Below are 72089 nucleotides of genomic sequence, written 5' to 3' on the forward strand. Positions count from 1 at the left end.
TTCGTGATGTCCCATTAAATGTTCTAGGCGGTGCTTTGTTCCCTGCATCTTACGGTGAGATGTAAATCCTACAGCTGGCATTTCTCTTTGAATTTTGAGCAGGATAACTCCCACTCAACTCCGCCTTCTATATATGGTGCCTAGGGAGAGTTATTTTTCCTCATTTTACAAATTTTCAAGCTCTCCAGAAGATTCAAACTCTCAAACCTTTAAGAAGTTCAGGAATCAATACACGTGCTTATTCTCGTAAATTCCTTCTTTTTTAGGTTCTTTTCTCCTCGGCCAATCTCCTCGACCTTCTATTCTTTGTTTCTTTTCCTTGAAAACTTCTTTCACTTCCCTTTAGCTTGCTTAGATAGGTAGATTTAAGCACCTTGTAGACTCTCCTGCCAATATAGAGGGTTTTAGGGCTAAAGATCACATTCCACAGGGAGTTGCCCTGCGGTATTGTGCTCCAGATCAGGTGATTACAGATAGAAACGAAGGGAAGGCTGTCATTCCTATGATCGCATTCATAGAACGAGGAATGATGCTTCCCATGGGTAGGGTAACCCGAGACTACCTAATTAACCATAGGCTATGTCCTTACCAATGCGCGCCCAACTTATTTAGAGTCTTGGGTAGCGTCGATGCTTTCAACGAGCAGATGGGTTTGAGACTCACCTAGCACAACGTCATCCATATGTATGAGTGCCATTCACTTGCTGACTTGGGGTATTACCTCAAGTCCAGGTCCTCTATTGTTAGGCTTGTATCGTGTCTTCCCAAGTCCAATAAGGGCATGAAGGACGACTACCTAATCGCTTCTGGGAAATGGCATGATGGTCTTCACTACCCAACTCAGGAGGGAGAGCTAGGTGAAGTACCCTAGGGTTAGGTCCCTTGACATGGGATTTAGTTCTTTTAGCTTTGCTACTCTTCCCTTTAGTATTTCATTTCCCATTGATGATGGTTTTATTGGTCTGACCATGATTTTCTCCTCGGCTATTTTTGCAGATAAAAGGCACATAACGCCCCGACTCAGTTTGGTCAACATCACAGACCTCAACAAAGTCCTAAGGTCCGAGGTGTTCATGAGTGAAGACAAGCAGCTAAGAGCGGTCCACCTCATTTTGGACTCCAAACCACTATCAAACAACTTCCAAGAAGTAGGCCATGTAATCAAGGCTGGAGACCCTCGGCTCCGCAGGATAAACGTCTCCGTACCTGGGTTTCTTGCCTGAGAGGATGTTGTGCCCGCTGAGCTGCCTCCCTGAATTAGCGGCTTTGAGGGAAGAAATTGCGTCCTTACGCCTATCACTTGAGGAGGAAATAGACCAATTATAACTCAAAGAAGAGAGAGAGGAGCAGGGGGATCCTGTCATCCACATATCTAACCCCGAGGACGAGTTTGACAGGATCTCAGGTGTTTGCACCCCAAGTCTCATACTTGCAAAAATAGACAACAGCTCCAATGAGAAAGAAGAAGAGACGTCACTTAATCCGAGGAAAGGCTTGAAGGACCTCCTTACGAGGAGGAATAAAGGGTCATCCTCTAAGGAGGCCCTAAAGTCCCAGCCCCCCTCTTCTCTTCCCCCTCCTCCTCCTCCTTCTGTTACTAGCCTGCTCTCCATACCTAATTTGAAAAAGAAAAGGAAGGAGCAAGAAGTAAAGGAGGGTGAGGTGGTCCGCCAGGAGACTAAGAAGCAGAAAATGGCCCAAGACAAAGGGCAGGCCACCTTAGTGGAGAGCAGGGAGGACCCGAGTGTGGTCGAGGTGCGCTAACAACACCACATCTGGGCTCCTCAGCTGGAGTTAGATGAAGCTGCCATTCCATGGAACTCCTCTATCAGGGAGTATTAAAAAGGGCACTCCTCTTACGTAGCTAAGGCCCTGGAGTAGCCCTTCCTCCTGTCAAAAGACATGGCTGCTCTGAGGCACTTGAGGCAACTAGACCTCTTCATATCCCTGAAAAGGGATCTGGCCCTAGTAAGTTCACTGTCATACCTTTTAGTTTAAATGCTAAGTTGCCCTTCCCATTTGCTTTATTGTTACTATTTCATTGTACGTATATATATATATATATATATATATATATATTACATGGCATTCCCTTGTTGTTTTTGCACAGGCTATCCAGGAAGTTTTTGTAGCCGAGGAATGGGTCAACGATGCCCAAAATAATGCCCAATTTAAGGCCAACCTCCATGCCGAGGCCAATAAGGCCTTGGAGGCATCTGAACAGAAAAATAAAGAGCTTACTAGTAAGCTGGTTATTGAGGAAAGGGTGTGTTTGAGTGCCGAGAAGAGCTTGAAGAATGCCCAGGACTAGGCTGAAGACCAACACAAAAAGCTCTATCATACTGAGATATAGCTGGCTACTCAGAAACAGCTGGTCCTGAAGCTAAAGGCAAACCTGCAGAAGGCCAAGGAAGCAACTCAAACAGCCAAGGAAGCTGTTGAGGCTTTGGAGTAGGCATCCTACCAGCATGGGGTGCAAGAGACTGAGATACGGCCAGTAGATGAGCTGACAGAGGTGTGCAGAGATTACTGCAAAGAGGTGTCGGTACTACCTTCGAGTGGAGACTCGCTGAGAACATATTCTTCCAGAAGAACATCCGAGAAGTTCCAACGGTGCTCCCTTCTCCTGCTGCTCTTACCCTTCCCCCCTCAATGCAACCCTCCACCACTCATGCCTCTCTTCCTCCTTTCGAAGTCTCCAAATGGCCCAGCAAGGAGGCTGAGTTGGCTGAGGGTAAGGAGGCTGGCTAGGGGGTCCTCAGCCCGAGGATAAGGGAAAGGGCAAGGAGGTCAAAGCCTTGCCAAAAGCCAATGGTAAAGAGGTTGCCCTAAAGATCAAGGATGTTGACTCCAAGGCCAAGGATGCTGCTGCTAAGGCCAAAGATGCTGACTCCACAACCAAGGATGTTGATGCCAAAGATGACCCTCCCCGCACCAAGGCATAGTTTTAGGATTTTTTTCTTTCTTTTTTTTTAACTTTTTTTGTGGCAGTTTGCCGTTGTATACAATGTACCTTCCTTTTATTCAATGAAAAGACTTCACTTTTTATTTTATGAATCTTTCTTTTTCTTGCAATACTTATTTCTGGTTGGCTATAGTCCTTATCTTGCTCTTTACTGAGACTTTTGAACTGATGATGCCTCCAAAGGTGAACACCCTCACTCTGACCAAAGCTAGAAGTAATAACTAACCATTAACTTAAATAAATAAAACGTGTACACGATGAGAAAAATGACTAAAGCTTGAGAGTCAAATGAAATGCTTAATAGGGAAAGAGAGCGCCTGAGACTTTTCCCTTTAAGAGTATCTTATTAATGAATCCTTAGAATTCTTTAATTCAGAATATTAATTTTCACAAGGCATGTGGTCCGAGGAACCAAACATAGCCAAGGTTCTACTTAATACTCATGTAGGTAATGGAAAGTGTTAATTTACCCAAGACATGTGGTCTAAGGGACCTGGCAGTGCTAAGGTTCTATTTAATACTTAGGAAAATAATTGGAAGTATTAATTTACCTAAAGTATGTGGTCTGAGGAGTCCCACATGACTAAGGTTCTGTTTAACACTTAGAAAGATGTCCTAAAGTATTAATTTACCCAAAGTATGTGGTTCGAGGGACCAGGAATAACTAAGGTTCTGTTTAACACTTAGGAAAATTATTAAAAGATATCAATTTACCTTAAGGCATGTGATCTGAGGAGCCAGGCATGATCAAGGTTCTGTTTGATACTTAGAAAAATGTCATGAAGTATTAATTTACCCAAAATATGTGGTCCGAGGAAACAAACATAAATAAGGTTCTGTTTAACACTTAGAAAAATTATTAAAATATATCAATTTACCCAAGATACGTAGTTCGAAGAGTCAGGCAGGACCAAGGTTCTGTTTGATACTTAGAAAAATCATGAAGTATTAATTTATCCAAAGTAGGTGGTTCAAGAAACCAGACATAACTAAGATTTTGTTTAACACTTAGAAAAATGATTAAAAGATATCAATTTACCCAATGTACGTGATCTGAGGAGTCCAGCATGACCAAGGTTTTGTTTGATACTTGAAAAATGTCATAAAGTATTAATTTACCCAAAGTAGGTGGTCCAAGGAACCAGACATAACTAAGGTTCTGTTTAACACTTAGAAAAATGATTAACAGATATCAATTCACCCAAAGTACGTGATCCGAGGAGCCAGGCATGAACAAGGTTCTATTTAATACTTGAAAAATGTCATAAAGTATTAATTTACCCAAAGTAGGTGGTCCAAGGAACCAGACATAACTAAGATTCTGTTTAACACTTAGAAAAATGATTAACAGATATCAATTTACCTAAAGTACGTGGTCTGAGGAGCCACGTATGACCAAGGTTCTGTTTAATACTTGAATGAGTAAAAGGTGCAACGCATAATATAATAAGCAAAAATTTGGCAGAAAAGACTTTCATTAATAATAATACATTCGCAGGTTATTTACATTCCAAGGGCGTGGTATAACATTTTCATCTAGGTCTACAAGATAATAAGTGATAGGCCACAAACTGAATGACCCCTTGTGATAAAATTTAATTAATTAATTAGCCAAGTTATTAATTAATCAATTTATCATACAAAAACGTGGTAGCACAAACAAATCACCAATAAACTAATTATGCAGCGAAAAATAAATAACACGGTGATTTGTTTACAAATGGGGAAAACCTAACAGCAAAAACCCCACCGGGTGATTTTCAGGTCATCACTCCCGAAACTCCACTATTATCACAACAAACAGTTACAAGTAAAGGAATCCCAAGTACCTTACCAACCTATAGTTGAACCCTTACCCCAATACCCAATTGGACTTGTTCTATAGTGACAGTTCCCCTTTCTGATGCACGACTCCCAAGTACGTGATTAACCAATTGCGCGGATCCTAGTACACGACTTCAATCACCAACTAAGAAGATTGTTGGTTGCAAAGTTCTTCAATTCATCCACACGATGAAGATCAAGAAGATGCTTGGTCACAAAACCTTACGGTGTACATACATAGCAACTTCTTCAAGAGAAAGAGATGAACTGGGGCAAGAACTTCGTCTCCGGTCACAATTTTCTTGAACAGAGTTTGCTCAAAACTTGTGCAACTTGTGAACTATTTGATGGCCCTTAAAACAATCATTTTATATGTCTAGGGTTAGAAGAAAAGAAAGCCCAAAGACACATTTACGGATCCCAAGAAAATCATATTTGAATTCTGAAAATCTTAAACCTCAACAGATAGGAGGTGTCGAGCAGCTGTCGAGCACACCGGGCTTTGAACAGCTTTCTTAAACTCAATAGATGCAGTTGTCGAGCCAGCTGTCGAACTTTAATGAATTTGCACTATCAACCTGTTTTCTTGGACAGACTTGAAGACTCCAACACTTGATCTTGAAACATGGTTTCTTGAAGTATTTAAACACATCCTAAATCTACCTAAATACAAGTAAAGTGCATTTTGTCAAAGGATAAGCCAATTACATAAAATCATGACATGTGTTCTTAACATATGAAACACATATGTCCTAACAATCTCCCCTTTTGGAAATCTATGACAAAACCACAACAAACAAATGAACATATGAGAGAAGTCATAAATCACTCAACTCATAGTCACTTATTGAATACAATAAAATCTATCCTAACATAAACTCTTGAAAAACTTTGCAAGAAGAGAGTTTATGGCAAGAAGACTTTGACAACCTGTATTTCTGAAACACTTTAAACAAAACTCATCAAGGCATCTTTGTGTGAAACAGAAATAATAAATTGCATACAAGTATAAGAAACATGTGTATTAATGGAGAAAAGAAACAACACATGAAGGGATAGGTGAAAGAAAGACATACATCAACATAAATAAGGAGATACGTACAAAGTATGTCTATAAATGGTCACAAGACCTCATGTACAAGAATAATGTATCTAAAAAAGAAAGAAAAGAAAAGATACATACTATCCTCACTACATCCCTCAAAACATATCAACACTCCCCCTAACAAAATGGTCATATACTAACTCTCCCCCTAAGAATGACTACTCTTATATCAAAACTACTCCCCCTTTTTGTCACGAGTGACAAAGGGTAAGAGTGTCAAGTAGATATCTCATCGATAGAGCTAGCATCTCCATTAGCATCATCCGAAGCATCATCGTCATCACCATCATCATCATCCTCATCCTCAGAATCAGAAGCCATGGGAGAAGGTGGTGAAGGAGTAGCCTCAGGAGCAAAACCACCCATGGACGCCTGTTACCGTGCAATACGACTAAAATGAACGTTCACCTGATACAACTCCGTAGAGAGTGTATCTAGGCGAGCATCTATGCGCTACAACTGCGCCATGATGTCTCCTAAAGTCACATCGCCCGAAGAAGAGGGAGGAGCGGATGTGGAAGGAGCAGAACGGGATGGAGCAAAACGGGAGGGAAGAGCTACTGAATCCGACTACCGTGATCGAAGCTGGGCCTCATTACGTTTAACGGTAGCATAATCTATGGCACACATGACGCTGAAATGGTCAGAAGAGGGAAAAGGAACGGAAAAATGGCGTAAGATCTACGTGATCATGGAAGGAAAGATGAGCTTATCATGGGATGCCGAATCTAGATGAACATCTTTAATAGACAGAATGAAATAAGAAAGGAAATCTATAGTAAGATGCTCAAGCAGAGATAACAAAAATCAAGCACGAGGCTCTGTAATGGAGTTGTAGTAAGAAAGTGGATGCAAAACAAAGGTCAACACCATGTTCATGAATCTAGGACCTTTAGCAAAATGTGGACATGGTGTAAACAGATGCTCATCCTAAGCAGAAGGGCGCTCACAGAAAGCAAACATAAGCTCATCCCTGGACACAGTCCTCAGACGCTCACAACTAGGATAGTCAGGAAACTCTATCCTAGGGACCCAAAGCACATCCGCAACAAGTTGCGGTGTGATAAGAATGCGCATACCTTGAACATGAGTGAAGAAAAGAGGTACTGAATGATCAATCCCATGCATGTTGGAGTAAAACTCCTGAATAAGCACGAGAGGACAGGTGACCGAGACGTCACACAGTGACTCCCATCCCCTACTGTGAATGACAGAGGGAACGTCAGTGTCGACAAAGTCCGGCAGAATGACTTGGCTTTCCAAATGAATGCCTCGTCTAGAAAATTTCTCTGAAAATTCCTTGAAGGCATCATCATCACAGAACAGAATATGAGATAATGTAGGATCAGTGGACGAAGAAGCTCCGGAACAAAGAGGGTTCCGAGCTGGAGTGGATTTACGCTTAGGTGCCATAGACACGACTAACATAAACAGAAAGAAAGGGAGAGAAAAGAAAGACAATCAGAAAAGTCCCAAGCAATTTCAAATATAACAAGTATATTAAAAAAGAGTACGTATGCATGAGAAATGCATGAAAATGTGACATGCAAAAGAAATTGCATCATGGGCTCAGCCCAATCCAAACCTATCAGCACACAAACAGATAGCACACATCTAAATGCATGACAATACCATTATAATGCTAATGTGATGCAATGTATGAGGTTTTAAACTCATTTAAGTGAAAACCCATCCCAAAATTTCAATAATTACTCATCAATTTTGAAAAACCCCAAAATTTTTCAAAAATCCCAAAACCTAGGTTTCAAAACATGAAATGCATGAATGTGAAAGGATTAGAAGCTTACCAAGTAAAGAAATTCTTGAAAAACTTGAAGAAACCTTGTGGAACAAAGATTGGAGTGAGATGAGAACGTTTTGGGAGAGAAAAGAGGGAAGTATCAAGAGAGAGATCGAGTGAAATGAGTTCCGGATCGCACAGGGAGCTTAAATAGTGCCAGCAGTAAATCTCAACAGATGTAGGTATCAAGAGGTATCGAGATATCTGTCGAGGGAGGTGTCGAGAAAATGGTCATCGATAGTTGCGGTATCGAAGAGGTGTCGAGGAACAACCCAACAAAACCAAGAATAGAAGCTCGATCGATCGACCAAGTGTCGAGAAGCTATCGAGGATGCAGAACCATTCTCGATCGATCCACCAGGTATCGAGAAGCTGTTGGGATTACGATTAGAAAAAGCTAAAGAAGCTCAATAGACAGCAAGGTATCGAGGTGGTATCGAGGAGGTGTCAAGCCAGCATATAAAACCAGTTTTTCGAGATGTGAAAAACACAGACATGAATGCAATCCAACATGCAACTCAACCAATGATCCAATCAACATATTAAGCTCTCAAAATCATCTCTCAATAAAAATTTTAAGCACATGGATCTTCAAAAGGAAACACACTAAACAAGTCTAACCAATTTTATATTTCAAAAACAAGTCAAGACAGTTTAGTGAGCGTACATTAACACATGTAAAACCTTGTGATAGCCAAATTACATTGTACCTGCACATGTATCAAGAATAGCAAAGAATATTGGGTGTTGTGTGTGGAAAACATCGCAAGATTACATAAGTGTATACATGTTATGACGATTTGAGATATGAGAAAATCACTTTAACTCACACACAATTATAACTGCTTAATAAGGACTATCACCTTCAAGGTACATCCTATAACTCCCACATCTCCTAGAATACACGTTTGCAATCATATTTAAAGCATTTTTTATCTTTTTTTTTTTTTTTTTTTTGCATTTTTTTTTTCTTTTGAGCATATCATGCATGGGCATATTAGAGAGAGAAAGGAAATACCCAATGATATTTGACATTCCAATTTTGCTATGCCTAAGCACACAAATGTCATTAACACTGCACTTTTGCTATGCCGAAGCATACAGGTGTTATATTATGATTGGCGGGCAACAGTGGTGAGATGGTTATTTATGCCTTTCTCTTAGAATTTTCTAGTCCTTCCGTCAAAAAGAATGATATGAGTGTTAAGTATAAGAGACAACTTAATCTTACTCATCACAAACACGAGCCACAAAACTCACTTACTTTGTTGTGCATAGAGATGCTCATCTAAGCTACAAATGATACAAAGTTTAAAAGACTTTGTTGCAATGGTCATCCAAGGTACACAAGTACCAATGTATACAAAACACACACTATTTTTGTATTTTTCTAATTTTTCAATTTTTTTTATTTTTATCTGAAAAGCAAGACAAAGAAAAACTGAAAAAATAACCAAACAAAAATATGTTAAACAACCAAAGCATAAAAACTAGACTGACTCAAAACTTGAAAGCAAAACACATAAGTAATGCACACACAAAAACAAAAAGAGAGAGAGAAAAGTGACAGAATCACTTAGAGCCCTTTTCCTTCCACACCCTGGAAGAACCTTTCCTTTGATTAAACCCTTGAGCCAACGGTGAGAAAGAAAAACCGTTTAAGTTTGAAAGGAACATGAGGGCTTTGAGAAGATCTCCAAGGGGAGCAAGAGAGGATTGAAGCTGATTCTGGTTCCCAGATGCTATCATGCCGTTGCTCTGTTGAGTGGCAAGCCACTTGTAGCAATTTGGTTGAGTATGACCAACAGCTCCACAATGATGATAGAGATGCTACTTCTTTTGTTTAGGCTGTTGAGAGTTAGCCTTCTTAGCCCTAGGGTTTTTAATATCTTTCTTCTTAAGCTTAGGGGGTGCTCCTAAGATAGATTTACCCTTATCTATGTTCTCACTAGCTAATTCAGTTTTAATCTCATTGTTTTCAATTTTAACATTACTAGTAGGAGGAACAAAAACAGTAGTACTAGTAGAAGCAGCATTAGAGGAAGAAAGACCATACCCTAAACCTATTCGATCTAAAACAGATTTTTGAATGCTGAGCATATCATCAAGCTTTGCACTTGAAGTCCTTTCCAATTGAGCTCTGACTTGAAACAACTCCGCTTCAAGCTTCTTAGTCTTCTCAGCCAAGAAATTGTTCTCGAACCTCAATGCTCCAATAGTCTGATTAGCTTCATCAAATTTTGTGGAAAGCTCTTCACAATCAAGTTCCATATCACTGAGCTTCTTGGTGGTTAGCCTATATAGTTTCTCATGCTTCTTAGAAAGCTTATACAGCTTCTCATAGGCTGTATGGATGTCATCTTGATCATCCATCTTCTCAAATTTGGATTCCACCAATTCCTCATCTTTAACCACATCTTCAACAATCCTATCAATAGGATCAACAGTGGTCGTGAAGGCATTTAAGATTTCGTCATCCTCATTGTCGGAATCATCCTCAAGCTCGATGTCACTCAGGGTAACAGCAAGTGCCTTGCTCTTCCCAATGCTCTTGAGATATGTAGGACACTCATTTTTCATATGACCAAAGCCTTGACAGCCAAAGCACTTAGGTCCTATAGGAACAGTGTACTGACCACCTTCCTTAGCATCCATCTTCCCTTTGTCTTGGCCTTTAAACTAAGAAGAACTGGATTGCCTGCGATCCTTGTCGAAACCCTTTCCATTGGCGTACTTCATAAACTTTTTAAACTACCTAGTGATGTAGGACTTCATCTTGGAATCTTCATCATTAGAATACTCATCTGTCTCACTGCTCTTGGCTTTCAGTGTCATGCTCTTGCCTTTACTCGTCTTGCCAATTCTTGTTAACCCTAGCTCGTAGATCTGCAAGTTTCCAACCAGCTCAGTCAAAGGAATCTTATCGATATCCTTTGATTCCTCTATTGCCATGATCTTGGCATGAAATCTCTCAGGTAGAGATCTGAGCACCTTCCTTACAATCTTGGGTTCAAGAATGGTTTCCCCAAGATTAAAGACTGAGTTCACTATGTCCTTTAGCCTGGCATAGAACTCATCGAAAGACTTATCCTCCTCCATTTTTATATCTTCAAAGCTTGTAGTGAGCCTCTGAAGTTTTGAATCTTTTATAGCCTTTGTACCCTCATAAGTTGTCTGGAGGATGGTCCAAGCCTCCTTGGCAGTTTCAGTTGAGGATATCTTCTTGAACTCCTTATTGGTGATTGCACTGAACAATGCATTCAATGCTCTGCTGTTGAAATTTGGCGCCTTAATCTTGGCATCATCCCAATCGGCTGGTGCTTCTGTAAGCTTAGTCCAGCCTATCTCCACAGCTTGCCACACTTTCTCATCTAAAGGCTGCAAGAAAGCTCTCATGCGTACTTTTCAGTATACATAGTTAGTGCCATCAAATAAAGGAGGTATGATTAATGACTGTCCTCTATCCATGACAAACAGGGGTCAATAGATCAACACAGCAAAGATTAAACCTTAATCAGAGTGTGTCTGCTCTGATATCACTTGATAAGCCACAAACTGAATGACCCCTTATGATAGAATTTAATTAATTAATTAGCCAAGTTATTAATTAATCAATTTATCATGCAAAAACGTGGTAGAATAAACAGATCACCAATAAACTAATTATGCAGCGGAAAATAAATAACATGGTGATTTGTTTACGAATGGGGAAAACCTAACGTTAAAAACCCCACCGGGTGATTTTTAGGTCACCACTCCCGAAACTCCACTATTATCACAACAAGCGGTTACAATTAAAGGAATCACAAGTACCTTACCAACCTACATTTGAACCCTTACCCCAATACCCAATTGGACTTGTTCTGTAGTGATAGTTCCCCTTTCTGATGCATGACTTCCAAGTACGTGACTAACCAATTGTGCGGATCCCAGTACACAACTTCAATCACCAACTAAGAAGATTGTTGGTTGTAAAGTTCTTTAGTTCATCCACACGATGATGATCAAGAAGATGCTTGGTCACAAAACCCTACAGTGCACAGACACAGCAACTTCTTCAAGAGAAAGAGATGAACTAGGGCAAGAACTTCATCTCCGGTCACAATTTGCTTAAACAGAGTTTGCTCAAAGTTTGTGTAACTTGTGAACTGTTTGACGGCCCTTAAAACAATCCTTTTATATGTCTAGGGTTAGGAGAAAAGAAAGCCCAAAGACACATTCACGGATCCTAAGAAAATCGAATTTGAATTCTGAAAATCTTAAACCTCGACAGATAAGAGGTGTCGAGCACACCGGGTTTTGAACAGCTTTCTTAAGCTCAATAGATGCACTTGTCGAGCCAGTTGTTGAGCTTTAATGAATTTTCACTATCAACTTGTTTTCCTGGACAGACTTGAAGGCTTCAACACTTGATCTTGAAACATGGTTTCTTGAAGTATTTAAACACATTCTAAATCTACCCAAATACAAGTAAAGTGCATTTTGTTAAAGGATAAGCCAATTACATAAAACCATGACATATGTTCTTAACATGTGAAACACATATGTCCTAACAATAAGCACCTATTCCAGCCACCAAGGTGATGCGATATGGCCCTTAGTAGTTGGGTCCCAATTTTCCCTATGATGGGTTCTTGGCAGTACCTGAAACCTTTCCTAAAACCAAGTCCCTAGGCGCTAGTGGCCTTAACTTTATTTTTGAATCATACCCTTGCTTGAGCTTGTGTCGATAGTACGCTAGTTGAACCATCGCTTTTTCTCTCCGTTCTTCAATCAAGTCTAAGCTCTTTTCTAAGAAGACATCATTGTTACTCAGAGTGAAAGAGCTCGTCCTCAGTGTTGGGAAACCGATCTCGAGAGGAATTACAGCCTTGGCCCCATAAGTCATTGAAATGGGGGTCTATAGTGTATGAGGGATTCCAAATCGAGTGACAATATTTTTTCAGATAAATCTCTTGGCATCCATATCCTTGATATTTGCTAATGGTTCAGCTTCAACCCATTTAGTGAAGTAATCTGTGCCGACCAGCAACCATTTCTTATTCCCTGTTGCCTTAGAGAAGGGCCCTATAATATCCAAGCCCCATTGAGCAAAAGGCTAGGGCTGGACAGAGGATTAAGGACACCTCTTGGTTGGTGAATGTTTAGGGCAAATCTTTGGCATTGGTCCCATTTCTTCACATACTCTTGTGCTTCCCTCTGTATATTTGGCCACCAATATCCCTGAGTAAAGGCCTTGTGAAACAAAGATTTGCCTCCTGTGTGGTTTCCATAAATCCCTTCATGTAACTCCTCTAGGAGTAGTCCAACTGCTTCAGGGTGTATGCATAGCAAATATGGTCCAAAAAAAGAGCGCTTGTACAACTTTTGGTCCTCGAACAGCCAAAAACGAGGAGTCTTTCTCCGTACTTTGTCAACCTCGGACTTACCCTCGAGCAAGATGTCTTCCTTAAGGAATAGCATAATAGACTCTATCCAGCTAAGACCTACCCTAATCTGATGAATATGAACCACATTTCTCCTCATTTCGGTAGGTTTACACAAGTCTTCCATAAGGATCACCCGAGGTAAACTTTGTGTCGAGGAGATTGCGAGCATGGCAAGAGAGTCAACATGCTTATTTCTACTTCTAAGGATTTATGATAAAATGAAATATTCAAATCCTGACTGTAAGTGTTTAACTTAGTTCAAATATTCCTACATTCTGAGATCTCTAGCTTCCAACTCTCCCCCTACTTGGCCTACAACCAATCTCGAATTTGAAAACATCTCCACTACCTTTACTCTCATTCTCTGAACCATAGTCATCCCTACCAACAGAGCCTCATACTCGGCCTCATTATTGGTGGCCTAGAAGCCCAACCTTAAGGATTTTTCAATAATGATCTTCTCAGGAGAAATTATAACTAACCCCATCCCAAATCCTCTTTGATTACCTGCACCATCAACATATACTCTCCAAGGTAAACGCTCTTGTAGGGAGACCATGCCAATTGATTTTCTATCCATGTTTTGCTTCTCAACTTTTTCTTTAAATGGGGTTTCAATAAACTCAGCCACCAGATTAGCAAGGACCTAACCCTTGACAGAGGTGCGAGGCATGTACTTGATATCAAAAGCCCCTAGGATCATACCCCACTTGGCAATCCTCCCTATGTAATCAACTCTCCGAAGTAGAGATCAAAGCGGAAGTTGGCTCGGCGGGTGGCCTAGCCACAGACATCACCCTAGAGGGATGAGAACCAGTATTCCCAAGAGCAGCAAAGATGACATTAATTGTGCCTAAAGAGGGCCTTGAAAAAGCATTCCCTTGAGCCCTTGAACCTGCTTGGTCTCCCTACCCATTGGGCCGATACAAAAATTGTTTTAACCTTCCATCTCTAACTAGTTGCTCTAGATTATTCCATGGAGTTCTACAATCCTCGGTAGTATGTCCCCGTTCCTGGTAGAATTGGCAATGAAGACTTTGGCTGCGCCTCATGGGGTTTCCTCCCATCTTGTTTAGCCATTTGAAGTATGGCTCATTCTTGATCTTCTCCAAAACTTGATGTACTGGCTCTTGGAACACCATGTTGACCACCTAAGGAGCCATAGACCCAGATTGCCCAGCAAAATCCCTTCGAGGTATGTTATTATTGTATTTGTTCGACCTAAAATCCCTCATGTCCTTTCCTCTCCCTTACTGCTGGTCTTTCTTAACTCGTTTGTATTTGTCAATATGGTCCATAAGCTGATGCACACTACTTATCGGCTTCTTGGTCAAGGACTTTCTTAAATTATACTCGACAGGCAGGCCGACCTTAAAAGTCCTAATAGCCACGTCATCAAAGTCCCCATCGATCTCATTGAACATCTCCCAGTATCTATCCAAGTACGTTTTCAGGGTCTCCCCCTCTCTCATGGACATAGAAAACAAGGAATCTAAGAGCCGAGGAACCCTATTGCACGTAATAAAGCAAGATCTAAATGCTCGAGTGAGTTCTTTAAAGGAATCGATGGAACTTGCTCCTAAGCTATCAAACCACCTCATGGCCACAAGCCCTAAATGGAGGGGAACACCTTGCACATCAAGGCCTCATTCTTGGAGTGTACAACCATTCTCTAGTTAAAGTGGCTCACATGTTCCATAGAATCTGTTCGACCATTGTACATGGTGAACGTGGGCTGAGGGAACCGCCGAGGAAGTCTCCCTCCCTCAATTCCGTACGTGAAAGGTGATCTGGAAATTTGGTTGAGCGCTCTGCTCATCGCATCATTTCCCAAGCCTTTGAAAGATGAGTTCCTGTTTCTTCACTCATGGTGGTAGTTCTCATCATATGAGAAAGACTCACTAGGAGAAGGAGGAGTCCTTGATATGGGTCTATAACTACCATCCTCCTCATTGTCAGAAGAGAAGTCAGAATTGGAGGGAGTTCACGTTTGCCGTTTGTGGCACAACTTCCTCTTCAGATGATCAATCTCCAATTGCATGGCCCTGCCGTTCTCCTCAAGAGAAAGGTGGCTTCCGCTTCGAGACTAGCTCTTACTAGTATGGGTGGTATGCACACTAACTTCTCAGTCCCTTCTTCACTCAAGATTAACAAAATGATCTTGACGTTGAGACCCCATGGATACCTCTAGATTCGGACTTGAACCTACCATAGTTAGACGTCAAACTCACTAAAAACTAAGAAATTTTCATAGACGATGCCAATTGTAAGGTCACAATTTGGCTCCCAAGCCCAAAGGATTGATGAACTTAGGCCCAAATAGCCCAATACAATAAATTTGTAGAGAGTGGATTGGAAAACTGGGCTTTAATGAGTCAAACAATAAGTAAAGTGGATCCAGATGACAAGAAAATGAAGATAGACTGGTTTAATCTAAAGAAAATCGTCCTCAACACAATCTGAGGAGATCAATTCTTATATATTTCTTCTCAAGTTTGATTACAAGTTCAACTCCTGATTGCTACAGTGTTTCTCTCTTAATTTTCAGATCTTCAATCCCTTTCTCTCAGGGCCTCCCTTCTATTTTATACTATCTTTTTTCTTTCATCTCTGCCATCCATGTGTAAAGCAGATTTTTGGTGTTGATCCCTATCACATCAACACCGTTCTGAAGTCTTTGGGGAGTAGTTGTAAGGATGAAAACTACTGTTCAAATATCACTTCCTCATTAATGCTACCAGAGATTTAGCTGCAAAGCATTCAATGCAGTGGTAGCAGCTTTCCTTTAGATATTTCCCAGCTTTCCATTTGTCTATTACATTCACAATGCATATCCTTATCAACAGAACATCCTGGAACATCGCTTTGGATGACAGAACACACTTTCTGCCCTCGACTTAGTTTAGCTAAAGAGATACGCCTCCTCGGCCTACCTTCCCTAGCCTTCCTGTTCGTAGCTCGCTCACGAAACTCTGAGTTTCACATCTTCATTACTGTTTATCTGTCCTCGAACCATTGAACGTCCTCGGACAAGGCCCAACATATATTTTTGGACCCATAACCCTACAGTAAATAATATGTGAGTGGGATGGGATATTGCACCCGTTCCAAATCCAAGTCGTTGGAGCATAGTTTTTAACGAGTTTCTCACCACTGTTTTGTCCATCCATGCTCCCTTGTGAAGTCGTGACAGACTCTACATAGTCAAAATATTTGAAAAAATGTTTCGGATTCTTTAAAGCTTTGTCTTCATCAACACAAGCCATGTATTCCAAGCTATAAGCCTTATTATTATTGGATTCTATATACACGTGCGACATATACACTATTGTATATAATTAATGATAATTTCAAAATAGTACATTAGTATTAATCGCTAAGGTGATTATTGTGTTCAAGGAAAGCTTTTTTGATCAAGGTGGAGCAATATCAAAAGGAAATAAAATTATTGGATGAAATTTGAGTCAAGATGAAAAAGTCGTGGAAAATTGCCTCAATGAAAAGTCGTGGAAAATTGCCTCAAAATTTTATTGTGATTTGGAAAGCTAATTTGGTTTTTTTTTTTTTTTTTTTTTTGAAGAATGAAAAATTAATTTTGCCATTTCTAGGTTTATTTGGTGTGGAAGAAAAAACTATTCTTTAGAGTGGAAAGAACGCCTAATCCGCTAATTCTTGTCAAAAAAGTAATGTGTTTTGTCCACAAATGAATAAAATTGAAGTCTTATAAATTGATAGTGCTGCAAAGAAATTAATGGCTCTGGCCAATGAAGATTCAGCTAAATTGGAAACTTTAGCAATGTAGCAGAAGGAGAGAGAAAAAGATAAGGAAGAAGGTATGTAGTTGGCGGGGGCGTAGCTGTCACTTTCAAAAGAGGGGTGGAAACGTAAGAGGCACGGGCTGAAGCAACACTTCACAAAATCAATCTAGTTTTTTCTTTGAATTGGAGAGATTACATTTTAGTGGGTTTGAAGAAAAAAAATATTTAGGCCCCACCAAACACAAATAAATAAATAAATAAATAAATAAAGTCACTTATATTAAAGTTTACAAATTGACGAAATAAAAAATGTGATTAGAACCATGTCAATATCATAATAAAATTTTGAATTAGTTTTTTTTTTAGTATTTACAAATATTAGAACAATTTATCTAATTTTTTTATTGAATTTTTTTCTTGCATAATTATTGTAAATAAAAGATAAAAGTTAAATAAAATAAAATAAACTAATTGATTTTTTTTTCTGCAAATACCAAAGCAAAAAAGTAAAATGGAAAAGGCGATTGGGCATTTTAAGCAAAAACATAAGAATGGGCCCACATAAGTTGTTGGCCGATTCATTCAACAAACAACTACCTTTACCCCAAAAAATATAATAATAATAAATCTTTTTTGCGGGACTCATGCCGAACAAGCCTGCTTTCAATCTTATTCCAAACGCATGCTTTTTTCTTTTTTTTTGGAGAAGAATTCCAAACTTATACTTAAAAGTCACAAATCAAACAAGAATTGACCTTACTTTTTGGACAAAAAATGAAAATGGGGCCTACATGAGTGTTTGGCCAGTTCAACAATCTACCGTTGCACAAAAATCCCTTCTTCTTGCGGGACCCACGTGAGACTCGCTAGCTTTCTTTTAGTATTTTGCAAACGCATACTTAAAGCATTTACATTAGTCACAGTATAATAACATAAGAAGAAAATTAGGTTCATATAAACTTGTGCAAAATAGAACCATGGTTGCAGTTATTTACACAGTTACGGTTTATATGTATGTTATAATTTATTCCTCTCTCTCTCTCTCTCTCTCTCTCTTCAAATATGCTTTCCAAACATAAATTACCCCACACGGACTCTGCATCAAATACTTCACCAATACAAACCCATAGTCAAGACTAAACCCACAAAGAAAAACCCACAACTTAGCCACTTCATTGCAACTAACATAGCCATTGCCACTACTGGAGCTTCGACAAACCTCCACTTCACTCCAAAGCCATCAAAAACATCAAGCCGCTATCACCAAAAATGAAGGAAGTTGTCACATTAGAGGGTGTATAATATAAAAAGTTGTCATATTTACACATTTTTATCAAAAAACTACCTACATCAGACATGCAAAAACTATGTAAATATATATTGTTCCTATAATAATCATGTAAATTTACATTAGCACTATTTATCTTGCATTTCTTTTTTATTCTTTTTTTACGTATCCCAAAAATGAAGGAAAAGAGTGAATGATTGTTATTGTATGTGAAGAAAAAAAAACAATTAAAAAAATATATATATTTTAATGAAATGTAGTTAAAATAGATAATCTGATATATAATATTTTGAAAAGTGAGTATGTAAAATAGACAAATAAGTTCTTATACTAAAATAAACAAAAAAATTTGCATGAGTTAATGCGAATACTCTAAGGGGGTGTAGATACTCAATTTTGTAACAATAATTTAACTTTGGAAGGTGACCAAAATAATCATTCTAAGTACCCAAAAATCATAATTGCATTTCATGCATTAAATCATTCATCACATATCATAAAAATAAGGGAGTGTAGACACTCAATTTCGCACCCATAATTTAACCTTGGAAGATGACCAAAATAATCATTCCAAGTACCCAAAAATCATTATTGCTTTTTATGCATTAAATCATTCCTCACATATCATAAAAATAATCTTAAGATTCTAACGATCACGACAATATGCCCGATTCTCAAATCGGACTGTCGGATTGAAAGACATCACAAGATCAAGTTTTCACAGTCTACATGCATTCACTTGGGTGGAATTGATCACACATGATTAATTGAAATTAATTTTGATTGGTTAATAATTAAAATTAATTAAATGAATTTATGTGTTTGTTTAATTATTTCTCTTAAAGTGAGATTCATTGCAAGGGATTAAAATAATTAAGTTGATAATATTTAAAGACTATAGATAATTAGACTTTTGAGATAATTATATTCAAAACAATTATTTGAAAAATCCTAATTATCACTTTGGGATGAAGTTTATCATGAAAATAACTCTGAAATTCGTCCAAATACAGTTTTAGACTTGGAAAACACTTCAGAAACGTGCTAATCAAGTAGCAAATTTCAAATTCACTTTTCAGGGCACTTCAGACATAGTAAACATCAAAATTCAAACTAGGTTATTTCTAGAAAAGTTGTAGAGAATCAAATTTCCCTTCTGCTATTAGAATGTTAGCTTAGGGTGTGTTTGAATACCAATTATTTTGCTGAAACTGAAAACTTATTGTTGAAAGTACTATAGATAAAGGTAAAAGTTAGTTGAAATAGTACAGTGGGGCCATGAATAGTATCAAAAAGTGCAGTGAGGCCCATGAATAGTACCAAAAATAAGCTGAATAGTAAAATAATTTTAACTTTTCACCCCAATCCAAACGCACACTTAATCCAAATTTTGAGTAAAGAGATATGAACAAAAAACTAAAACATGTTCAGATCTAAAAAATCAACTTACTCTTATCTAAATCTCATTTTTTTAGGATTTTCCCCATACATTTTTTGCTTATTTTTCAAGTTGATCTAACTTAATTTTTAAGCAACCTTAGCTTATTTTCTGAGAAACTAACACCTCTATAAATAGAGGAGGTCTCCCAGCATTGAAGAAAAAAAAATGGTTGATACCTCTGATCCCTAGACCTCTCTCTCCCTTTATGTTAAAGAAAATCTGGAAGCTTTGCTTTAAGAATTTCTTTTCCTTTAAGTGACCCTATTTTAGATCTCAAAGAGATCCATTCCCTTTGATTTCTAAAATAATCCCCTCTTGTAGAGTACATTCATGCAGGTATGTTTATGGGTGCAACGTGCGGTTGTCGGTGTGTTGCTTTGGGGAGTACGCCTTGGCCTAGTGGACCAGGGCAGAGAAACAAGGAGTCACCACATCCTAGGCAGAAGCATACTAAAATCAAGGAAGAAGCAAAGCCAACAAATCATGTCATCATCCAAGACATTAAGAACACAAATGTATCATTAGGAAGTCTTCTGCTTGATCCACAACCGATTTACCTCCATCATTCGGTAACAAAAAAAAAAATATATATATATATATATATATATATATATATATATATATACCGATAGGATACTTCTTTGCACTAGCCTCTTCAATATAGTGACGGGTCTAGGAATTTTTTCTAGGTTGTTCCTCAAGAAGCATAAATTACACAATCTAATAAAAAGAAAATTTTATATATTGACAACAACAACAACAACAATAAAAAAAACACACAAATGCATAAAGTTTTACAACATAAAGCTTGTGGAGTTCAATTGTGGTTGTTGATAATGTTGCTGAATAGGGCAAGGGCGTAGCCAGGAACTCGTAAGTGGGGGGGGGGGGGATAGAAAAATCATAATTCCTAAATTTATAAATAAAAAATTATCAACTTTGATATATTGTCATATTCTTAAATATTAATGGAAGTACAAAAGGTAGTCTATTTTACCATACACATATACAAAAATTTGCATACTATTATTTTAAGCACCATCAACCCATCATTATCTATAATATTGAAAATTTTCTTATTTTTTAATGAATTATTCAGCTCCTAATTTCAATTTTTTTTAAAAAATGATGATATGGAAAGAGATATAATATATTATCATATAGCAATACAACAAATTGAACAACTTAATAAACAAAGCATATTCATAAAACTAAATGACCATTATCATATATATAAAAAGCAAAGATCTAAATGGCCATATGATGTTGAAGAAACAAACAAACCTGAAATACTGAGACATAAGAAGAAGCTGGAACTGAAAGCAAATATGGATAGTTTTTTTTTTAGATGAAAGGAGTTTATTTGATTTCTACCCTTGTTGAGAAGAGAGTTAATGTGTTTAGAGCAATCAACAATGAGAGTAAAGAAACATGAGGCAGTGTGGGCTTGTATCAGCAGGAGAAAAAAGTAGTAGGGATTACTTCTATTTTCTTTGAGAATCTCGTAGGTGGCTTCTTGAGATTGAGAATGATGAAAAAAAAAAGTAAATTTTTTTTGAAAATGATTGGTAAAAGAAGATATTTTGAGGGTGTAGATTATTGTCTATTGGATATTTGGATTGACAACAAATCATTTGGACAATTGGGAGAGCTAACTAATATTTTATTTGAGGACTTTGGGTTATCTATTGGACTAAGTAGAGATCCTAGAAAGATTTTGGTGGTGGTGGTGGTGGTGGTGTGTGGTGGTGGTGGTGGTGGGGGGGGGGGTCATTATTTTCTAGGGGGCCATAGCCTTTTACTTAAAGCAAAAACTAAGAGTAAAGTCGTAGTATAGCTTTAAAAGAATATAAAAGCATGTGGGTTTTTTTTGCTTGAAAGACCCTAATATATTGTTAAGTTACTCAAATTATGAACCAAAATTTAATTTTATTGACATAAAAAAAAAATTTCAGGGTGTTCCCAAATTTTTTTTTAAAGGTAGATAGATATAAAATTTTAAATTGTTAAGTATAAATTTTTTTTTTTTTTTAGGGCCAGGGTGGTCCCAGGACCACCCTGGCCATAAGGTGGCACCGCCCCTACTTCAATATCATATTTTCTTGATAGAATTATAAGTTTTATCATATTAATTTTAGAAATGATCAACAAGACAATTCAAAAGATAGGAGTGACAATTTTTTTTTTTGGGAGAAACAAGCACACACACACAGACACAAGGGCTGGGAAAGGGGTTCTAACACAAAGGCATACCACAAACTCCACTCAAAAGCCATGTAATTTTTAAGGGAGAGTGACAATTGTATTCATCTTTTGTATACTTATCTATTTTTCTTGATGGAGACAGAGTTCTACCTCATTCACCTCATCGATGGAAGCCTTAGAAGGATTCTTCTTAATGAGGAAATAAGCAACTTTCACTATTTGGACTGAGATGTGACACTCGCTCTCTTTAAAGAGATTCAAGCTCTTAGTTAACTAAACTGGTAACTGAGGCAAATCTTCTTTGGTTTGTCTCTCCCAAGATACAACAACTCAGTAAATGTCGTATGGCTAGGCTAGTAGGTAGTTGAATCCAAGGGGCCAATTTAATTCCAAAATTTGACACCTCCTCCCTCACCTTCCCTTATGCACGTATCTAACCCAATATCTGTTCCAATACATTTTAGCCCAATAATCACCACACTTAAAAATAATAGAATAGTCTCTCTCATTTTTAATGTGAGATTACACATTTTACTAATTCTTTATCTTCCATATAAATTTCCACATATTTACATTTAAGTTTCCAGTTTTATTCATTTTAATTATTTAATATTAAAATGCTATAACATACATAATAATAATATTATTATTATTAACTAAAAATTGATAGGAGAAAATGAGAAATGCTCAATCTTGTTTTGAACAAACCAAACTCGTTTTTGATTTTGGAAAAATAAAAATATCTGATTTTTATTTTAATTCCCAATTTTGAAAACAAAAAATAAAAGTAGTTATCAAACATAGACTAAGATTTTGTTTTGAGTTGAAGATAAATGAGATAAAGGTATTTTAGTCTCACCGGAAAAAATTAACTTGTCGCGAATGTTTCCCTTATCCATATAAACATGATAGATTCTTTTGAGTATAAATTTGACAAAGCTTGTGCTAAATGCTCTATAAATGTTAATCCAACTCTTAAAAAGAAGAGAAGAGTTACATCTACAACCTTTTCATAACAAATTTTAGGTGATAAGTAATTGCTGATTTTAATTTATAACACAATGCTAAAATTACTTTTTTCCATCAATAACATCCAGTAACCATCTGCCACTTAATATTTATTATAAAAGTGTTATAGACATAACATTTTTCTTGAATTAATTAAGATAATATACAACATTTCTCTCAAATTAATATGTGTATATATATATATATATATATCATATACTATATAATAAAATTTGAGCTTAGAAGCCATGGTTGCGCCAAGTGGCTTCACTAAATTGTAGAATTCTTTATAGATATTTTAAAAATACATTTTTTTTTGTTCTTATCTTTTTTTTTCCTATAATTTCTAAGTTGATAAAAAATTTTAATTTGAAATCACTTCTTTGGATAAAGTTTGACAGACACAAAAACTTAATAATTTAATATCAACTTAACTTCTTCTCATCCATTAAAAAAAATTATTCTTCTTTTTTCCCCCAGTTTTTGATTTCTACGTTATCTTTTTTTTTTTTCCCTATAATTTCTAACTCGATAAAAAAATTTTAATTTGAAATCACTTCTTTGGATAAAGTTTGATAGACACAAAAACTTGATAATTTAGTATCAACTTAACTTCGCTTTCCAAAAAAAAAAAAAACTTAACTTCTTCTCATCTTTTAAAAAAAAAAAAAAAAAAATCTTCTTCTTTTTTCCCCATTTTTTGATTTCTACGATTTCTCAATTTGTTATTCTTCTTTTTTTTATATAAATATTTAGATAAGCACAATTAAAAAAAGAAAAATGTAATTAAATAATTGATATAACTTAATTACCTATAATAAATATTCTAAAGTTACATTATCTCTTTCTTCTAATCAAATATCATCTTCCTAATGGGATTTTACATAATAAAGTTTAACTAGAACTCTACTTCTCTTACAAGTACGTGTGAATATAGCACTATTTAAAGTAGATCAGTTATTGGATTTTGATATCATGATACATAAATCAATTCCATTGCTACAAGGAAATGATATCAATTTCACACTTTCATTCTATATACACGGCATGCTGCAGTCTATTTGTCTCTTCAATTTTTTCCTTTTTACAAGGTGAATTTCTATCTTCCTCAATCTAAAAGCTACAATAATGTTTGTTTATAATTTAATCCATTGTTGCTCAAATATGGTTCTTGGGATTTTCTTAACTTTTGTTATAGTACATATTTGATAGTTTCTTTTTTTTGAGACTTCTAAGATTTAGATTTTAACTTCACACCTCCACAAATTAAACTAACATTAGATTTTTTGTTCATATCAACATCTTTTATGTGGAGTGGACATATATATATCAAATAATTCATAGAACCATAAATTTTTTTTTCTCTATCCATCTCTTCTTCTATATGTATTTGTTTACTCTAATTTATTCATCTCTATTCATAACAGCTATCTTCTTTTTATTTTTTATTCATTGTGTTTCTATTTTTCTATTGACGTAGTTCAATTATTGTTTAAATTCTATTATTTTTATAAAGTATTTTAGATAATGCAATTCATTTTAATTATTGATATATTTTTTTAATTTGGTGTTTTTAATTGATTATGCAGATTATTTCCTCACTAAAGGCAATATCAAAATGGCTAGACACAAATGTCAATATCAAAATGGCTAGACACGGGTAATTCATATGTAAACTTTTACATTTACATTGCAATAAAAAATATTTTTTTTCTCTTTATGTACCTTTATTTATCTATTTTTGAAATTATTTTGAGTGTGGTACCCTAGGAGGTCTAGATATTTTTATTTTTATTTTTTGTAATTTATGGAATATTTAGTTTAGTCATATAAACAAGAAATTTTATCACCAAATATATTTGGGATGGAACTCATCTACAATATAAAATTAGGAGATTTATGTGAGAAGAGCTATCTTTTTTTTTTTTATTGTGTTTCTATTTTTCTATTTACGTAGTTCAATTATTACTTAAATTCTATGATTTTTTATTTAAAAAAAATTAGATAATGCAATTCATCTTAATTATTGATATTATTTTTTTGATTTGGTGTTCTTAATTGATTATGCTAATTATTACCTCACTTATGACAACGTTAAAAAGGCTATGACTGGTAATTTATAGGTAAAATTTACATTTACATTGCAATCTAGATACTTTATTTTTATAATTTATGGAATTTTTTTTTGGTTATATATGAAAGAAATTTATATATGGTTAGCACTTCTACTACTCCACGTGTTAGCAACTATAATGGAAAGATTTTTAAGTGCCATATATATAAACAAATTAAAAATTTTACTACAAGGAGCTTCTAAAAATTTAAAACTTGCCATAATTTTTAAAAATAACTATTTTATTTGTTATTAAATTATATTATATTATAAAAAATATATTTTTTAATTTATATATAATTTTTTTATTAAGCCGTGCATTGCACGGGGATAATACTAGTATATATATATAACTGAAGCCTCTGGAGTTCTGACAATTTTCCACATTAGCACAATATTTAAAAAATAAATAAATAAATTATTATCATTTTTTTTCAAATAAAATTATTTTTGTTTAGTCCAAACTTAACAAGGAGTGAAACTCTATATCTCTAACAAGTCCAACTTAAAGTCAAACTTATCATTCTCATTTTTTTAAACAAAATTATTTTTGTTTAGTCCAAACTTAACAAGGAATGAAACTCTAAAACCAAAGCCTCTGAAGCTCTCACACTTTTCCACGTCAGCACAATATTTAAAAAATAAAAAATAAATCATTATCATTTTTTTAAAATAAAATTATTTTTGTTTAGTCCAAACTTAACAAAGAGTGAAACTCTAAAACCGAAACCTCTGAAACTCTCACAATTTTCCACATCAGCACAATATTTAAAAAATAAAAAATAAATCATTATCATTTTTTTTAAATAAAATTATTTTTGTTTAGTCCAAACTTAACAAGGAGTGAAACTCTATTTCCAAATTTAATTAATAAAATCCACTATTAAGTGAAATATGAAAGTATCACCTATTTTCTATATACAATAAACGAGGACTTTTGCAAAGCAAACGCATTATAAACCAACGTGAGTTCTCATGCAATTGCAGTCATGCCATATGTAACCACATAGAAAACCTAATCAGCGGCTCTTACCAAATACCACAAACAATCCTATTCCTTTCCTCTCTCAAATTCAATTCTTCCTCTCTCAAATTCAATTCTCCACCGCAATCTTAATTCCCTCTATATATATATCACATGCATTGTACCCTTTTCTTCAATATCTCTATCCCTTTTCTAACTTTTCTTTCACTGAGTAAAAGTCAATATATCTCTTACATTTTGGTATTTTAGAATTGTTTTTAAATAATTGTACCAATAAAAGTAAATGTGTATAAATTTTGTTTAGGGTTGCTGCTATTGCATATGTCTTTTCTTCACCTCAGCATATGAAAGTATGTTAATTTCTTGGGTAGAAAACTTATATACGATATATTAAGAGGAGGTATGGCTTTCATTATTTCAACGTGGCTCTTGCTCAACATTTTTTAGCGTGAGCCACATGCTAATAAAGTTCTTTTAAAGTTTAGACCCGTTAAAATTAAAAACTTATTGCTTTATGGGTTCATGTACTTTTTTCTTTTTCTTATATTTCTCTTTTGAATAGTCATATATTTTTTGAATTATTTCAATAACTTATTCTTTGATTATATATCTTTTTTGGCATTTTGAAAATTTTAACATCTAAATTTGTGGTCACACACACACATATATATATTATTTATAATTTGTAAGTTCTAAATCTTTTAATTCCTTTCAATAGTTATAACCATGGATTATTCTTTTCAATATAACTCATCTTTCTCTTATATTTCTTTATTGTTTAGTCATGTATATTTTGTTTTATTTCAATAATTTCTAAGCAATGAATTATCTTATTCTTTAATATTTTTCGGTCTTTCAGAAGTTTTAATATCCGAATTTTTGAGGTATTTTTTTGCAGTATCTGAAACTGTCTGACAAATTTTTTGTAGGTCATTACACATTCAAGCATACAAGAGCAAATTGTAACACAAATTGAAGTCCTACAAGAGCAAATCATACAATGGTGTAATTTTTTAATCAATTTAAGATATCTCACAAATAGATAGGTTCTCGTACATAACACGGGTTAGCAACTAATTAAGATAACATACATTAGGATGGTGGACCAAGGAAAAAAGTGAATACTTTGATTTTTTTTACCGCCTGTAGTCAAAAAGACCTTGTTCTCGAAGAAAAAGACGTTAACGTGGAACTAAAAAAAATAAAAAAATAAAAAAAGACTTTTTGAAGAAATTTGAGTCAAGATATAAACTTTGGAAAAATTGCCTTAAATTTCTATTTTGACTTAGAAAGCTAAATTGATGTTGCAAAGTCAAGAAAAAGAAAAGGGTATTGTCACAGTGCATGTGAGCATAATAAGAACAAAAAAAGTGTTGGTGAGAGCAAGACTTTTTTAGTTTCGAGACATACAAGGGAATGAAAAATAAGATTTTCTCTATGGAGATGCCTTTTGGGGTGCTACAACCGCTGAAAGTTATTGTATACAAAATGAGTGAAGATCTCATATAAGTTCACATAAATTTCTTAAAAGATATATTATTATATTTGGGGTGGGTCTCAAGTTAGGCATAAATTAAGAAGGGCTATTGTAAATTTGTAATTGATTTTACAATTGTGGAATGATTGGCCTTCATAAAATAAACTGATTTTTTTTATGGAGACACACTAGCCTAAAGCACAGGCGCAGTAGAACATACAGAGGAAACAAGTTGTCTTTAAAAACGCGGGATGTGTTCAACATACTTCATAATATGATCCCATGTTGAGAAATAAAATATATTTTAATAGAAATATTTTAATATTTCAAAATATATGCATATTTCAAGAAAAAATACGTAAATATCATATTAAAATTCCATTAGAAGAATATTTCGTTTAATGGACTATTATCATACTCTAATAACATAAACATGACATCATAAAAATTCTATGATATTTCCATAAGCCAACCAAATATTAAAATCATATCATAAATATCTTATGCTAACTCCAAAGCATTAAATAAATAAAAAATAAAAATAAAAAACTATAATTAAGCAAACAAACAACTTATTATACTACATAATAAACATCAATAATATGAAATATATTAAAATTCTTTTATATATCCTGTGTGCGATTGTCTCCAAATTAAAAAGTAAACTTATTTTTGCTACTATTTATGGGTCTCACTACACTTTTTAGTATTATTTATGGGTCCTACTATATTATTTTAACTAACTTTTACCTTTATTTACAGTACTTTCAGCAAAAAGTTTTCAGTTTTAATAAAATAAATAGATTCCAAACAAACTCCCAATGTTGTTTTTTTGTCCTTAATTACTCTTTACTTTAAGTGAAAAAGTGCAATGAACATTTATGTGCAATTTTAAATTTTCTCTTTTCATGATGAATTGGTTACCTCAACTAATTTCTATGACAATTATATTATATCCTAAATTCTTCATACCTTTGAGATTAAAAAAAAAAAAAAATTATCCCATTAATTTCGTATTACTTTAATTTAACAAAAATCTCTTTATATTATCATGACATTGCTTGAAAATTTAAAAAGTTTTTCTTTAAACTAGTTTGAAGAGAAACTTCGTTCACTACGTTTACTACAAATAGCAAAGAGAGGGATTGCCTTGCTGCAACTTTCTTTGCCTTCGCTTCCTTCCCTTTCTTTTACTTCTCTTTTTCCCGCTAAAAAGCTAAAACCCGCTTATGATTGCCTAGCATGCCAAATTGCCCAGCTTATGATTGCCCTTAAATCGAGCTCGTGTTAATTACTAGCATTCAATTGACACCCGCTGAAACAGGACAAAAAAAATTCCTATCCTCCAATACCAATAGCCAGTTCTGAAATTTTCCGTTCACCAGGACCCAAACATTCCTTGACAAAGGGCCACTCCAAAGTGCATGTATCATTGACTCATCAGTCTGTTCGCAAATCCCACACCTGGCCACATCTACTCTTCAGTTCCATATGTTCGGAAGTGTTCCACATCAACTCGGATCTCCCAACCTCCCTTCACCCATTACCCATTACCCAACTTTCACGCATCAAATACCAGGACTTCAATCTTATCTACGCAGCCTCTTTTTCTAGTAAGCAAAAAGACATACGCACAATCTTACTCGTCATGATCATGTACTTTACGAAGGAGTTTCTCCTTCTACACACATTTCTTGTATTCCTTATTCCCCAGTTTGACACTTTACAAGACATCTTAACCATCAGCAATCCCATCAGAGATGGTGACCTCTTAGTCTCTAACGGAGAAACCTTTGCACTTGGTTTCTTTAGTCCCGGAGAGTCCACCAACCGCTATGTTGGCATTTGGTTTAATAAAGCTCCTGAAAAACCCGTGGTATGGGTTGCAAACAGAGACAATCCTATCCATGATAATTCCGGGGTTTTCTCAATTAATCTTCATGGAAACCTAGTGCTCTATGGCGAGGACCAAAAACAACCCATTTGGTCCACAAATATTGTCACAAAATCAAACAACAATACTACTCTTGCTCGGCTCATTCATTCAGGAAATCTAATGTTGTTGATTAATGAAACAAGGGAGGTGCTATGGGAAAGCTTTCACAATCTAACTGACACATTTCTTCCAGGCATGAAACTTGGGTTAGATCGAATGAACGGTCTAAATCGAATTCTAACATCTTGGAAGTCCAAAGATGATCCAGGAATTGGCAATTGCTCCTTCATTCTCAATACCAATAGCTCCTCCCCAGAGTTGTTTTTGTACAAAGGTAATACTTTGTGGTGGCGTTCTGGTCATTGGAATGGTATTGGATGGAGTGGAATACCAACATCGTCAAGTAATGATTCGGTCATGAATTTCAATTTATTTAACAACCAGTACGAGACTTCTACAATTTGGGGTTTACGTTACCCAGACGTGTCATTATTGTCAAGATTAGTGGTGAATGGATCTGGATCAATTCAACGCTTTGTGAGTCAAATTTCAGATAAAAAATGGCACATTCTTGGGACAGTTCCATTGGACGGGTGCGACAATTATGGGAAGTGTGGTGCATTTGGAAAGTGTCAAGTTCAAAATGGTACTGAATTTGAATGCACTTGTCTACCTGGGTTTGAACCAAGATCACCAAGTGAATGGTCTGCGAGAAATGCGACGAGTGGGTGTGTGAAGAAGCATGGGAGGGCATCCATTTGCAAGAGTGGTGAAGAGTTTGTGAAGGTGGAAAATGTGAAGCTTCCGGATAGTTCATTTGCACGAGTCGATGAGAAGCTGAGTTTGAAGGAATGTGAGCAAAAATGCTTGGAGAATTGTTCTTGCACGGCGTATGGAGGAGTAGATGTGAAAGAGGAAGTTGGTTGCATGAGATGGTATGGTGAATTGATGGATACAAGAGTGTTGGATGGGGGCCAAAATTTGTATGTACGTGTTGATGCATTTGAGTTAGGTACTTGACAATTTACTGAGACAAATTATTTGAGGCAATTTTTTTTATACCATACATGCACACAACAATATCACTCTTATTTTTTTTAATATGTGATTTCATAATTGATGTATGATAAAAATAATATTGGGAGTGTGCCTATTTAAAGGTGATGTTATTATAATTACAATTTATCATCTTAATTGTAAAAATAGTTTTCAAAAATTGTGCACCACTCTTGTTGCATAAATGGAGAAATTTTCTTGCTGTTTTCAGATCATTTCAAGGGATTCTTTGCCAACAAGAGGAGGCAGGCAATTATGATACTGGCTCTGGTTGTTACTTCATTACTAATTTTCCTCTGTGCGTATTGTTTAATAAAGAGGAAAAGAAAAGGTATGTGCAATTGGTTAATAAGTCAACATGTGCATGTGAATTATAAGAGTGATACTACACTTGTTATAGACTAGAAAAGGGCCCGTGGGATACATTATAAACTGCCATGTGAAAAAATTATATAAAATATTCAAAATATGTTGAAGTAATAACATGAAGCAATGTCATGATAACATGAAGAGGTTTTTGTTTAAATAAAAGTAATACGAAATAAATGGGATAATTTTTTTTTTTTTTTTTAATCTCAAAGGTATGAAGAATTTAGGCTATAGCATAATTGTCATAGAAAATAGATAAAGTAACGAATTCATCATGAAAAGAGAAAATTTAAAATTGCACATAAATGTTAATTACACTTTTTCACTTAAGGTAAAGAGTAATTAAGGACAAAAGAACAACATAGGGGTTTGTTTAGGATCCGCTTATTTTGTTGAAACTGAAAACTTTTTGCAGAAAGTACTGTAGATAAAAGTAAAAGTTAGCTGAAATAGTACAGTGAGACCCATGAATAATACCAAAAAGTGTAGTGGAGCTCATGAATAGTAGCAAAAATAAGTTGACTTTTTAATCTGGAGGCAATTGCACACTGGATATATAAAAGAATTTTAATCCATTCCATATTATTGATGTTTATTATGTAGTATAATAAGTTGTTTGTTTGCTTAATTATAGTTTTTGTTTATTTAATGTTTTGTAGTTTTTTTTTTTTTTTTTGAGTAAATAATGCTTTGGAGTTAGCATAAGATATTTATGATATCACTTTAATATTTGGTTGGCTTATGGAAATATCATAGAATTTTTATGATTTCATGTTTATGTTATTAGAGTGTGATAATAGTCCATTAAACGAAATATCCTTTTAATGGAATTTTAATATGATATTTATGTATTTTTCCCTGAAATATGCATATATTTTGAAATATTAAAATATTTCTATTAAAATATATTTTATTTCTCAACTTGGGATCATATTTTGAAGTGTTTTTTTTTTTTTTTGGTAAATGGGAGAAAAAAAAATAAAGAAACTACACTGGCAAAAAGCCAATAGGACAGGGCCTACTTATAAATAACCCAGAGAGGTCATGATTGAAAGTAGGGAGTAACTCCACAGGAGGGCACTCAAAAATGCGGAACACTTCATCTTGTTTCACACCCTTTCTTGCGAGAGAGTCAACGCATCTTTTAGCTTCTCGGTAACAATGGCTGAACCGAATCTATGGAATCTGAATTGCCAGCTGTTTACAGTCATCTAGAAGGGGAGAAATAATTGGATTTGTCTGAGTGGGATTTTGCAAAACATTTATTATGGCTTTTGCATCTAGCTTTACTTCAACGGCTTTGAAATTTTTGTTCACATAGATGGTTAGGCCATCCCTTAATGCCCATAACTCCGCTTCAAAGCTCGAAGTAACACCAATCCTTCTTGTAAAGCCTACCACCCAATTACCAGATTCATCTCTAATCACACCTCCTCCACCAGCTAAACCCGGGTTGCCTAGGGATGACCCATATGTGTTTAGCTTTCTCCAATCACTTCTTGGCCTCTCCCGTCTAATATTCTTCATTGCAAAACTGCTGGCTTTCTTCCAATCCGCGGCACACCAGAAGAAGTCACTGGCTTGACTAATTATATGGTTTGCCAAGTTTGGGTTGGGATTACTATTTTGGAAAATTACTTTGTTCCTTTGCTTCCATATCATCTAGATGGCAAAAAGGAAGACTATGTTCCAGGGAGATTTGCTAGGGCAGAAACATTGATCATTCCTTGCATTCACGGTCAGCCAAGTATAAAGATCACATGTGAAAAAATTCCTATCTGCCTCAGAGATGCCAAGCTGCTTCCAAAGATCCTTACTACCCCCGCAATCTCAAAGTAAGTGAATAATAGTTTCAGGTTTGTCGTGACACCGAGGACAAGAAGGGTCAAAACTAATTCCTCTTGATGCTAAACAATCTTTAACACTAATGTTATTATGAAAGCATTTCCAAACAAAGAATTGAATTCGTGGAAGGATTTTTATTCTCCATATCCAATGCCCTCTATATTCGTGGTTGACATTCCCCAAAGTTGCCAATTTATACGTGCTTTTTAGATCAAAATTCCCACGGGTATTAGCTGCCCACGCCATTCTATCCTCACTCCTAGCTACAATGGCGTAGGGAGTAGCCTGAATTCCCAGCTTTATACTCAGAGGAAGATCAAAAGAAATTTTGGACCAATTCCACCCATTTGCCGATATCACTTCCTTAACTTTCATGTTACCTTCCTCCCTATTCAAAGGACCTTACACTAAATCTCTGATAGGAGCTTGAGGAGACCAATTATCCATCTAGAACCTAAGATTGTTGTCACTCCCAATCACCCATTTTGTTCCGACATTAAAAACCTCTTGACCTTTCCTCATACCTTTCCACAATCGGGAGCAAGGAAGTTTGTCACTGTTGGCTAAGTTTGTTCTCCGACGAGTGCAGTATTTGTTCCTAAGAACTCTGGCCCATAAGGTTTCTCTTTCTGAATGGAACCTCCAGTTAAGTTTTGCCAACAAAGAGGTATTCCATCCCTATGCAGATTGTAATCCCAGACCACCCTCCTTCCTAGGCCTTGTCACCTTCTGCCAACCCACCCAATGCCTCTTTTTAGAGGCCTCTATTAATCCCCACAAGAAATTCTTACTGATCCTGTCTATGCCTTCGAACACTTTACTTGGGAGGTAAGTACACTGCATGGAGTAATTAGGGATAGTAGACAAGGAAGATTGGATAAGAACTATTCTGCCCGCCATAGACAAAAGATTTTCTTCCACCCCAAAAGCTTTTGCTTCATTCTATCCAAGATAAAGTTAAAATCTTGATTCGACTACCCCTGTTTAGTAATAGGAATACCCAAATATTTCCCAATAGAAGAAGTTGCTCTAAACCCAAGAAGACCGCACATATCCTCCTTGCTCTCCATATCAACATTTGGTGAAAAAAACACCCTTGACTTGGACTCACTACTAGTCTGCCCAGATTTTTCACAAAAGGTATCAAGCACCTCACGGATGGCAATGCAATTTGCTTGATTGGCTTTAGCAAAAAGCACCAAATCATCTGCAAAGAAAAGATGAGAGAAGCTTGGACCACTCCTAGATGCTTTAACTAGATTCCACAATTTCTCACTGCATTTCCCCTCAATAAGTTGGCCCAGAAATTCCATACACAAAAGGAATATGTAAGGGGACAGAGGGTCTCCTTGTCTGATACCTCTAGAAGGGTTAATAGGCTCCAACATACCCCCATTAAATAAAATAGAGGTTGAGACTGTGGAAATACAACTCATGATGATCTCCACCAGGTCCATAGGGAACTTAAAACCAAGAATCCTCTCCCTAATGAATCCCCACTCTAGCTTGTCATAAGCTTTTTCAAGATCTATCTTTATGGCCATGAATCCCTCTTTACCTTTGGCTTTGCTAATGGAGTGAACAATTTCCTAAACTATAATCGCATTATCAATACCCTTTCTTCCTGGAACAAATGCAGATTGAAGAAGGGAGACAAGCTTATCTAAGAAAGGTCTAATCCGAGCCACTACAACCTTTGTGATGACTTTATAAACAGTATTACACAGACTGATTGGGCGGTAACTGCCCAACATTTCCGGGCCTTGGATCTTAGGAATAAGGGTAATAAGGGTTCCGTTAAGATAATCTGAGATTTTTTTTTCCTAGAGAAAATCCCTTTAATTTCCTTAACCAAAGATTTCCCAACCACCAGCCAAAAGCGCTGGTAAAAACCTGCATGAAGCCCATCAAGACCCAGCGCTTTAAAAGGCTTCATCGATCAGAGAGCAAATTTTATTTCCTCCTCTGTGACCTTAACACAAAGGGATTCACAATCGTCCTTCGAGAGATAGGCCTGCCCCTGAGTCAAAAGCGGGGGATTCCTCTCTGATAGTGCTAGTGAAGAGCAGAAAAGGCCCTCAAAACCCCCTCTAATATGCTCCATAACATCTCTCTCATCATACAGCCACTCCCCTACACTGTTCTTAATGGTCGAAATCCGGTTCCTGCTTCTTCTGATCATAGTGGACATATGATAGAAGGAGGTGTTCCTATCTCCTTAAATCATCCATTTAACTCTAGACTTAAGAGCCCAAATGTCCCATTCCTGGTCTAAAATAATCTCTAGCTCTCTTTGAAGTTGCTTCTCTAACTCCAACAGATTAAATGAAGGTCTTGAGGAAATAGCCTTTTAAATTCCATTGAGCTAGGCCATAATCCTCCTCTTCTTGCTAAAAACATTACGAAAATGATCCTTATTCCACTGCTTCACTTTAGTAACAAAGTTGTTTGTGGCCCCCTGAAGGGAATGAGCCTGATTCCAAGCAGACGAGACCACTACAAGAAAAGATGGATCAGACAACTAGCAACTTTGGAACCTAAAAGGTCTAGGAAGTTGAAGCTGGTAATGCTGTGCAGTTTCCAGAAGCACAGGGCAGTGATCAGAGTGGCAACGGGTGAGGTGGGTAACTTTTGCCTCTAGAAAGTTTTAATACCAATCAGGGTTTACAAAAAACTTGTCAATTCTCTCCTAAATTAGCACAGAAAGTTTTCTTCCATTAGACCAGGTGAACCTCAGCCCCGAGAAACCCAAATCAACCATGTTGCATTTATCAAGACAATCTTTGAATTGCAAAGATCTATTCATACTGACAGCTCTGCCACCAAACTTATCTTCCTCCACCAAAGGTTCGTTAAAATCCCCTGCAATAACCCATGCCATACTATGAAGCTCAGCTAAAGCAGATAGATTATTCCATAGGATGGACCTTTCCTCAAATCTAGGACTAGCATACACCGCAAAAAAAATCCAAGAAAAGTCAAAGGCACATACGTTAACTGTGACATGAATTTCCTACTCAGTCTTCGAAATCAACGACACCTCCACTCTCTCTGAATTCCACATCAACCATAAACCCCCAGCATAGCCAATAGTATCAAAATGAATTGCCCTATCAAATAGCAATTTATCGGTAATCGCTTTCGCTCGATCACCACCTACTTTTGTTTCCATTACCACCATAATTGCAAGGTTGTGGTTATGAGCAAGTTCAATAACATATTTCTGAAAATTGGGTTTCAGAGAACCCCTACTATTCCATATGATAATATTCATGGGTAACAATATGAATTAGAACAAGCACAAATCAACAAGCAGAGGTATATTCACCTCGACCCTCAAACTCCATCCTGTCCTCCTCCATCACTTCCTTACCTTGTCCCTCCTTGGCATTAGAAATAGCTGGCAGAGTAGAAGACCCATCACAGTGGTCTCCAGTCTAGATTGAAGCACCTAGAGAACATTTTCCTAAACCTCTATCACCCTTCTTACCCACTACTTCTTCCATGGGGTCATGATGCATCACATTGGGTTCGGTGGGATTAAGTACAGTACTTCCCAATTTGTTAATCTCACCATCACCATCTTCAATTAGTACCTTCAAGCTCGCCCCCAAGGAGTCGGACTCACTTTTCTTGCAGGATCGGTGAGCATCAGTGGACCCAACCTCGCAATCTCTTCTTATCACTGTGGGACGGCATTCTGGGCTTCATTAAGCACTGAACTGGACTACCTCCATAGCCGCTACTTTGTTATCCTTACCACTACCCTCACCACTTGTAACACTTCCATGGCAAGACCCCCTAGAGTGATTACCCATCTCGGCACCCATGGAAGACGATGAAGCGCAGTGGTTTGTTGGAGTAAAAGAAGCAGATTTATGGTGATTAGACTTTACAATAGTCTTCGAGATATTGGAGGCTGCCCTACCTTTGGCGAGGACCTTTTTACCCTTAGGAGCTTGTTTCAAACTTAATGATTTTGGGATGAAGCTAGAAGCATTAAAGCCCACGAGGTTAAGGCCCAGGAAAGTTGGGCTCACTTCTCGTGGGTTTGGATTCAAGATATTTGGAATCCTCTTATCATCAGTCTTGACCCATTGGGGCCCATTACTAGTCTGGGCCATACTATTCTTTCTATTGCTATCATTCACACGCTCCTTATTGGTTTCATTTTTCTAAAAGGTGGTGCCAGTGGGATTTTTTCCTTCCTCAAGATAACGGCTCGTACCAGAGGTGCTGTTGTACCTACTAGGTTTGTACCCATTTCTTTTACGTGTCACAACCATCCAAGGTCCGTAGGTGTTGTCCTCATTTGTACTAGCCTTAGCTGACTCAACATCATGCCTTTCACATGGGCTTCCCTAAACCTTATCCACCCCCTCCTCTTCCTCCCTTGCCGGTGGCTAAATTGGCCAAATAGTGTGAGGGCAAACTTCCTTCCGGTGTCCAATCCTACCACAGGAAAAACACAATTTATGGATTCCTTCGTATATAACAAGTTGTTTGAAATTCCCAATAAGTAGAGCAATGATCAACGGCTTCTCCACATCTATCTGCACACATATTCGAGCATAACAACCCCTCGCTTCCAAAGCAGTATGAGTGTCAATCCTCAGGACCTTCCCAATGGTGCTACCAATCTCCTTCAATGCTTCCACATGGTAGTATTCAATACGGAGTTCATTGAGTCTTACCCAAAATGCAATAAATGATACATCGGCAGAGCATGGTCTGAAATTTGGAGCCTAAGGCTGTATAGAGAGGAAGTGCTCTTCAATGAACCAGGGACCTTTATCTAGCACTAAATCATAGTCTTCCATCGCCAAAAATTTGACTAGAAAAAAATCCTTACTCAGATCCACACAATCAAGTCTTCCCTTTAGTTTCCATAAGGCAGAGATTTTTTGTTGTAAGAAATTAAATCTCACCGTTCTCCCATAAACCTTAACAATCAATGCTCTTCCCCACGGGGCCCTAATTTTTTGCTTCAACTTTTTGGTTATACTCACTGTAGCAAGTCCCTTCCTAAGGCCGGAAGTGTCAAGTTCAACCTCAGGGGACACTTCCATCTAGTCGATAAGATCAAAAGCTCTTCGATATGCCCCTGGGAGCTCACCCACAAGTTTATCTTTAAAAGATAACTGATGATTTGCATGACCCTTTCCCCACGAAAACTCCTTCTCTGTGTTAGCGTTCTCTTCCATAAAATTTGCATGATGAATGTCTTTAACTTTTTTGTTACTCCTGGTCAGTTCAGCTTCTTCCTCCGAAGAGAGACCCCGAGAGGTTCCCCAAGAGCTCATGTTCCCCTAGCTTGGCTATACAATTTCCAAGCAAAGATCATAAGAATAATAGAATATGCTTCAATGGTGCTACCGACCCATGGAAAATAATTTTTAATTTCTCCATATTGTGAAGTATGTTGAACACATCCAATGTTTTTAAAGACATTGTTTCCTCTGTATGTTCTACTGCGCCTGTGCTTTAGGCTGGTGTGTCTCCATAAAAAAATCAGTTTGTTTTAACTTTTAAAAGCTTAATGGGCTTCGACTTTATGAAGGCCCATCTTTCACCAAAACTAATTTAAATAAGACTCACACGACCTTAACCTCTTTTCTTTTCTTTTCTTTTTTGTTTTTTTGGGGGGAGAAGAGTGCAAAAGAGGCTAGGTAAAAGGCTAAATAGGAAATTACCCCAGTAAAGTGCCATATGAACGAACCCAGGGGCGGCCTAACATAATTTGGGGCCTAAGGCAAAAAATTTATGCGGGGCCTATAATATGTAAATATTAATTAAACAAAATTATTTAATACTAATCAAATTAAGGTTAATTTAATACATTAAATACATAAATAATACCAACTAGACTAATGTTAATTTCATATAGAGAACTGAATATCATAGTTGAATTATAAATATTAATAAAAAGGAATAAAAATATATTGCGATTGAAAAATATACTTTATTTTGGATATAAGACGATGCATAGTTAAATAAAGTTGTAATCTAATTTGTAATTTTATATTTTGATTTTAAGAGAGAGAGAGATAGATATTATTTGGTGTATGGTTTTGTAGGATATTAGTTTACAAAAATCAAAGTCTCAAACTATTAGGGGAGATTAATCTATAATTGATAATTAAACACATTTGCAACATCTTTTTGAAATATTTTAGGGTTTCAATTGAGTTAAGGTTCTATTGGTCTTTTACTTTAAGAGTTTTAATAGAAATGAAAAAGAAAAATGCGCTAATTAAAAGCACTATAAAATGTTCAAAATATAATGTGATATTGTCTCTCATTGATGAACTTCATCAATTTAACTAATGAGTGTTTATATCACATTTTTTGTGATTAATAACATGGCAATTTGTAAACCAATAGTAAAATTTGTACATCACTAATAAAATAAAAAATGTACAACCTTTAGAAAATATATATAATTTTATAAAAATTTGGGCCTTTAACTATGAAAAGTGGAGCCTTTTTCCCCAAGAAAAATTTTGTTTTTTGGTGGGGCCTTAGGCCTAGGCCTAACTTGCCTAGGCCTTAAGCCGGCCTTGAACGAACCTCATGGTCTCTCACATGAGATTTCTGCATTCTTATATAATTTCTTTTATATAAAAAATAATTTAAAAAAAAAAACTAAAAAAGCTATATATATATATGAGATGGGTTCAAGTTACACCTAGTGTAACTATTTAGAGTTACACCTTTTTTAAACCGTTGGATTTAAGTGGATCTAACGATTAAAAAAAAAACTCTCATTATTACAAATATTCTTATTAGGATTTCATAAATTACCCTCATTTATTACATTCTAAACCCAAAAATGTTTAACGTCTGACTCTCTCTCTCTTGCTTCTCAAAATAAAAAATAAAAAAAAAAAAAAGACTCTCTCTCTCTCTCTCTCTCTCTCTCTCTCTCTCTCTCTCTCTCTCTCTCTCTCTCTCTCCTCTCTCTCTCTCTCTCTCTCTCTCTCTCTCTCTCTCTCCACCATTGCTCCTCCACCATTGTTCCACCTCAACAGGTTGCCAGTAGCAAAAAAAAAAAAAAAAAAACCAAGCTGAACACTTTCATTCATGGGCAACCAAAACTGGAAATTTCCATCGAATTTCAATGACAACTCCAATTTTATTGAATTTTCTTATAAACCAAAAAAGATAAGTCTTATAATCCTTAGAGTAGTAGCATAACAACAATTTCAAATTTTAAATTTGATTGACCTATGATTTTCCTAGATTGTTTTAAGTATTTTTTTTTTCTCCAACAATCAGGGAATCAGATTGATGGACAATGTACAAGTTGTACAGTTGGTAAAATAATTTGAAAGTACGACTACTGAAACTGTGTAACTCTATCAGGTCAATTGCCATGCCTCTGTGTAACTCTATCAGCTATCAACATATGAAACTCATGACCTTATAGAACAGTTTTTTCTCTTTTTGATAGTATGACTACTGGCCTTAGTGTCAACTAGACAACTACCCAGATGTGAGTCGTAACAGAGCACTCTCAAATTTTTTTTTTTTTTTTTCAAATGAGCACCAACACGATGAGAAAGAAGAGAGGGGCTCAAGGGAAAAGGATTGGAAACCGAGCTTAGAGTGGTGGAAATGTTGGATTCCACAAGCATGTGGAAGACTACATTCATAGGACGATTATCCTTCACTCCTTGCCCAAGGCCACGTCCATCGTCTCTTACCAATCGGCAAGCATAATCTCTAACCATCCCTCTTTATTTCAATAACTTAACTGGATTGTTTGGTCTCTTTCTTTTTCTTTTTTTTCTTTTTTTGTCGGCAACCTGGTGGTGGAAGTGGAAGAGCGGTGAAGGAGTAAGAGACAGAGAGGCGTGCAATGGAGGAATTTTTTTTTTTTTTTTTTTTGGAGAAACGGTGGGAAAAAAAAAAATTAGAGAGAGACATACACTTTTTTGTGTTTTTTTAGGTTTAGAGATAGATATAAAATGCAATAAATAAGGGATAATTAATGAGATACAAATCAGAATATTAGTATTAATGAGTGTCCTTTTTGACTGTTGGATCTACTTAAATCCAATGGTTTAGAAAATGTGTAACTCTTTTAAAGTTACACCAGGTGTAACTTGAACCCATCTCTATATATATATATATATATATATATATATATATTATATACAGTATCAGTTTGCTTGTTGAACCCAATTTGCTAAACCTGCTCGCCGTAATCATAATATTTCACAAATAATGAATTAATAATCTGCTAGGAATAAATCTATATTTGGTTGGAAAATTATAAAATAAAATAAAATAAAGGTAAGAAAACAAAATTTGGATGGGTATATAGCCTAGGTGTCTAAATGCAATAGGCAAGTGAGACAACCGCTTAAGGCTCCAAAATTTTAACCAATAGAACCCCAAAAATTAGCCATCACTAAAAAGTATAGTAATTTCCATTATCAAAGAAAAACTTGGAAACAAAATTTGTAGAATATAGCACTCATTAATCTCCCACACATATAAGCTGAAAAATCTATCTCTTAATAAAATAAAACAAAAATCAAAACACAAAACATTTAATCTCAAACCTCCAAAAAAAAAAAAATTGTATGTTACTGAAAAGTGATTTTTGTAAAGTTTCTTCGATGGGCTTCAGATTTTCTTCTTCAAGGAATTGAGTCCGCTTCTTCCAGTTTGGAACTCCTCTAAAACCTTTGTTTCTTGCTTTACTTTCTCATTGTGTTTTAGGGAAAACTTTTAGGTATTTCTAGAATACAGCGAAATAGTATTCTCAGACCTTTTTAGATATACGTCACTGAAATTTTTTTTAAAAAACCTTCACCCCTCTCTCCGTTTGTGTATGTTAAAAAATACTTAGTATTCTTAAAAAAAAAAAAAAAAAGTATTATCTCATCTTACATTAATGGTGAACTCCACTATAAATTTAATAAGTAAATCATACCATAAATGTGAGAGAATGAAACATTATCCTCCAAATTCCAAGAATACTTAAAAATTACGTCTTTTAAGGATTTTATCTTTACTTGGAACTTGTTTTATTGTATAGCTATTCTGTCATTGATTGATTTACAAATTGGGGTGGGCCTGTAGGTTGGGGACTTGAGGTAGCATAGGTTTTATAAAAAATGAAAAGAAGAAGTAATCACGGGCCCAAGTACTACATACGTGTATTAAAAAAAAGTTTTTTTTTTTTTTTTGAGAAAAAACAAAGTACTACATACTTATCTATTACTTTTTAAAAATATATATATAAATTTTCTTTTAATTTCTTTGTTTCTTTATATATAGAGGTTGTCCACCATCCACGTCAATAATTCTATATACTATATATATTTATCTGTTTGATTTTCTTGGCATATAATATTTCAATTGTTAAAAAAATTATTTTTTGTGAAAAAAAATCAAAAATAAATGTACAACTCTATTAAAATGAAATTTATAATTAAAATTAATTTATAGATATGGGGGGTTTGGGCCCAAAGAATCAGTACTAGTCCACTTAACTAAAGCCCAAGATCAGCCTGAGTAGCCAAAGCCAACCCATAAGATGGAAGTGGACCTCAAACCCGGTCAGAATGAGCCCAGCCTGACAATACGTGTATTGGGACTTAGAAATTATCGTTTGAGGGAATCCCATAGTGTTTGGCCCACTACCGATTGATGAAGTGGTGGGAAATCGATGAAGAAATTATTAAACTAAAGTTGGTTGCCGAGAGTTGTTAGTGCCTTTGGGGAGCTCACTACCGAACGCTATTTGACGTCTAGAACAACTTTCAAGAGAATCCTCAGAAGGCATAATGGTTTCTTGGGATTTTGGCGAAAGTGGAAATGCATGAAAATTAGTGAAACAATAATAATTAGAACCCCACTAAAGAGAGACTATATAAGGAGAAGGAAGGCAGACAAGTAGAGGTTGGTTGGAAAAAACTGGGAAAAAGAGAGGAAACAGAGAGAAAGGGAGTGTGAGTAAAGAAGGGAGAAGAACTACAAGAGGTTAAGGGGTGTAGGTCCAAAAATTTACAAAAAAAATACAAATTGGACTATCTAGTTTGTGTTTGAAGCCGTTCCCGTAGGATTGTTAGGAAAGCCACTAATAAATAAATTGAGGGTCCAAATCCTTTGCCTAGGACATTAGCTCTCATAGGTTTAAAGACCACAATGGGTGTCGTCTGTGGGGATCCTGCTCAACTAGAGGCTTTGAGCTAGCTTGATATCGTCCAAATATGGAGGGTCCGCATGCTGATGAAGGCTCAGTTGGAGGAAATCATTCAAGGGCTTCATCAAGGGGCCGTAGGAGGTTAGAAAAGGAGCGTAAAAGGGAACAGCAGCACATGCAAGAAGGGTATCATACTAGACATGATTCTAATGAGGAGTCTTCACAAAGGGAATGAAACGTGTCTTATATCCCCAAGCAATCTCGTCACAGTGATCGGGAATGAGAGCTAAAGAATTTACAAAAGCAAGGACTTGGAGATTAAGTTAAGAGGTCAATGTTGTAGGAGGGACCATGAGGACTCGTCTGATGACCCCAATTAAACAAGGGTAGAATCATCTCATGGTGGTGGTTCGCGTCGATCGAGGGACAGATCTCATGAAACCATAGGGCATCATCATGAATCCCCCCATCATGATAGGCACAGGCATCATAATGCCGCGTTGGACACCATAAGCCGGGTGTTGAGGAGAGCTGCCCGTTCACCCTTTTCCTATGAAATAGAGCTTACGAAAATGCCGAGGCATTTCACCTGCCCTCCATTTACCATTTATGACGAAAAAATCGATCCAATGGAGCATGTAAGTCACTACATTCAAACGATGTCGCTTTATTCCCATAACAATGGTTTGAGGTGCAATGTGTTCCCGTCCAGCCTCAGGCCAACGACAATGAAGTGGTTTAATGGTTTAAGAAAAGGCTCTATTCACAAATTTCTAGGAGTTGATGCAGGGGCACAATTCATAACGTGCAACAAGATTCCTCAACCGATCGATGCATTGTTGTCCATGAGGATGAGGAGTGGGGAAACCCTCCGATCTTATGCAAATAGGTACTAGGAGTTATATAACAAGATAGGAGGGTGGAATGAGCAAGTAGCTACCAGTACCTTCTGGCTTGGGCTCCCTTAAAAGTCGAAATTGAGGGATTCTCTAACTATGCGTCCCTTTGAGAAAATGCACCAGCATATGAGAAGGAGAGGAGTATAAGAGATTGGAAGACAAAAAGCTATAGGGCAAAGGCAAAGGGCCAGCCTCTTCACAATACAACAGAGATTATCATCCCAAGAGGTTTCAGCAAAGAACTAGGAGTGAGCCAAGGGTTGTGAGTATGGACTTGACACAGCAAACCGAGGGAGTTAATGTGACATTTAAGGATTCACTCTATAAAATCCTCAAGTGCATCAAGAATGAACCTTACTTTCGACGGCCGAGGAAGATTGGTAGGGACCCAGCTAGAAGGAATCAAAGCTTGTATTGTACTTAGAGAAAGGTCATACTACTGAGCAGTGCTGTGTGTTGAAGGACCACTTAGAGCAGCTTGTAAAGGCGGGGCATTCAAAGGAATTTCTAGTCAGCCAAGGAGGGATAAGTGCAGGCTAGGGCTCAAGAATCCGAAGTAACAACATACTTCCCCCACCCCTGGGAATTATTGAAGTCATTCATGCAACTTCCATTGGAGTAAGTGTGAGCCGTCAGAGGGGCATATTGAGTGTAGTGACCCCACTTGAGGCAGAGGCCACAGACCTACTTGAGAAAAAGCTTAGGAGGACTTTGGTCCCGATCATTTTTGGTAAAACAAATTTGGAAGGAACGTCCCAGCCACATGATGATGCCTTGGTGCTGACTTTATGGATTAGTGGATTCTTAGTGAAGAGAGTCATGATAGATCAAGGAAGTAGGGCTGAGATCATGTACCCCAATCTATATAAAGGGCTAAGGTTGAAACCAAAGGATTTGAGTAAGTATGACACACCACTAGTAGGATTTGATGAGAAAGTAGTAATGCCCAAGGGGCAGATAAAACTCTCGATTGTAACAAAGGGAAAGGAAGTTAAGATAAATTTCATAGTGGTTAATGTCTTTTCACCATACACTGTGATTTTCACCATACGATGCCTTCTGAATTGCACCAGAAGATCAAATTCCCTTGAAGATGGGGTTGTTGTGGTCTAAGCCGACCAAAAGGTAGCAAGACAGTGCTTGGTGGCCGCGATAAATCATGACATTAAGCAGAAGGAGCAAGTTGAAACAGAGTAGTTATAGTAATTACAGGGCACCGAGAGCCTATCAAGGGTAAACAGTGCGGAGGAATTAGTTCAAGTGCGAATATTGCCTTATACTAACAAGTACTTTCAGATGGGGAAAAGTCTACAAGTAGAAGATCGGGTAGAAGTTCTTCTGTCATTAATACAAAACTTGAATGTGTTTGCATGGAATCTGTACAAAGTACCCAAGGTGGACCTGACTTTCATTACACATCGATTAAATGTAGATCCTCTTTCAAAAAAACAGAAACCATAGAGATCGGCAAAACCACACGTGGAAGCAATAAAGGAGGAACTGAAGAGATTAAAGCAGGCGAGGGACATCAAGGAGGAGTTTTTCCCCGAGTGGTTATCTAATACAATGGTGGTGAAGAAGAAAATTGGGAAATGGAGAGTTTGTGTTGATTTTACTAATCTCAACCGAGCATGCTCGAAGGACCCGTTCCTTATACCGAAGATAGATCAATTGGTAGATGCTATAGCCAAACACCAGAGAATAAGCTTTTTAGAAGCCTTTCAAGGTTATCATCAGATTGCTTTAGCACCTGAGGATCAGGAGAAAACCTCTTTCATTACGCCTGAGGGTAATTACCATTACACAGTAATGCCTTTTGGGTTAAAGAATGCAACGGCTACATACCAACGAATGGTTACTCGAATGTTCAAGGAGCAAATCGGTGAAACAGTAGAAGTTTACATTGACGACATGGTGGTGAAGAGTAGAAGAAACGAAGAGCACGTTCCTAATCTGGTAGAAGTTTTCGAAATATTGAGGCAACACAAGTTACGCCTCAATGCAGACAAATGTGCCTTCAGTGTAGTTTCAAGTAAGTTTTTAGGTTACATGATAACTATGAGAGGAATAGAAGTCAACCCCAATCAGATTATGGCAATTCAACAACTTAAACCACCCACTAACCCTAAAAAAGTGCAAAAACTCACTAGGATGATTGCCGCCTTGAATAGGTTCGTTTCAAGGTCAGGGAATAGGTGTAGACCGTTCTTTCAATTGTTGCAGAAGTGGAAGGGTTTTCAGTAGACGGAGGAATGTGATATAGCGTTCAGAAACCTAAAGCCTTATTTGGCTAGCCCACCTGTTTTATCTCGACCTAAGCCCGAAGAAGATTTGTATATGTACTTAGCAGTTACCGACCATGTGGTAAGCTCAGTATTGCAAAGACATTAAGAGGGGATCCAAAGACCAGTGTATTATCTCAACAAAACATTGGTGGATGTAGAAACTTGGTATTTTCCATTAGAAAAAATGGCAATAGTGTTGGTGTATGCTACAAGGAAGCTGCCACATTATTTTCAAGCCCATACGATATGGGTGGTAACCGAGTACCCCCTATAGTCACTTTTGAGAAGGTCAGATTTCACTAGAAGGATAGCTAAATGGGGAACAAGACTTAGGTCGTTTGACGTATGGTACAAGCTGAGGAATTCTATTAAAGGGTCAGGTGTTAGTAGACTTTGTAGCCGAATTCACCACCGAACCAAGAGTTCCCATTGGGATATGCCAGGTTATGGTTAAGAAATGACAAATGGATGTGGACAGTGCGTCTAATATAAGAGGATCTAGGATCGGGGTTGTAATGATATCTCCCGAATGGTTACGATTGGAAAAATCACTAAGATTGGGTTTCTATGCTTCAAACAACAAAGTTGAGTATGGAGCTCTCATTGCTAGTCTCAGGGTGGTTCAAAAGCTTAGTGTTGAGGAAGTTGAGGTATTCTCTGACTCAAAATTGGTGGTAAGTCAAATTGAGGGGAGCTTTGAGACAAAGGATGCCCATATGCAGCAGTACTTAAAGTTGTTTAGGGCCTTACAAGCGACTTTTCAAAAAGTAAGTATGGTCAAGATACCGAGAAGTCAAAATAGTCATGTTGATTCATTGGCTACTTTGGCTTCATCGTCAGGTGAATGTATTCCCCGAATGATCTCTATAGAGTTATTGGAGCAACCAAGTATAAAGCATCGTGTGATTGTAGCCTCAACTACGATGCTTGAACCAAGCTAGTTAGATCCTTATATTTCTTTCTTATCTAATGGATCTTTGTCGACTGATTCAAAAGAGTTAGAGAAAGTATGGAGAACGTCGGCTCATTTCTATCTTTTCAAGGACAAAAAGTTATATTGACGTTCATTTGGAGGTCCTTATTTCTTATGTCTCCATCCGAACAAAGTCACCAAACTTCTAGTTGAGCAGTATGAAGGGATATGTGGTGGACATTTGGGAGGAAGGTCTCTATCTCACCAAGCTATAACTCAGGGGTTTTGGTGGCCAAGTATGTAGTAGGTCGCATGTGACCAATGCCAGAGACATGCCCCAATCATTCATCAACCGGGTGAAAATCTGAACCCGGTCACTAGCTATTAGCCCTTCGCATAATGGGGTCTGGATATAATTGGACCATTCCCTCGAGCAACGAGAAACAAGAGATTTGTGTTGGTTGCTACCAATTATGTCACAAAATGGGTGGAAGCCGAAGCTTTGGCAAACATTAGGGATGTGGATGTGAAAAAATTTGTGTGGAAAAACATCGTCATAAGGTTCGGGGTACCCCAGGTGCTAATTTTGGATAATGGACTGCAATTTGAGAGTAAAGCCTTTCGGGAGTACTGTAGTAATCTAGGAAAAATTAACAGGTATTCGTCACCAGCTTATCCCCAGAGTAATGGACAGGCAAAAGCAACGAATAAGACAATAGTGAATGGTTTGAAGAAAAGGCTGGCAAGGGCGAAAGGAAATTGGGCCAAGGAATTGCCGAACATTTTGTGGGCCTATCGAACATTTTGTGGCCTCGGCCTAATTCTGATCACCGACCAGGTGGAAACCTTAATGAATTTTCCTAAGGACTAAAACCTGGCCTCAGTCTGACTCCAATCATCGACCAAGTGAAAACCTTAGTAAAATATTCTAAGGATAAGAACCCTGCCTTGATCTGAACCTATTCACCAACTAGTAAAAAAAAACAAAATTAACAAACTTTTCCCTAGAAACAAAGACTATCTTAATAAGGAGGGCATCAGTTGAAATAGCTCATTATGTGAACCTATAGTCCAAGGGACTATAATAAATCAACCTATCGGGCATGGAATGGAAAAATGTTGCATATGTGTTACCAATCATTCACACTTGGGATTTTTTGAAGTGTGATATTATGACTCCACTTAAAAATAATAAATCATATGTATGAAAAGGGTTCGGCCATGCAATCACGTTCTAATTGGAGCATTACAACAATGTGAAGAGCAGATTGAATATTATATAGAAATAAAATGGAGCAATAAGCAAACAATTTAACTAAAGAAATTCAAACATTCAATATTAAATAAACTAAATAAAGTTTAATACACGAATAAAATATCACTTGGCTAGATACAAAAAAGTTTGACTAGCCCTAAAAGAAATAAGAAAGAATAAGTACAAAATGGTTCAACAAGTCAGGTGGTTGTGGGAACTTCACGGGCAATTGAAGGGACTGAACCAAGGGTAGATTGGGGAGCGCCTTGCGTCTCAGTGGGAGTGGTAGTTGTCGGGTTCTCCTCATCAATCATCACCACGTGAGAATCAATTTGTTGGGACAACTCCCTCATGTCGAGGTTATCCCCCCCCCCCCCTCTTCTTCATCAGCATCCTCGGATTAATCATCAGCTTGGACTTCTATGGGAGAGTCAGGGAATTTGATGGCATCTCTAAAAGGGGAGGTGTCAGGGAGACCGATCGTGTTCACTACTGCCATCCAACCTTCCGCAAACCTAAATTTTCAAGCCTGAAAGACAACTGCCCCTACCAAGTTTTCAGCATCCTTGAATCCTATGTTATAAAAGACTTGCTTGCAATTCTTCATTGTCTCTTTTAAGTTCGTAAGTTCTTTGTCACGAGCAAAGACAATGCTCGAAACTTTGGCAAGTTTGACTTCAGCCTCGTCGAGCTTTCCCTGCAAGTCCTCAACCTTCTACTCAGCCAGCTCTCGAGCCTTTTCAGAGGTGGTTGCCCTTTGCTCTGCCATGTTCAGCTCTAGGGTTTTCTTGCTCAAGCTGGCCTCGGCAACTTGCTTTAAAGCCTTCTCCTTGTCAGCTTCCTCCATCATGCCCTTTAACCGACCGTCCACAACATGGGTTAGTTGGGCAGCCTAGGATGGTAATAGAGATGATAGGGGAAGTCAGTGTGATCCGAGTTTTAACACTTATAAAATTGGAGAATGTGAAGATATAATAATAATAAGATAACGATTGGGAGTAGGTATATTCACAACTATAGTGTGCTACTTCAGCTTCAGGACGATATCTTTGTCCCGACAATCCTTGTAATGGTCGAGGTTGGCAAGCAACAGTAAAGCCTTACCAAGGCTATTGGAGACTTGTCCCCCAAGGCCATTCCTCCAAGTCCAAACATAGGAGACAGTGGGCAGAACTTTGTCTCCCAGTTGAAAGTTGCACTCTCATCCAGAAGTGGAGACCAAATTAGATCCGATCATAGCAAGTAGACCAGTGGGCCTAACCCCTTGGGGGGTTTCCTCAAACTATGGAGTCACTACAGCACCCAATGTAGTAGTGGGGGCTTGGTCGGTAGGAGGGATACCAGACTTAGTAGTAGGGTCGTTGGCTACCCTTTTCCTCTTCCTACGTTGATGTGGCACAGGGGGGGTTTGGCTTGCTGAGGAGTCGGTTGAGGGGCAACATGTCCCCCAACCAACTGTGCTCTTGGGAACCAACGTTCGAGAGCCAAATTCCACTGTTGAACCATCCCTGCGATCGTATTAGTGGGAACTAAAGCGTCTGCAATAAGGGCTTCGACTGAAATATGCACCGCACGACCATGAAAAACCGTGTCAGCTAAATCATCACAAACTGGTTCAAGTGAGCTTTCTCAGACTATTCTAGGCCCTTGGTGTCTAGCTTCACCACTAGAAACCCCATGCGGCAGAAATTCTGGCAACCAACTGTCAAGATAGGACAAAAGGGGGCTTCCGACTATTAAAGCTCCCAAAGAGTCTTGGTAGCCAGTGTACAAAGGCACGCAACCAAGAATCAAGTGAAAGCCTCAGTTGCCCGTCGTAGTGCACAAAAATTTCCGAGTGCAAGACAAAGTTCAACTCCCGAACTCGTACAACACTCAAGTCAGGTTGGAACCTTTTAGAGTCTACAATGAGAAACAACGAATAAAGTTAACAAAAATATATATGGCAATAGTAACAGATCAAACGTACGAACACCAAAAAAAAAAAAAAAAAAAGGATAAAAGAAAACTTAAAGTAAAAATGCACATTGCAGGGTCATACTAAAGAATCAGAAAAGAGGGTACCGACCTATCTAGCGGGGAGAGGTCAAACAAGTGACTTCTCCGTTAAGACAGTTCCCACTCACTGTCACAAACTCCCCTACGGAGTTCCTATTAGAGTCGGGGGGAGACAAGATATCAACCTAACCATGGTATTTTGGATTTGAAGGTAATACTCGTTCCTTAGGCTTCCCCAAATAGCATAAAGGAAGTTAATGTCATGATGTGTAAGGTTTAGGCCGTATAGTCAATTAAGACACCCCACACAGTTTACTACCCTATAAAAGTTGGGTAGACATTGGTTGAGGCTAAGCCCATAAAAATTGAGAGTTCTAAGTTAAAAGGGATCCACTAGAAATCTAACCCCACCCTCTAGTATTAACATTAAAGGAAAAAAGACCACATGAGGCAATCTTTGGTCTTTTATATCTCCCCCATGACAATATGATATATTCATATCACAAGGGATATTAAACCCAGTCTTAAAGGATTCTATGTCTAAATCTGTGTTTAAAAGGTATGAAAAACCCATCTTTTCCTATTAAGATAACTATGGAAGATCGAGAATGAAAGAAATAGGAGAAAGAAGAGTTACTGAGTAACTTCTTGATGATAGGGATGGTCTCAGGAGAGATTTAAAGGCTCGGGAAAAAAGAATAAGAAGGATTATGAATTTGAAAGAAACTAAAGAAAGTTATAAATGAGAAGGATGACAGTATTTGTAGGGAAAAATGTCATTTAATGTAACTGCAAACAACTAATCAATACTTACTGTTGTTTCTACTCACGTGTGCCTCAGTAATCGAAGCGTCAGATCATCTCGACCGTTCGATGTACCAGATGCTGCCACGTGTTCATAAAGAGCAAGTTGTCATGTCTGCTATATTAATAGAGTGACATTTTTTTCTTCTCGAGGTACAAACGTCTTTTTTGAAAGCTTAGCCGAGCGCCGATGCAGGAATCCCCAATCCTATCCCTACTTCATGAAAATAGGATCGTGGGGGGCTATTGCGGGGGGTGCCTAAAGAATCAGTACTGGCCCACTTAACTAAGGCTCAAGATTAGCCTAAGTAGCCAAAGCCAATCCATAAGATGGAAGTGGACCTTAAACCGGTTAAAGTGAGCCCAACCCGACGATACGTGTATTAGGACTTAGAAATTATCATTCGAGGGAATCCCATAGTGTTCGGCCCACTACCAACTGATGAGGTGGTGGGAAATCGATGAAGAAATGATTAAACTAAAGTCAATTGCCAAGAGTTGTTAGTGCCTTTAGGGAGCTCGCTACCGAACGGTATTTGGCATCTAGAGCAAGTTTCAAGAGAATCCTCAAAAGGCATAATGGTTTTTTGGGATTTTGGCAAAAGTGGAAATGCATGAAAATTGGTGAAAAAATAATGATTAGAACCCCACTAAGGAGAGACTATATAAGGAGAGGGAAGGCAAACAAGTAGAGGTTGGTTGGAAAAAACTAGGAAAAAGAGAGGAAACAGAGAGAGAGGGAGTGTGAGTAAAGAAGGGAGAAGAACTATCAAAAGGTAAAGGGTGTAGGTCCTAAGTATTTCCTTTATAAAAAATCCAAGCATGCCAAAAGTTTAAACTCAAGAATCAAAATTCTTTCCAACCGAACAATACCTTAGTGTATCTTCTCAGTTTAGTTAAAAGGGGCTTTTACGAGGGAATTCATTAGTGGACAAATATGTTAACTTCATTTGTTCCCTGTTTTATGACAGGGAAGAGGCAAAGCTCTGACTCCAATAACTTCGAAGACTCTCCAAGTAGAAGAGAATTCGATGGATCTAAAAGAAATTCAAGTTTTCCAGTATTTGACCTAAGGACCATCATTGCAGCCACAGATAACTTCTCTGCTGCTAATGAGCTTGGCAAAGGTGGTTTTGGCTCGGTTTATAAGGTAGTCTTCTAAAAAAAATCCCAAAAATGGCTTAATCTTATTTCAAGTGTGTTAATGCATCATAAATTCCATCCTAAATGTTTAAAGGCATTCATTGATCATGAATTTGTTAGGTGAAATTGGGCTTGCCCAAATAATTCACTAAGTTGAATTTCTCTCAACAATTATGCACTTTGACAACATGAAATTTGGGCTTTATTTTCAGGGTTTGCTACAAAACAGAATGGAAATAGCAATAAAAAGACTATCAAAATACTCAGGACAAGGAGTGGAAGAGTTCAAAAATGAAGTTGCACTTATTGCTAAACTCCAACATAGGAACCTCGTGAGAATCTTAGGTTGTTGCATTCAAGGAGAAGAGAAGATGTTAGTCTATGAGTACTTGCCTAATAAAAGCTTAGACTCTTTTATTTTTGGTATGTTCTCTTTTCACATAAAATTCGCTCATCATCACTAGAAAGTGGTCTTCCAATTAAAAACATATCAATTCCTAATAGTTGAGATATGTACTTGCCTAATAAAAGCTTAGACTCTTTCATTTTTGGTATGTCCTCCTTTTGCATAAAATTTGCTCATCATCACTAGAAAGTGGTCCTCTAGATACAAACATATCAATTCCTAATAGTTGATATACATATATATATATATATATATATGGATTTTGCTAATGTGTGCCCTAAGAGCACACAATAATTAATCACTTTTGGAAATATTTTCTCGAAAATTAAAAAAGTACTGACAACTTTTTCAATTTTCAGAAAATGTTTTCAAAAATGAATGGTTTAATGTATGCCCTTAGGGCACACATTAACCGGACCCTATATATATATATATATATATATATATATAAGCATGTAATTAAGCATGAATTCAATCTAATCCAAATCCCTTTATTCAGATGAAACAAAAAGGTTATGTTTAGATTGGGGAAAGCGATTTGAGATTATTTGTGGAATTGCTAGAGGGATATTATATCTTCATCAAGACTCAAGATTAAGAATTATCCATAGAGATTTAAAGGCCAGCAATATTCTACTCGACAATACTTTGAATCCAAAAATTTCAGATTTTGGTATGGCTAGAATTGTTGGAGGTGACCAAATTGAAGTGAATACAAATCGCGTTGTTGGAACATAGTAAGTGAGCTAGAAAACAAAGACATATTTATATTTTCTATCCAATTACTTGGCTACCATTTCATATCTAAAGAAGATTAAAAATTTCAGGTCTTTCTAAAAAATATTTCAAGAATATCTTTATTATTCTTTTTTGACACGGGGCTAGTTAAGCCTACAGTTTTGGCACAAAGATGCAACGGAATGAATTGTGAAACAAGAGTCAATATACGACTCTACTCTGATCTATGGGTTGTCTAGCCATGATCAAGACCAAGAGAAGGAAATAAAAGAGTGCTATAGCAACTCTTGATGAAAATCTAGAGATTTTCAAAGGTGTAATACAAAAGGTATAATATAAAAGATTCTATTTTTTTTAAGGTCCCGCTTCTGAGATGCTCAGTTGACTCGTAACCTTGATAGGAAGATGGCTTATTCAATAATTCGTGCATAAGGTAAGGAACTTTGGATGAACTAATGCGAATGAGTGCACACCATTTTATAATAAAAGCCCACCTACTGCAATCTTGGAGCAAAAGAATGATAATAATGATAAAAATAAACATGGAAAGGAAATCAATCTAATCTTAGTTAAGAATTCAAATTCAAATAAGATTCCTAAGTCAACTAAAATGCTAATAAGAGAAATATGTATAAGGAAATCAAGTGAACTGTTGCTTTCCAAATTTATTTTTAACATTTTAGCTGCCACTAAAGATAGACATTGTCTTTTTAATTTTCGCTGGACCCCAATTCGCCGCAGATTTCTCGGAGAATTACCATAGAATGTACTAAAATTGAAGAAAAATACTATGTTCACAACAAATTAACACCAATAACTCCTCCACTAAATACGTACTTGATTAACAAATTAGCCTTAAACAAGGGACATTATCTTTTTTTCTTTTTTTCTTTTTTTATTAAGAAAGAAGGGACATTATCTTTTAGATATATTGGCTTGCTAATTTTTCTCTTTAACTTCGACTACAGATTAAGTGCGTGTTTGGCAATGCTTAAAAAGTCAACTTTTTTTACTATTCAACTTATTTTTGCTATTATTCATGGGTCCCATTGCACTCTTTGATACTATTCATGAGTCTCACTGTACTATTTCAAATACCTTTTAACTTTATCTACAATACTTTCAGCAAAAAAAAATTCAGTTTCAACTAAATAAGTTGTTTTCAAACAGACACTAACATCATCTCCTTGATCCTTGTTAACTTCCAAATTTTCCAAACTGCGATTGCAAAATATCATCATGAGATATCTTTACGCCATTTTTCATCATGTGTTACTTCAAATATTATATGCTTTGTTAGTGCCCAAAGGGCCATCTTTGATTTTTTCTTTTTTTTTCCTTTAAATAATGTACAAGGCTTAATGGGTTTCCTTTTCATTGTTCTCCAACAGTGGTTATATGTCACCAGAGTATGCAATGCAAGGAGTATTTTCAATAAAGTCTGATGTATATAGCTTCGGAGTGTTACTATTAGAGATAATTGCTGGTAAAAAGAATGGTACTTGTTACCATGATGGTCTCTCCCCATATTTGATTGAACATGTAAGTACATGTGCAAACAATGACTACAAAATTAGACTTATATTATTTAGCCTAATATGATGAATATGTTGTTTGCAGGTTTGGGACCTATGGAGAGAAGGAAAAGCCATGGAAATTGTGGATGCATCACTAGGTGAGACATACCCTGCTAATGAAGTTTTGAGATGCATTCAAATTGGGCTTTTATGCGTGCAAGAACATGCAAGAGATCGGCCAACCATGTTAACAATTGTTTTCATGTTGGGTAATGACACACCTCTTCCTTCTCCAAAACAACCAGCATTTATTTCAACAAGTACTAACAATATTAGAGACATGTTAACTTCTATAAATGAAGTATCAATTTCTGAAATTGATGGTCGCTAAAACCCCAGACTATATGGAGCAATGCACTAGTGTTTTTTCCATTGGTGTAGGATTGACTTCTTTAAGATTTCTTTACACTATTATTTTTTCTTGTATGAATATAATAAGTACTAGCCTCATCACATGCGCTTCGCGCATGCAATAGGGCTCCTTTTTTTTGTTTAATGTCATAATTTTCCATTCATAACCAAATTTTCTATAACACCATTAATATAGTTCACGCATCACAAAAGGTTATAGAGTTTTCAATTCACAATATATGTAGTTGAAAAAATACGATACACAATATAATTAAATTGAGAAAGACCTATATAAATTATGTTCAAAGGCTTACCAATTTTGACAGGAAAATGTCTAACCATTGTGAAGAATTCAGTATATGAAACAGTGAGTACGAAAAAAAAAGTGTCGGTTAGAAATAGGATGAAAGAATGAAGAAGAAGAAACTGAATGAATATTTATGGATTTGGAGTTTGTGGGATCTAAATGTTGTTTTTAACTTTTGTCGATTTACAGTTTTAACATCATTTCTTATATTTAAGGAATAATGATAAGTTAATTAAGGATATTTTTGAAAATTTTAAATAAAAAAATAAAAAATAAAAAGAAACAAGAACTAACTTTTGGAATCCTCTTAATTGAAAGTCAAAAAAGTAATAACTAACTTTCTATATTCTTTTAATATATAAAGATAATGTAAAATTATTGCCAACAAAAAAAAAAATAGAAAAAGAGAAAGAAGATAATTTATATTACTACAGAAAATGGTATAGTCTAGAACTTGTGATGAAATCACTACCATCTTTTTTAGCTACTTTCTTTTATAGGACTTTTTTAGCTACATTTTTTATAGGACTTTTTCAGCTACTTAATTTGCTATCAAGTACTTTTTGAAAATTAATACACCAACAATTATATGTGTATGTTTTGTGTGGATAGCTTCATTAGTTTCCAAAAAAAATGTTCAAATTTACTATATTATTGTTCGAATTTATTTGCTAATGTTGTTTAGGTGTTTTTTTAAGTTAAACATTTGCCAGTTTCAGAATAAATGAATAAAATTTAAAAAGTTACATAGTAGCCATAAGGGAGCATATCAATAGGCTTTGCAGTTTGCAATTGCACAATCCAAAAAAGACGGTTATTCTATCATGATTATAATAAAACTGTTAAATTAAAATTAACCTACAGTATATAATACAACTAGTTGGAAACTCATGCAATGCACGAGAACCTACTTATTTATAATAAACTAAAATAATTTTATAAAATCTTAAATTGATTATGAAACTATACTGTTACATGAATTGCTCCTGTCCTTTTGAGTTACAATTTGATAAATAAGCCATTGCTTGAACAAGCAACGGCTTGCAAAAAATCTAACTAATAGATTTAGATATTGCTAAAAAATTTCAGATATTAAAACTTCCAAAAGGAAAAAAAAAAAAAAAAAAAAAAATCAGAAAATTCACTGGCACTATCTATGACTACCAAATAGAGAAATATAAGAGAAAAATAGATAACCTTCAAGAGAATAATCCATAGTTATAACTATTGAAATTTGCCAAAAATTTTCAGATATTGCAAAAAATTGAACCCAAAAATTCAAATAGTCAAACTTCCAAAAGGCAATAATACTAAAAATCAAAAGATTCAGAACCTACAAATTATTAAAACAAAACAAAAAATATATATATATATATAGTCATCATTGCAAGACAATTTCAATAAGGACGGAAGGCTTTTTCTAAGTTTTTTTATCCAATTCTTCCTAATTGATGAAAATTTTGGTTCAAACATTTTCGAACACTTTGAAGGTGCAAATAATATAGGCTTCCAACATAATCTTTAATTAATAAACAAAGAAGCATGAAACCATAAGAGAAAACATAAGACAACATATAGTGCATAGACCTTACTCCACAACTGTGAAAAAATATCCACACAATAGGAATTGAAAACTTGTACAACAAATGCAATAAGCTACTTCTAATGTGAGATAGCCTAACATACATTTCTGTAATGTAAAGCTTAAGGTTATATAATATAAAATAACAAAGAATATAGCATCTTTGAACCACACAAAAAGTTAGCAAACTTACTGCAATACTTGTAGTTATACTATATAATATAAAGTACTACTCCATCGCCAATGAAAGTCATGTAAAATCTCATGGGGCCTGGAAGAATAGATAGTCACAAGATCACCTCCACTAGACTCAATTGAGAATGGTTAAAGGATAAAAATTAAAAAATTAAAAAACTTATTCACAAAAAAGAGAAAAAGCAAGAGCAAGCGTACCAAAGAAATTGAAACTTAGGGTTTTCTCTCTTAGTGAAGACGGATAGAGGAGGCTACTTTAGGGTTTTCAAAGATTTTGGCATGCCCAGAAGGAAAATCAAAGGGAATTCCTATATCAAAAATCCTATCAAACATTCTGTCGAAAGTGACCATACAGATTAGCCTCAGACATGTAATCCACGGCATGTATATGAGATAACCATGATCTTTGTTGTTATTGGTATTATTAAGGTGAGAAGAGATGAAATTGGGTGCGGTGATTGATGAGTAGAAAGATTTGCAAATGTACCTAAATCTTAAGAGTGATTTGACTGGTAGCCTAGTCAAGATGTTGAGTACAATGTCATGTAGGACATAGTTCTTCTGTTGAAGGATCGAAGGTTCTCTCTTTTGGAACATTTTTCAAGCAGAAGAGAAGAAAAGAGAGTGTCAAAGTAGTAAGGATTTTAAGATCTTTATAAAGAGTTATGCCCTGAAAGTGTTTGATCTGCTAAGGAATTTAAGATATTTGTAACCTCAATGATGACTCCTTGTACTCATCAAAAAGAGATTCATGGTATGAACAAACTTGTACTATGATTGCAATTTGCACATATCAAAATTACTTTAAAAAGAAGGAAATTTTGGCAAGACTTTGATTTGGATATGGGCATAAAAACCTTTTTTTTAAGAAGTTAAAACTTAAAACGGCAATTTTATTGTATGGCTAAACAGAGTTTGAGTGAAATTTAAGAATTTGGGACCATCTTTGATCTACACAGAGTTTGAGTGAATTTTTTTTTTTTAAAGAGTTTTTCTCTCTTAGTGGAGGCACACAGAGAGAATTTTTGTTTTAAAAAAAAAATAATAATAATGCTGATGTAGAAAATTGCAATGTTATGAATACCGTTTCAGAGCCCGTTTCGATTTGTCAATTGGAACAGAATATTTTGGTACCGGTTTAATATCAGTCTATTTCGGTATGCCATTTCGGGTTATAGCTATTTTTTATATATTATAGGTTATTCATCAAAACCCATATAAATTTTTAAGAATTTTATAATTATAAGTTCATATTTCAACTAATATGTCAAACTTATTAAGCCCAAACCCAAATATTACTCAATAATAATAATAAATTAATAATTATTTTTTAGATTATAACAAGTAACAATAAAATTAAAATTAAAAGTGGAAAAAAAATTAAAAATTGTGAGACATAAGTTAGCCACATGGAGTGGGATGGCTTAGAAGTCAACACAAGTGGCTAAAGGCTGAAACTTTCAACTTTCCCAATAAGTGACTCACATGTGAAGGGCTCATAAAACTAAAAGAAATTAAAGTACTAACTATTAAACAATAGTAAATTAATACAAGGCAGTGAAGGGCCTGAAGGCAGACTACACGCAAAGGTGGAACAGTGGAAGAAGGTTAAGGCTAAAGCATTCTATTTTTATTGTTAGTCTTGTGGGGCTCACAAAAACGTAACAAAGAAAAAATTCAAATTTTAAAACACAAGTGACAAGAGAGAAGAGTATCACGTTGGCTAGCAAAACAAACAAAAAATTTTAAACAAAGCATTTAAAGACATCACGTTGGCTGACAAACAGTCAAATACATCACCATTTACCTGTACAGCACACAAATAAAAAACAAAAGGATGGTTGGCAGGACCGAAACCCACCAAAAGAAAAGAAAGAAGATGGGTTCGAAACCCACTAAAAAATAAAAAATAAAAGAAGAAGAAGGGGGGTCCGAAACCCTGAAGAAGAAGGAGGTAAGATTTTTTTTTTTTTTAAAGCCAAAATCTAGTACCGGCCGAAATTAGCTAGAATGGCCGAAACACTCCGAAATAGGCCGAAATTTGATCCGAGATGGAATGAGGGGTATTATGGTACCGGTTTTCATGCTAGTATGAAATATTCCGGCCGTTCCAGCCGGAACGGAACGGGATCAATAACAATGGAAAATTGTGAAGCTTAGCAAAAAAGTCGGAGGCTTCAGTTTTATATATATATATATATATATATATATATAGACTAGTCGCTAACCCGTACTATGCACAGGAATTTACCTATTTGTGAGGTAGACTAAAATAATTTTATAAAATCTTAAATTGATTAAGAAACTACACCATTGCATGATTTGCTCTTGTATGACTTCAATTTGTGTTACAATTTGATGAAGAAGTCATTACTTAAACATGCAATGGCTTACAAAAAATTTGTCGGGTAGTTTCAGATACTAAAAAAAATAACTCAAAAATTCAAATATTAAAACTTCTGAAAAACCAAAAAATATTAAAGAATCAGATAATTCACTACTTAGATTTATTGAAACAAAACAAAATATATGACTAAACAATAGAAAAATATAAGAGAAAGATGAGTTACATTCAAACGAATAATTTCAATTATTGGAAGCTTTTTTATTTTGTAAAAAAAAGCTAAAGAGAGTTTGGTAATTCATGTACAAAAATTACATTTTAAGAAATACATGAAAAACCATAAATTTTTTTTTTTTTTTTTTAACAAAGTAGAGGAGAAAAAAATAACATAAGAAGATCTCATACCTCTACTCAAATTTTTTTTTTTTAAATATTGGAGTTTGCATTGCATTTATAGTGTTCATGATTAACTTCGCAAATTTGGAAATAAATTATCAACGTCTGAGTTTGAGTATAAGTTGAACTTGTTAAAGAGATAGAGTTTCACTCCTTATTAAGTTTGGATTAAACAAAAATAATTTTGTTTAAAAATAATAATAATGATGAGTTTGAGTTTAAATTGGACTTGTTAGAGAGATAGAATTTCAGTTTTTGTTAAGTTTGGACTAAAAAAAATAATTTTATTTAAATATTGTGCTAACGTGAAAAATTGTGAGAGTTTCAGAGGTTTCAGATTAAACAAAAATAATTTTATTTATAAAAAGATAATGATTAGTTTGATTTTAAATTGTGCTTGTTAGAGAGATAGAGTTTCACTCATTATCAAGTTTGGATTAAACAAAAATAATTTTATTTAAATATTGTGGTGACAAAAAAAATTGTGAGAGTTCCAGAAGCTTCAATTTTATATATGTATATATATATACACACACACACACTAGTCGCTAACCCGTGTGCTATGCATGAGATTAGTAAATAAAATTTAAATACAATTATTTTATTTGAAAGTACATTTATTTGAAAATGAATAAAATTGAGTAAAAATATAACTGTATGCAAACTGCTGAAGGAAGATAACAATATTTTGAATTTGTACCACTTCTTGAATCAAAACATTACAAAAATCTCTGTGCAGAAAGCAGCAACAATTTCAGATAAAAATGTGCAATATATGCACACTACAGCAAGTGGAAAAGAAATATAACTACACAATAATACATTTTTTGCATTTAGATCCAACAGGAAAAAACAATTCCTTGAAGATGCAAAGCCTTGGCATATGATATGATATCTATAAAATGAACTTGCTTGCAGCTTCATGTAGAGCTGAAACACCAACATAGAGATTAGATATAGCCCGAATCTTCCATGGGTCAAATAATTTGGTTAAACATTAGACACAATCACTTATTTAAGAAATTAGTACAAAAGATCATATCAGATTGGACCATTTTATTAGATGAAAAAATTTTCAGCAAAGCCAAAGCTTATCTACAAAAAATCAGTGAATTCCAAATGGAATCAAAGGCAACACAAATAATGGTGATGTTTATTGCAATGGTAAATATCTCTATTGCACTTAGAGTTCATAAGGGTAATGTTTATTTCCATAACTACTATTTGTTTAGTATGTATGTAAAGTTGACTTAATATGTATCCTTCTCAGTTGCATTACACATGGTATGTACAATTTTGAAGCTAGTCACATGGTTTAGTGAACCAAACAAAATCTAACACAAATAAATATCTAAAACATAACCAGATCTAACCTTTATACCTTTATCTAATCCAAATGCCTAAATCATAATCTATCCCAAGAAAATACCCAAACCTAGATCATATTTGTTAAAGAAAATTTATAATATTTTAACAATATTTAATGCACAAAATTTTAAATTAAAAAAAAATGCCAGGAAAAATATATGACCTTTAGTTTGGTTTCAATAGTGACATAATGAAAGCCAATCAATAGACTAACTAACCCCTATGACAAAGACAGACAACTCAAATTAGTAATTTTATTTGGTAGAACAAAATAGTATATAATTGATGTTAAGATATGGTTGTTACTTAATGTCACCAATCACAACAATATAAAGAGTAGTATATAGGTTGCTAATCCAAGCATACTCTACTATCCATAGAAACTGTTAGTAGAAATAGACACATCTATCATCAAAAACTTAGGCAACACACTAATGACATAAAACTAACCGTCAAGCGTTAGTTGTAAAACCAACACAAGGTATGCAATAAACTAATAATTTAAAAAAATAAATGGTGTTCAAAGTGGGATATAAGCAAATAAAAGCAGCATTAAATTGAGACAACTACTTAAATTGCTTTCACATCAATATCTAGAAATTCCTAAAGAAATAATATTCTCAAAAGTAAACGCATACCACTTTGACTCCAAGCAAAATTATGAAAAGACTAGGGTAAAAGTTCTAAAACTTTAAACCTCCTACTCATATCAAACAAATGCTCAGATCAATGACCACTACAATTTTAAATCTTACCCATCATAAATAACCTAAAATTTACACATGCAAAACTGCAAAAATGTTGCTTTATTATTAGGGGGAAAATTAGAGTAAAAGATTATCTGCATAGATATGACACTGTCTTAAACCCAAGATTAAACTTTAACCTCAATTATTTCAATAGCATACCAATTATGTTTTAAATGTAAGTTTGCATCTGACAGAATTCAAGTAGCTAAATACATGCCAATCAAAATGAGCAATGTCCATTGAAGCAAAATTACTTAAAAAGGGAAACTGAAAAAGGTTAGTCATGTTGCATACCAGATCTGCATTATCGCTGACAACAACATCTACCTGTTTCAGTGCAGTCAACTCAAAGGCTCCCTTAAAGGTCCAAGTGGGAGTATTGGCAGTTACCCCACAGTGTTAACCCATTGACCATTACTATCTCTAGATCGTGCTGCAAGCTCCAATGCTTTATCAATAATATATGCTATCAGTATAACACCTCGCTGAGTAAAATATGTGTGTTTCAAGACTACTTCAATTAAATCAAGATAGTAATCAGCATCAACCCAAAGAAGAAAAAAAAAAGTCAAATCACAATAACAACAAAAATCTAAAGATTTTCTAAAACAAAACCCAATAACTATTTAGCATCAAATCAACTGTGCCTAAAATTTTTATTGAACCCCATAAACAAAACTATCTGCAACAAACAGCCCATATATATCACTAAAAATTCTAAAACCACAATCTACATCAATATAAATTAATTTTCAGCCAAATAAATTGATCACCAGGCCGACTCTTAGGCCTTTCAAAAACACACAAACAAAAATAAACCATTAAATCAATACTATCTCCACTACGAAACTCTTCCATATCCACAATATTTTCTTACAAAACCTATAGAATTGGATTTTCTATAAGTGTTTCCTTGACTTCAACCAAAAAAAAAAATAGAGAAGAAAAAGGGTTAATGATGCAGGACAACCAGAATAAAACTAAACAATGGAAAAATAAAGGGATATGACCTAGGAGTCAGTACCTAGGGCAGACCTAGAGTCAGCACCAAGCGAGGAAACCACTAGGAGTCAGCACCTAGGCTAGACCTGGAATCAGCATCAGACCAAAAAAAGACCAAACGGCCATTTTTTTCATTCATCAAAACATCAACTATCTCCTCAAAGAGTACAATAGGTTGCTTATAAAGGATTGCTAAACCCTAGTTCTAATTGGCTAGGAAATCCTAATTGCCTTATTACAGAAATAACCTTGCTTCCAAATTAAAATACTAATAGTCCAATAAACTAATAGGACCTAAAATATAAAAATACAATTGACTTGCAAACATAAATAATACTAAATAATAATCTTCTTGCGTCTCCCGCATTAGTTAAGAATTGAAATCCATAAATTGATAGAAAACCTTATTGAAGACATATAATTAAAACTCAACTTCAAGGCTGTGTTCTATGCCCAGATCAATGACCGCTACAGTTTTATCCATCATAAATAACCTAAAATTTATATTACAAAAACTGATTTACAGATGAATTGTATTTTTGTACTATGTAATGTAATTTTTACATCAAGGCAAAGTTAAATGATGATTCCAACGAGCAACAACAAAAAGCATAGCGATGTGAAGGTCTATTGGCATATTAGAGAATTGTAGTAGAATTTAACTTGCCTTTTTCTTTATACCTAACATTATAAAGAGAAAACATGACTTAATATGAAAAGAAAACAAAAACTTGGAAAGAGAACAACTTTTTGATAAAATAGTATTAAAATGACTATAACATGAATCCACCCAAAAATTACACCCATGACAAACTAAACACATTACAATTGAACAAATACGGCATAACCTCCTCTTATAATACTTTGCCACTAAACACCCTTGCATTTTTCTAAATCCAAATATGTTGCAATTAAGTGCTATATTAATAAAACTGAACTACCTCAGGTGAAATCCTAACTCCATTGTCACATGCTTATATGCAAATTGGGTCATGATCTATCAATTGCAGAAAAACCATGTAAACCGACTGACTTGCCACCTCCTCATTACAGTTAAGCTGCAACCAACTGAGGTTTGAGGACTAATTTACACGAGTTTTGACATCTGACATGATTTATACCTATTTATAAAGAAAATTTCAACATTAGAATATAGCATAAAACCAAAAATGAACAATCCTAACATAAATTAAAAGTAGTGGGAATAAGCACATCAAATAGTCCAAACAATTAACTTTCCAGTATTCCAACCCAAGTCAGCACATCCGCAATCTACATAAAGCAGAATGTAACAACGTCTAAGATATTAAACATAAATATAGAACTTAGAGGGAAATCATCAAATAGTTTATAACAGTTCATCTATACTATTATACCAACACATGTACAGGCTCTAAAGTTATGTAGATGCAAAAATGCCAAGTAATACCGCCTGCTCTTAGAGGCATTTTGTCGAACTCCTAGCAGATATAACCAAGAAATAGAACTTGGTTAATCTACCGGTGTTGAAAATAAAGGGAACCATAATTTCCAGTATCTAAGACATATTTAGAATAATGGAATTCACAAATCAAAAACATATTGATACATAAAGTAAAAATTTAAGGAACCAACATCAAACCACCTAAACTGCTACTGGGAATTTTTTTAAAAACAAATCAGGTAATAAAAAAGATAACAAAAAAATTATACTTGGGTTAGATATTTGAGTGTAGTAGAAGAGGGCAGAGAGTAGAGAAAACATTTTCTTACGACCACACCCACATTTTCTTACTACATCACATTTGCCTTGTTTTTCCTCCTTAATTGGCAGTTTTTTCCTGTATCAATATTCATAAGCCAAAAAAATAATAATAATAAATTGAAGTTTATATGATATCCCAAAGGATTAATAGAGAAACTAAAACAATTCCTTAACTCAACACAAATCAAACAAAACAAAGAATCAAACAAAAGACAACAAAAAATCTATTTGGGTTTCTCATAAATGATCCTAGAAACCAATGCTTATTACCAATCTTCAACCAACAATAATTCCCACAATTGATATTCGAATAAGAAATACATACCCACTTGAAAAAGACAACCCTTGGCTTTTTCTTAGGGGATTTTGTGGGAAGTTTTTTGGGACTGAAATCAATCAAAAAGGAAAAAAATAGAAGCAAGAGATCCTTAAACTTAATACCTGATCTTGAATTCAGTGGTAAAACAAAACTAAATAAATAAATTCAGAGAAAAGAGAAGGAGGAGAAGAAACATACCTAATAGCAAGCAATCTGGTAGAGAAGGAAGCAATTGAATCATAAGATTTTCCTGTGTATCGTAGGTCTTTATTAGGTTTTCAGTTTGGGGGTAACAGAGACCACTTTTTTTTTTTTTTTTGATAGGTAAGAAAGAAAATATTATTAAAAAAGGAATAGCAGGAAAAATACACAGGGTTCACAATAGTGAACAAAGAGTAACGGACACAACTTGTAGTTGGACACTAGTGTTATACTTTGAAACCCTATGATTGATTGCCACCCTCTAGTCTAGATGGAAATCAATTTTCTTAGAAAAATTTCAGTATAACCAATCAATGTGGCAAATTATGCAGAGGAAAATCATTAAGGAATTATTACCTTTGCTTGTTTAAAATAGAATCAACCAAAGATGTCTTTCTAGGATCAACATGAGCCACAATCTCTATATTCCTTACGTCTCCTCATAACTGGTTCTTCTCTAATAGGCCACAACACATAAACCTTTATCAAAACGAAATCTAGGCTAAATACCTAAATCAAAACTAAGCAGTCAATAACAATCAAAGAAGTTTTTCTTGCTTTGGGGCTTTGCTTGCAAATAGGGTAAAACTTGTATGGAAAAATTGTTGTTGCAGGAAATAAAGAAGTTTGAGCACTCAAAATCAAGCAAGCCAAATTGAAAATTACAATTTGAAACACAACCTCACCATGAAATTCTACCAGAATTCAAATATCACTTAGTTTAAATAAAAGTAATAAAACTAACCCCCAAAGAGTATCATTGTGGAAAATTCTTTTTAACAAATAAATTCAAGCAATCAAAATCAAGCAAATCCATCTTAAAATTACAATTTCAAACACAATTACACAAACCCACTATGAAGACATACGATTTTATCAAACCATTTGATTAACAAAATTGCATACAAAAAGTAAAGCCAATAAAAAACACCAATAAGGAAAACCTGAGAAAAACCAAGAGAGAATGGTCTGATATGGAGGCCGGGTCGGAGATTGAAAACGTTGGTACCCATGATCATGCCCTTGCAAGCTTTCTGCGAAATAACTTGGGTCTGCATTTGAGAGAGGGGTAAAGGGTAGAGGTTCTATGCTTGACGGTGGATTGAAAGGGAAAAACAAATGAAGACAATTTCACCGGCAACGCGGCTCCGCTATGTGACGACGACAGGCCAGTGGAGACAATCCTTTGTCCTATCTCACTTCACAGAGTTTCTTCTCGCAGAGGAAAAATGGGCAGAGGCAAAATTGAAGTGAAGTTGAAAATAAATAAAGAGACAGTTTTTTTTTTTTTTTTTTTAATGGGAATAAAGAGACAGTTAAAAGAGCTGAAATGGAGTGTTTTTTTTTTTTTTTTTAATAGGGAGTAAAATTTTGGTGAATGTGTGTGAGGGTGAGGCTAAAAATATAAAATATTTGATTTGGGTTATTTGTTGGTTGTTTTTCAAAAAATAAAAAAGGCTTATTTGTTAACTTGTCATGATTTTAAAGAAGTGTTTTTCTATTTTTAATTTCTATAACTACTGTTTAAAAGTAAAACTTTTCACATAAACCACTAAACGAAAAGGCATAATATTTCAGTATTTTAAAATGTAAATGTGACACTAATTTGTGTAGCCACTTGGCGCAATGAGATAGGGTCAACAAAAAGTCAAATGTTTCGACTATTAGTTATTACTAGTCGCTAACCCGTGCGATGCACGGGAAAACTATTAGAAAATAATAAAGCATGCATATATTAAAAGACAATTTGAGTTCATGTGTGCTTGCAAGGGATACATACCTAAATAGTTCTTGCGGTAGAAATAAAAACCTTATCTTTGAGATAAAGAACTGATGTAAACAAACTAACTTTACATAAAACAAATTAAAAAAAAAAAAAAAACATAAAACTGATATCACGGGAAATTCAGCCATATAGTAGTAATATATAAATATCTTAAAACCTAAACCTAAACGTAAGAACTAAATATTTATGCGCCTTCTCTTACTTTCCTGATGTATTTGGTTAAAAACATAAAATTGAGGTCACGGGAAATTTAGCCATATAGTAGTAATATATAAATCTCTTAAAACCTAAACGTAAGGACTAAATATATAAACAAACTAACCTTACAAAAGCTGAACTTTATAAGCTAAAATCTATACCGTGCATTTTAGATCTTGAATGCTTTAGGGCTTCCTACGTCTGGAGAGAGAGAGAGTTTGTAGAAACCGTGGCTTTATATTTCTTAACTTGAGAGAGGGGTAAGGTTGCTAGGGTTTTGAGGAGTTATAATTTTTATTTATTTTTTATTTTTTAAATATTGTGCTGACGTGGAAAATTATATTTATTAACTTGAGAGAGGGGTAAGGTTGCTAGGGTTTTGAGGGGTTATAATTTTTATTTATTTTTTATTTTTTAAATATTGTGCTGACGTGGAAAATTGTGGTGCCAGCAAAGGCTTCGGTTTTATATATATATATAGACTAGCTTGTAACCCAATGCATATGTATGGATACACTTAAAGATATACAATAAGATGTATAGTATAATTCCTATATATATATATATATATATAATTTAAATACTATTGATAGTCATTTTTATATATATTTTGTTAACTCTTTAAAAAATATTGTAAGGATATTACTAAGTATAAAATGTAAATTATTCATATTTATTTATTTATTATTGTGAAATACTTTTTTTTTTTACGATTCATTTATTCTATACTCTTTGGTTTTTATACTTAATAATTCATTTGAATGAATATTTATGATGTGGTCTCACATTTTATTCTAAAATTAAGAAATAAAACTCTTTGAGGATAAATAATTTAAGACACATGGTGCAAAATTAGAACTCTAATTTAGAATTCTAATTTGAGTTTCTCTCAATTTCAACTATTTTATAATATATATATATATATATATATTGTTTGTTCGTTTAGACTGCTTAAAGCAGATTGTTTAACCTAATATATTAACCAAGTGATTATTAGATTTATTATTCAAATCTAGGTTAAACAAGCATATATCATATCATGCAAAGTAGCGGAAAATAAATAACACTACGATATGATGACCTAGGAAAACCGATGAAACGAACCGTTTCAAGGTAAAAACCTGTGAATGATTTGACCTAGCTATCCTTAATGTAAAGTAAATCCACTATAAGAGAATTGAAGTTTTTACAATCAAATTTAACCCTAAATCTAATACTACCTCATGTAGTAACTTATTGACACGACCACGTGCAAGCTCCGAATCTACGAACTCCTTCTCTTCTCAGATTTATACCAACACAAGTACTTTTACTTGTGACTTTGAGATCCCATTCGAAAGTTTCAGATCACTATCAGTAATGATCTTAATGCAGCAACTAAGTTCTACCAATGTTTGATTGTAGATCTTGCTTTAGTAAATTCTTATGTAGTTAGAAGGTATAAAACCTCTCAGATCTCACAAAGAGTAACACACAAGTATTCCAAAAGTTTAAAAAATGTAGCTAGGGTTTCCCTTTTATATGTAAAGAGGTTGGAATGAAAACCTAAACATTTTTGCGAGCTTGGACCTGATTTAAAAATCTGCAGAATTTCTATTCCTACGATTTTCAATTGGTCGAGCAAGGCAAAAACCCACTTCCTTTTTCTGCAATCAACTGGATTTGAACCTTGAAACCAACACTTTTAAGCATTGCCTAACATCTAGACTAAACATGTTTTGTTCTCAATTTGCCAACACAATAAAAATATGATTCTAAACATTTAAAACCTAACATATATATACATGCACACACACACATATATATATATATATATATATATATTAGCATTCCTTTAAAACTCAAGGTCATACCCGAGTATAGCAGGGTTAAGTCTGAGAGAAATAGGTCACAAAAGTTATAAAAAAAAATTTAAAATTTTTTTTTGTTTTGGATTAAAAGGCACAATTTTACCTTTGTGGTCACAAAAGTACAACATAATTGTTTGGATTTACACTTTATTTGAATTTAGGTGGAGTGTAAGTCTCAATCCATGGATTAATGATGGGTGGATATCATATTCTTCTTTATTAATTTTAAAAAATATATATATATTTGTTAAAAAATATTGTTTTATTTTATTAAGATTGACTCCCATGTTCTATTTCACTAGTAGCTAACCCGTGCGATGCACCAAAAATCTATTAACAATGATGTCTAAAGATATATATCATGAACATCATATAATTTAGTTTAGCAAGAAAACTTAGTAATTGGATAGTCATAATAAATTAAAGAGATTAAATTCAATAAGACTCTGGTGTAAATAGCTATGTTTACACCCTCCAATTAAATGGTACCACATCATAATTTTTTTTCAAATAAGATGGTAGACACTTAAACACTTTTGGGGAAAAACTACCGGAGAGGCTGAGACAAAGCAAAAGCAAGGAGCCACCACTGTCAATGACATCAAGAAGCCAGAGCGGTGATGAGAGGGAAGGGACACCCACAAAATTAATTGGAAAGAAAACATTAATCATGTAAGAAAAGATGTGAGCTCTAATTGAAGTAGAGCTCCAAAAGTCCAAGTCTTCGACCTTCATACAAAACCTAATATTTTTCTCTTTTTTTCCCTTAAAAACCTCATCCTCAGCATCTAGTTTTCTACCTCAAAGTTCTTTACATCCAAATTGGGTATGAAGATTTTTTATGCCAAATTCAACTCTATAACTTGCACATAGCTTCCTCAAAGAAGAACAACTCTGTAACTCTACTTTTGCTTCTCTATGTTCTACCATCCAACCTTCCTTTCAGAGCTTCAGGACCTAACATTTGGGAGGGAGAGAGAGAGAGAGGTGATGGAGGCGGCTAGTGCATACAAATTCAAACATATAGTAAAGAATTAATCCATATACTTGGTTCAGTGACCTTTTTTTGGTTTGCAAGATGGAGAGAAAAATGAAGACGTAATGGGGGAGAAAGAGGCTTATCAGGGGGATTTAAGGTAGAAAGTCAAAAGTTAAAAAAAAAAAATTGTGATGTGGAAAATTGTAAGGCCTTGAAAATTCTCATGAGGTCAACAGAAAATCAAAGGTTTCAGTTTTATAGTATATATAGATATAGACTAGTTCTAAATAATTTGAAATCAATTTTTTTGTTAAGTGAAAAATGATAATAATAGCTAAGACTTATAATTATTAGTTCCAATCCTATCTCAAAATAGCATGATTATTTTATAACAAAATATAAATATTTTTTTGAATCCAAAACCCAATGAAAACGACAAAGTATAATTGATAGTATAATATATATTTTGTAAGTTAAGTTGTCTATATTTTAAATTTTTATAAGTTAATAGTAATTGAGACTTATAAGTATTAGTCCCTATCTCATCTCAAAATAATGTGATTATTTTCCAACAAAGTATCATTTTTTTTAATCCAATACCCAATGGAAACGATAAAGTATAATTGATATAGTATACTATATATTTTTTGAGTTAAGCCGTCAACATTTTAAATTTTTAAGTTTTTTTTTTGCAAAAAATATATTTCATTTTACATTCAATTATTGTATATGGCAAAATATTTTGTAATACATTATAATATAGTGAGATATGTATAAAAACACAATATAATGAAAAATGGGAGAATGTATAATTTTGATTAGAACATGCAATGAATCTTGATTATTTCATATGAAAATTAACATTATTTTGCATTTTTGGAGAATTTTTTTAAGGTAAATAGCAAATTACACCCCTATAGTTTGGGGGTGTTTGGATTTTACACCCTAAAATTTCAAAATTTGGATTTTACCCCCTAAAGTTTAGGGTTGTTTGGATTTCACACCCTAATGTTTCATAATTTAGATTTTACCCTCTAAATTTTAGGGATATTTGGATTTTACTCCCCTAAGTCTAGGAGTGTTTGAATTTTACACCCTAAAGTTTTAGATTTTGAGGGTGTAAAATCCAAACATTCTTAAACTTTAACAAGTAAAATCCAAATTCTGAAACGTTAGGATATAAAATCAAAACACCCCCAAACTTTAGGAGATAAAATCCAAATTCTAAAAATTCAAGGGGGTAAAATCCAAATTCTAAAACTTCAGGATGTAAAATCTAAATAAACCCAAACTTTAATGGTGTAATTTGCAATTTACCCCTTTTTATATGTATTTTTGGAGAAGTTAAGTAGAATTTTATAAAGTTTTGGTTCCATCTTATTACGCAAGGACTATTAAACAGAATTATAACAATTTATCAAGGTAGTCAATACTGTATCGAAAGTTGTTTCGGTTTGATCATTGGTACAAAATATTTCGATACTTGTAAACACAAATTTTTCTCAATTGTAGAAAATCAAACAATTGAAAAGAAATAGGTTTGTAAATATAAATTTGTATTGATGTATAATGAGTACAATCTCCATTTTGATTCTTTTACAAAAGAATACCCTCTGATTCTATCTTCATTGAATTTGACTCGAATAAGAATCTTCTTGACTTTAATTGAAAGATGGATTGATCGGTCTTTACAATAAATCTCTAGCTTCGAGCTTATTAGAGATTTATTGTCCTTCAAGTTCTTTAAGCCCTTCGAATGTTCTTCAAGTTCTTTGGATGTTCTTCAAGTTCTTCGGATGTTCTTCAAGTTCTTCAAAGATTCTTCAAGTTCTTCGAATGTTCTTCAATTTCTTCAAAGTTTCTTGAGACGGAATTTCTCCAGAACTTAGGCCTCTTGAAAACTTGGTATTCAAAATGAGAGGGGATGTCTTCTATT

At 35.1% G+C, this 72089-nt stretch overlaps 2 protein-coding genes across 2 annotated transcripts; both read left to right on the plus strand.

Moving 5' to 3' along the window:
* The first annotated feature begins 29053 nt into the window (after window positions 1-29053).
* On the plus strand, window positions 29054-38021 carry LOC115964338 (G-type lectin S-receptor-like serine/threonine-protein kinase RKS1). The gene is made up of 3 exons (XM_031083672.1): window positions 29054-30347; window positions 30603-30722; window positions 37858-38021. The coding sequence occupies exons 1-3, from the start codon at window positions 29054-29056 to the stop codon at window positions 38019-38021; spliced, it is 1578 nt and encodes a 525-aa protein (XP_030939532.1).
* An 8391-nt stretch (window positions 38022-46412) lies between these two features.
* On the plus strand, window positions 46413-55113 carry LOC115964339 (G-type lectin S-receptor-like serine/threonine-protein kinase At1g11410). The gene is made up of 6 exons (XM_031083673.1): window positions 46413-46788; window positions 51890-52068; window positions 52274-52484; window positions 52967-53204; window positions 54597-54747; window positions 54826-55113. The coding sequence occupies exons 1-6, from the start codon at window positions 46413-46415 to the stop codon at window positions 55111-55113; spliced, it is 1443 nt and encodes a 480-aa protein (XP_030939533.1).
* The last annotated feature ends 16976 nt before the right edge of the window (window positions 55114-72089 follow it).

The sequence above is a fragment of the Quercus lobata genome, chromosome 10 (assembly GCF_001633185.2).
Source record: "Quercus lobata isolate SW786 chromosome 10, ValleyOak3.0 Primary Assembly, whole genome shotgun sequence".
NCBI classification, from domain to species: Eukaryota; Viridiplantae; Streptophyta; class Magnoliopsida; order Fagales; family Fagaceae; genus Quercus; species Quercus lobata.

Bases quoted from the DNA above. Each gene is read 5' to 3' on its own strand.
- LOC115964338 (XM_031083672.1), top strand. From the start codon at position 29,054: ATGTACTTTACGAAGGAGTTTCTCCTTCTACACACATTTCTTGTATTC. The intron at 30,348-30,602 runs GTACTTGACAAT...TGCTGTTTTCAG, and splicing joins TGTTGATGCATTTGAGTTAG to ATCATTTCAAGGGATTCTTT. The intron at 30,723-37,857 runs GTATGTGCAATT...ACTCCTGGTCAG, and splicing joins AATAAAGAGGAAAAGAAAAG to TTCAGCTTCTTCCTCCGAAG.
- LOC115964339 (XM_031083673.1), top strand. From the start codon at position 46,413: ATGGATGTGGACAGTGCGTCTAATATAAGAGGATCTAGGATCGGGGTT. The intron at 52,485-52,966 runs GTATGTTCTCTT...CCCTTTATTCAG, and splicing joins CTTAGACTCTTTTATTTTTG to ATGAAACAAAAAGGTTATGT. The intron at 54,748-54,825 runs GTAAGTACATGT...TGTTGTTTGCAG, and splicing joins CCCCATATTTGATTGAACAT to GTTTGGGACCTATGGAGAGA.